The sequence below is a fragment of the Aptenodytes patagonicus genome, chromosome 25 (genome assembly GCF_965638725.1).
Source record: "Aptenodytes patagonicus chromosome 25, bAptPat1.pri.cur, whole genome shotgun sequence".
Lineage (NCBI taxonomy): Eukaryota > Metazoa > Chordata > Aves > Sphenisciformes > Spheniscidae > Aptenodytes > Aptenodytes patagonicus.
Genome location: NC_134973.1, coordinates 405,556 through 464,892, shown reverse-complemented (window position 1 = coordinate 464,892; position 59,337 = coordinate 405,556). Strand labels below are relative to the sequence as shown.

The window sequence follows — 59,337 nt, the reverse complement described above, 5'->3', positions numbered from 1 at the left end:
GCACCCTTGGAAATCCTTCAGAAAAGTGATTGTATTTAATGTTGTCAGCTCACGCCCAATCCGTGGCTCTTAACTTGCTTTCAGATGGTGCAGCTCTGTGTCTAAACCTAAACAACATACACTTCTGGTAGCTCTGATCCTTTAATTTCTCAGTGCTGGCTGTTTTGTGGTGGTTTGGGTTGGGTTTTTTTTGTGTAGGGGCTACAGTTATAACTAAATAGTACTTGGATTATTTTTTACAAATTTTCAAGGACTGCATTCTAATTCTCTGGCTGTCTCCATATACTGTTATACTGGTATCTCCCATTTTTTCCTTCTGAAATAATAAAGATGTTTTGACACACTTAGGCCATGCTGTATTGTAGGCTACAGTGTATGTATTTCTTTTTCCAGTTGTTCTCAGTTTGCTAATAAAAACATTCAATGACTCGCTACCATGCTTTCTCAGCGGTATCCCTCCAAGCCAAGCTCTTCCAGTTCTGTTTTCCCCACCATTGAAATAACTCCAGCCAAATGGAAGAAGGCTGTAACTGGATTGACGCTTAGCTCAAGCTTTCTCTCACCTGTCTACTTCTCTTTCCCCTTTACATGAAAAGCTTATTGAATACTTTATTTGTGCATTTCCCAATTAAGCTGGAGTCCCCCACCACACCCCTTTTCTGGGATAGCTCAAAGCAGCTGGAGGTGTATGCTAGCTCCTCCTCCCCAGGTTACCCCAAGAAACAGCCATTTGTTACCAGTGCTGGATGCCAGACAGCAGCACAGCCTAAGCTTTCCCAGCCCAGAGGGGAGAATGGGGCACAGCCAGGGACCAGAGCACTGTGAGGGTCTGTGACTCAGCGCCTGGCTTTGGCACAGCAGAGACTTGCTGGGGTGACATGCACAGTAGGCATGGCAGGGCAGACAAGTCCTCTTCGTCCCAGGGCTGTCAAGTGTCAGTTTTAGAATGAGTTGGTACAGGGTGTATTAATGACAGAGGGAGGCTGAGTCTGGTTGCACGCTGTCCCTTGTATCCCATAGTACTGTATGTATCCCATACTGTATATCCCATACTGTACTGCTTCCCCTGTGCCCTAAGGTGGCGGCTGTTTTTGTAACTGCAAAACCAAATGCAACAATCAAGTGCTCACTGGCAGTTTATAGGGCAGCTTTATTCCTCCTGCTATGTCCTTTCTAAGCACATCTAACAGGGGGCTCTGTGACAGTTATGGACAGCAGGCCTAGAACACCCATGGCTACATGGTGGCACACGGTGCAAATGCTCTTTCCCCAATATAAACATAGGGAAGCTGTGAGAAGCTATTCTGTCCCGAGTGTGTTACACACAGTGGATGCATACCACTCCTTCCACAGACAAGGGAGGTGGGACCAAGACTTCCCCATTTCTCTCCTCATTTGCTGCAGGTGCAAAGCCTGTAGCTGCAAGACACATCACCTGGTTTTATGCAGCTCTTAACTTGCCTTACCTATAGACCACAGTTAACCTTAGGGACTGGCACACTGCTGCTGTGGTTTATTTTTCAGAAGCCTGTCCTCAGGCTTCTGAATGCTGTAAGACACCTCCTAGGCAATTAGTGCTCATTAGACAACTGTTACAGTAAGATGTAACTATTATCTTACTATAAGCAGGCAAGTTCTAGGGAAAGGCACACATTAAAAAAAAAAAATCAATCTAGGTAAGTAACATTACTCTTAAAACATCTAACTTAATCATAAAAATATTTGGAGTCAACTGTAGACTATGGCCACAAACCAGTTAGCTAATACAGTGTATTAGTTCCCTTAACTGTTAAATGGGGGAAGGGACTTGCCATCCTACCACAAGCTGCAAATAACTTTGTTTCCTTCTACCTCTGAAACTTACTTTAAGAAATGAGGACAGAACCACTCACCCACAAGTCACATTCAAAACATTTCCCTATCCTCCCCTCTTTTGGGAGCTTTTTGTATGGCCTTATTCAGCAGACCTCCTATCTGCATCTAAACTCGCACTCCGAACTCTCCAGAACAGGAACTGTATCTTGACTGCAAAATGGACCACCATTAGTGAGCTACTTTCCCATGGTCAACATAAAAAGCATTTCCCATGTGTACAATTAGTGCGGACTGAGGCTTTGCATGGCCTGCTCAGGTAACTGTTAGCAGCAGCAGATGTCCTCCAGCTGGGGGCTTGACTGATACCCTCTGGTCTCTTGAACAGGAGGAGGACATCAAATACAACATTACTACTTTGCCTTTCCTAGGTTTCATTAGAAGCTGAAGGTAAGCTACCAGAATTCGACCAGGGATGGCTCGTTTAAAACATACCCCACATTCAATTCACAAATATCCTTAGAAAAGGCATTCACTGCCCACCTCCAGCAACTGAATTACCCATGTTCGTGATGACAAATTCAGCTTTCATATCTTTAAGCCCTTGAAATGAGGTAGTCGAAAGGGAACTCTGAATACTATCTTTAAATGAGAGACTTTTATTTTACAGAAATTATCTTTGAGCATTTCTTTGCAAGATACCTGTACCGTAACCTAAGAGATAGGAATTAAAATTGACTTAAGGATTGACTTAAAGAGTCTAGTTTAGCAATTCTCTCTTAGCACCTCCGTTGCTCTGTGCTAATCTTCACAGGGGGGAAAAAATTACCCTGGAAAATTAAAATACCTTTATAAAATTAAAATACCTTTATAACATTCTGTCTGAATTCATCTGCTAGCCGCATAATGGACTCCAGAGTTCAGTTTAAGCAAGTCAGTGCACAGAAAGACCAAAGAACAAGGGGAGAAAAGCGCACAGTGAAAAGTCAGTTTAATGAAATCTTGCATGACAAATTATGGCAATTATCATAATTGGAATTCCTAAAACTAGAGAAGATTACGGGGAAACATGGTAAATTTTCAAATATGTAACATGTTTCTAGAAAGGAAATAAACCATTTTCTACACTCACTGGGAGAACAAGAGGCCAGTCAAACTGCAGAATGGGACGCATTAGGAAGAGTCATTTAATGGCAGCAATACCTAAGCAATGGAATTGATCTCTCAGTGACTGGGGAACAGGGGGGAGAGTCATTAATTACAAAGGTAGAGGGTTTTTTTATTCCTGCAGGCTTCTAACAGTTTGGACAGCTGCCCAGCCTGGTTTCCATGGAGGAATGCCGAGGACTGGTTTATTTAGATCTTTCCCTGCCCTGTCTTCTCTGAAGTAGTGCATCATGCACTGGGAACTGGACTACAGAAAGATGTTGTAACTACACATTTTCTTACCTTGATGTATTTCCTGTGGGTGTAATCTTATTTTTAATTTTATGGATAAGAGATTTACTACTTTTTAGTAACACCACCATTCTTGCAACATTTTCCCCATCAGATGTGCTCAACTTTATTACACTCTTCAGTATCTTTTTTTTTTTTTCTCCTGGAAAATTTGAAAGGCTGTGCCCACATCAGCCAGCAGCCAGAACAAGATACACAGTAATTGCTAACAACATCCATATGTTAACAACAGAGCTAAGAGCAAAGATGCAGCAGGAGGGTGATGCAAGGGGAAGATTGTTTTAAGGCGGCAAACCTGGTCATCATCAACCTCCCTTCTAACAGCCATTGCCCAGCACAGGAAATACAACACAGGGCTTGGGGTGTTTTGTTTGCTTGTCTTCTGATAAAAGCTTTAATGTCTTTCCCACATACATTTTGATATGACAGTCTTACATAAATCTTTCAAAACACATGGACGTTATCTGGTTTTACCTGTCACTAGTTTACTAAGGCTTAAAGCAGAGAGAGTGAAATAAGTTTTGCTTTGGCCTAACTACATCTTGCTGGGCAGGGCCTGAACTCAGTTTATGGCCAATTCTTAGTGGTTCACACTAATATTTTCTTCTTCACTATAAATACATATGCAAAGCTTCCAGCTGAAATAAAATTTGTATCAGTAAGTAGTTGCCAGATTTTTTTAGAATGCTGTAGGTGATTGTGTACCACCACTAAACCCCATCAAAGCAAGCATGCTTATTCCATTTTTCTGAATCTTCATGCACCATCAATCTCATTTTAGGTAAAGCACCTCAAAGTGAGACTCTGCATAGACCCCGTGGAGTTTGGGACCAGGAAATAACACCTGTTTCTCCACAAGTAGGCCCTGCTGACTGAGACACCTTGTAATTTTCTTTATGCTGACAACAAGCAGCTTTATGCTGGCACGGTTGTTTGAAGAGTAGTTAAATCTGAGTATCTCAGCATAAAAGGATCCAAGATCCAAAATGCAGATCATTTATTTGAAAATACAGAAGTTCCCCAGACCTTGTGATGCAGAAACAATTGTGCAGGTGGGTATTAAGAAACATGCTATGCTTCTGTTAGTGAGCTGCATAAGAAGGGGTGCATTGATAGGTTTGTGCATGGTTAAACACACCCATAACCCTAAGGAGAAAAAAAAAACAAAATGCAAAAAGGCATGAGCAGACAATCCAGAGAAATCACAAATGCAGTGGCACAGCTAATCATTAGCCCTTTTCACTCCCCAAAAAAGTAATCCAAGATGTTTCTTCAACAGGCTATCAGGAAAAGCAAAGCACGCCCCCACCCCAACAGCTTGTCTCCAACAATGGTTAACAACAGACAACAGGTAAACATGTTCTTGACTCCCAGTGAAGAAGAGTGTTTCATTAAAATAGAGGCAATAAGGACTGTTTTGCTATTTGAATAATTTCAAAGTTGCTTTTGTGCTACAACCTGGGTTTTCATTTTCAATTCATGCTACATTAAATGCTTCTTCCCCTTTAATTTTCTTTTAAATGGTGCATTTTAGATCTCCTTAACCTACAGGAGAGAGCAAGCAAATGAGAAATTATCTATCAGTAAACTATTTAATAAAGGAATAGTTCAGGGAATTTATAGGGAAAGTGACCTGGTCACTGTTCTTAGTGACTACCAATTCCAACTTTGCTGGACAAGAATATACTATATGTTTTAATAACAAAATAAAACTCAACTTTCACACAAAAGGCCCAAATGATTAGAAAACATCCAAAGCAAAAAGTGAGTTATGGTTACAGTAGGAGTACTTCAGAATTACACACAGGAAAACACATTCTTGCTTTTATTTTGGTGGAACAGGATACAATATCCTTTAGCCCAAACTATTCAAAGCTGGCAATATCACCTTTTTCTTCATGCTGCAAGACTTCAGGAAACAGAACAGGGACAGGAAGGGTTAGAAGTTAATTTTCTATTTAAGGCCGTTAATTCAGCAAGATATTTAAAAATGTACTCAACTTTAAGCGTGAATAGTTGCATTGACTTCAGTAAGATTATTCACATGTAGTTAAGTCAGGCAAGTGCTTAAATGACTTGTTGAATCAAGCCATTAAATGAGAGCTGCTTTATTATACAGATTTATTTTAATGGCTGACAGAGCTCATTACATGAGCCTATTTTATTCTTCCAAGGGCTAACAGCTGTTTCCTCAACTTTTCTGAAGGTGTAACCTGTATGCCTCCTACACTTTATTGTAGCCACAGAAACATATAATTTTCTAAGAAAAACTGTATGCAACATCTATTATATATAGTGGCTTAGCTCTCCCTTAAATAGTAACAGAAAACAGTACAAAACAATAGTTCCACTTTTTCAACACACAAGAGCATCTTATTGAAAAACTAAAATAAAAAAGTATCACCACAATATAAATCCCCAAATAATAATAATGAAATGGGAAGAAAGAAAAGGAGTTAGCAAAACGTCCTGTGGACTTTAAAGTCTTATTACCGCATTAAAAAAGCTTTTCTGATGAATCACAATGTTTTGTTTCTCTGTTTACAAACCCACTAGACAGGGAACAACAGTGTCCACAACCTATGTTGGGATTAAAAGGTAAAAACATAATCTGCCCCATCTGCAGTCCAAAAAGAGAATGAACCCAAAAGGGCAGTCAGTGAGCGTAGGAACTGGTGAGGACACGGTTTCCCTGCAGGTGGCAGAAACTCATAAGGGGGAGCAGGGGTTATGAAAGCAGAATTCGAGTTGGAACCGTGTCGCAAAGTTCTATCTCGGAGGCCTGCAAGACATGAACTACTGAAGAAACAGTCAAAAGGTCCCAATGAAAAGCTGTGACAAGCTGTAATGTGCCATTTCAATTACAAGGAAGAGGGGAAATGTTTGGTTTTTTTTTTTGGCTCATCAATATGATGAGCTTTCACGTCCCAAACCACATTCAGGTAGTTTCCAAGTCTGCTTTTTTTGTGTGGAATCTACTGATCCAGACCAAAAAACCAAACAAACAGAACAGGGATGCACAGTTCTTAAGTCCTGGAGCCTTCAACACTGCCTGAAATAATAGCTGGCCTGGGGTATCCAGAGATGCCTGCAAGATGGTGTTCATAGCAGCCTTGCAAGCAGATCGGCTCACATCTGCTATGTGCTGCCAACGTTCTGCCCATCACCTTCATCATTAGGACCTGAAACAAACAAAGTAGTTCTTTGTCATAAAAAATATCTTTTGTTTCTTGCCTTGCAATAAGAGACCCTACCTGAGAAGCCTACAGAAGTCTCAGATTTAAGATTTCAATGACAGATGAGAACTGTAGAGTTCCCCTCCCCCTGCCTTACATCTTCCTTCTCCAGATTAAGTTCTGTCCACTGCAGAATTTTATGTTCTTCACTAATCCGGTTTAGGGATCCCAGTAGCGTCACAGAGCCTAAAAGCTCAGTTTCCAACCTCTCCAATCCACCCACTGCTTTTGTTCATATTCATTCCTTTTTTTCCCTGCAGTGAATCAGGATGGAGGACTGGTCTCTGTCAACGGTTGGATGTTCTAAGCCATAGGAAAGCAAAGCACAGACGACTCCCAGGTCAGGAGTACAGCAGGAAGCCTTCCTCAGACTGAAGACTAGTGCTTTTCTTAAATTATGGTCTCCTCATGTACAATAAAATTAATTACACTCTTTCCATGCCCCTTTGTAAACCTTCCACTTGCCAAACAGCACTCTACTCAAGGGTCAGTCTGGATCCTGCCTGCGGAAAGTAGCCCAAGACAGTCATCTCAGGTTTTACATGCAAGCCTTGGCCAAGTTGAAGGCAAAAAATGAAAAACTCACAACCACCCCTTAGAAATCCTGTAAACAAAACTAGAACTAATTGAAGCACAGGTAACCTCTGCTAAACTGTGACATGTAACTCAGATGGAAGCAGCACAGGGGCCTTTTTACCAGTTTGGAGAAGTAGCAAGAAACAGTTGCATTCAAAAAGGCAATTCATGCAGTAAGTCTCATTCCACAAACACCTGTGAGAAATAACAGGCCAGAAGTACATCTATAATATACAATTATAGAGAGGACAGTCTGCCTTAAAGAACAACAGAGAAAAATGTATGGAAAACAGGAAACTGTTGTCTTTCTTGCTTACCACTTCCAACTGATCCTGAAGGTGCAATGACATCATCATCACTGTCTTCCTCATTTGATTGCGTTACCTCTGGCTCAGGTGCTACATTCTTGACTTCTTGCTCTTGTTCCACTCTACTCCGCAAGGCCAAGATCCGATGGTGTAATGCAGCATACAACTGCCCTGTATCTTTAGAGCTTGCCTACATTTTTTTAATATTCAGAAACAAGAAAAAGGTGCAAGGAATTATAACAGAATAAAACACTGCTTACATAGTACACACCAACCATGCCAAATTTCACAATCTACTTTTCAGTTTTCTCATACAGGGTTTTTCAAACTAGGTCAGAATGGGTTGTGGTAAACACAGCAAGATGCTAGATATACTAAACTGATGGCAAGAGTATATTCCCCTCTGCTCAGTGCCAACTTTCTCTGGCTAACATAACCAGTACCAGCTGATTTTATATAACCTTCTTCACCCAATAGTCACACAGCTTTCCTGACACCCCCCAAAAGCTTACGCTAAAGAGATCTTTTTAATTAAAAAGTTTGTCTTGCACAGATTTTTCCAGGTTTGTCAATCACTCAACTTCACATATTAGTTAATCATAATCAAGTCACTTAATTGTTTCATGATGCACCAACACAGAATTTCAACATAAGATATGAGAAAACTGAATGGACATGCAGTCAGGCAAGTGATTATTCAAAAAAATTTTTACACTCTCTTATACTGGTCAGCTGTTTCAGAGGGAAGCATTTGTAACAACCTGTCCAAGAATTTTTTTTTTTTTTTTACACTCAAGGCTAATGGTGACTTCATGCCTTCAAAAGAATCAATTTTTAGGCCTATTGAACTAAGTATTTAATGGACATTATTTAAAAGGCAACTGCCTTCTGAATACTATGAAACTTTGTCTTCACTGTATCAATGAAGTCCTCATATTAACTATTACCATTACCCCAAGTTAACTGTAAGGTAACGATCCCACTTCTCAGATTCTTTCATTAAAAAAATTGTTTCCATCCTCCCCATCTGTCACTTAAACCTGTCCTCTATATCTGCAAGAGTCTCCTACAACGAGCTGCAGTGAATAAATTATTCCATACAAGATACTTTTTTCAATACTAAAATCAATAGTGAATAACCTGATGACAGACAAACTTGTCAAATCTAGAAAAATGCTCAGAAAGAGTTATCCATTAATTTCACTGCTTTTTCTTCATCAATGGATATTCGGTGTCATTAAGTTTCACTCTGGGACTCCAGATCCCAGTCCTACAAACCTAATGTCACAGGGGAAGCTGACCACTTGTTGCTGTTCTTTTAGTTTCTGATCCATAAGAACACTTAATTCTTTAGCAACCCCTTGTGTAGAACTAGTGTAAGTCAAAGAACATGTTCAGACCTCTCAAAAATCTGTAAGTGCTCTTAGCAGACATTAGGGAATGACCTTTCTTGCTGACTGTATCATAATCTCCAAAATGTTTTAGTAATTCTAATTGGGATTGCTGTTTCCCCATTTAGCAAGCACAGAAATCACTCTGACTGTCCTGCTACTGCTTGGAATACTCTGTATTAAAAGAAAATCAAAGTTAAAATGTGTTACCCGTAACTACTAACGCCATGTTCTTAACAGATATTTAGTGTTTCACTTCCAGTGAGCACCTATACATCCAGCCGCGCTGTAGATAGACATTTCATAGATTTCTATGTAGTAGCTTAACCAAAAATTAGATCTACCGGAACTTGTAACGTGAGAAAGCTGTCGTCATCTATTTCCCTTGATAACAAAAAATGACTAGCATTAATCTTACACTACAGTTACAGTCTTAATAGGCATGGAACAGATCCCATGACACCATGGTCAATGCTTTGGACAATCTGGCTTCCTAGAGCAGCCTTTTATGTGGAAGTTCTTCACAATTAGTAAGTTTTTTCAGACAAGCAAAGTCTGCCAAGCCCCTTGTCTTTGGGGAGGGGGTGGTGGTAAGGAGGTAGGGTGCCAAGAAGAATGGGAATGTTACCTCAACTACAATTTAAGCAAGCACCAATTTTAGTAGGAAGGTTGAAATGTAAACAAAAAAACAGTACTCACTGATATAAGAAAAACTTTAACTCCCTGGTCCTCTGTATCCATGGCGGTGATCCGGATACTCTTCTCACTGGCTTTATCGATCTGCATCTGAGCCCAGAGCTTGGTATTTAAGATTAACCTGAGACTCCCCTGAGTCCTCATCACTAAAGCCAACATACAAGATCAGTTAGGTGGAAAAAGACAATGGGAAGCTCAAAAGAGTCCAGATGGCTTTTTATTGTGTGAATGTTTAAGTCTCTTTACAAAGAATATCAAGGGAAAGCCCTTGAAACAGAAAACTTGTCAAATCTTAATCAGAAGAATGTAGGCTATTAAAGATTATAAGTCATGTCTAAAGATATTTAGTCCAAAGTCTTACATGTTAATACAAAGTTCAGTGGTGGGGTCAGAGCTGATAATCTCAGACATGCACATTCCTGCCAGTTTGAACAATTGTGCACTTTTCAAAGAGACTTCCCCCCACAAGCACCCCATCCCAAAAAAGTAAAGAGCCCAGATCTGAAGAATGTTACCATAATTTTCTAGTCAAATATTCTAGTTGCTAAATACAGCTTGCTTTCGGGGGGGGGGGGGGGGGGGGGGGGAAGTAACTGGAACGTTTGCTACAATAGGAAGATATGAAAAGATACCCTCTTTGGAAGAAATGGTCATAAATTGAAGCAAGAGAAAAGGTCCAAACTGCTTTCTGAGTTGCTGTAGCTAAGACACAACCCTAAAGTGGATGCTGCTGTGTGTCATGGAAGCATCCTATGAAGATAGCACTGACCATCATCCAGTACCTCATTTCCCCTGGTTCCTCTTACCCAGCCGAGACTGTAATGTTCCATCATCTGTTGAGGCCATATCATTGAGTCTCAGAAGTCCTCGGCCTCTTTCCACCCAAGACTGAGAGTTTTTATCAAATACAAACAGCTTGCACTGAATCTGTAACAGAAAATCTCTATAGCGTAGTGGTTCATTGAAGTAGTAACATATTTCATATTTAGTCACCTACAGCTGGTTAAAAACGCCTCAGATTTCATACTGGAATTTTAAACTGTTTATAGCTGCAGAAACCAAGTTAGTCATCCTCTCTTGCAATAAATTCCTCAAAATATGCTATCTGGTTTCATAAGGTTTTATTAACAGAAGGTAGATATTCTTAAAGAATACCCGTGTTCAAGATCAAACAACAAGAACAATTTTCAGATAAGGTACAAACTTTCACAGAGGAAACTTATCATGATAAGAGACTGGGTAAGAGTCATCTATAGTCTTAAATCACTCAATTCTTTTAGAACTCTTAGGTGCGCTTTGCACCACTGAAGGTGGTATTTGTTGCTGGGAAGACCCAGCACAATGAAAGCAAAGCAAAATTCTTCCTGTATTAAGGAAGAAAGGATGAACAAACATGTTAGTTAATTATCAATTCATAAAGCCTGACCCACACAAATTCATGAATAAACAAGAGGTGTTTTTCTTGCCTTCCTGGTTCATCAGTTTGAAAAAGTACACCTTTTGTACTTTCTAATGGTAGGACTGTTCCTGCTTTCCATAAAAGCTCCCTTTTTCCTGCCCTGCTAAACATTTCTACTTTATATCCTCCTCTCTAATCCATCTTTGTTGTCACTGCCGAGGTTTCTACCTCAAACCATCACCCCTCAAGTTCCCCACATATGTGCATGCACTAGGTGGAGAATATATTTCCATTTTTCATTCCATCCATTTGTCTCATTTTCTCCAACACAGAACACCTAGCTCTGTATACTTCATTTCTGCAACATTAAGATAGTTCTGTCTGTACAAGTTCCATTCAGGATTCCAGTGCATTAAGTTTCATAGGAAAAAAGAACAGAAGTTAGGTGAGAGGTCTGTTAAGTTACAACGTATTCATGCAAAGCAGTCCTCTATTAAGTATACAATTGCTAAAAGTTGTTTTCCTAAGTGAAACAGGACTTTCATCTCTTTGGTGTCTTGTTCGATTACATAAGCATCCAGGAGTTTCTGAATTATACAGAAACAGAGAAGTACCCGAACAACTATTTAAAGACTATTCATGTCTGGTAAAAAGAAGTACAAGACTACAAACATTATAGATTATTTCGTAGGATAATACAGGTGTAACTGATACACATTAGTTACTGACACAGTGCATCTGTTTAGTGTCAGAATAGACCAGCATGTCTGTAAGAACAAAAAAGCTATCCTTAAATAATGCAGTTCAAGTGCTGAGAAACTTAAGAGATCTCAAGAAAAAAAACTGTAACTGGAGGATAAAGAGGAGGAAAAAAAGATATATACCACTTAGTTTTACACAAAAACCCTGCACATTTTTAAGGATGTACTGAACTTAAATATAAATATACTTAAGTTAATGCATAACTACAACGTTAAATAAATCATGATTAAAGTGAGGAGTCTAAGTCATGATCGAATGCCCTTCTAAAACATCACTAATTCAATTAAGTCCCTCAAGACAAATTCCTGAGTACTGTTTTATGGTTTCTGCTACGCAAGAAACCAGATTGCTGGCATAATAGTCCATCCTGAGTTTTAAAAAATCTTTAGTAGTACAATAATTAAAGAACTTAAAAATATTTAGTTCATTTAAGTTTTCTTCAAATAATTGTTTTGTAGAAGATAGAAGTTTTTGTGTGATGGATTCAGGAAAGTATGCTTAAGATTTGTCTGGACAGCCCAAACACTAACATTCATTCAGAAAGAGGAAATTAAGAAACACCAAAATAAGGATCTGATAATAAATAATCAAAATTTGCATTTTAACACAAGAAAGTACATTAGAGATACAGAGGATGTCTGAGTTGTAGGGAATCAAGTGGTGTGCATTCACTGGACATCCATATGAATCCCCATAAACTCAAAGCTCTACTTTATCTGTTTCTTACCTGTAACACATTACTTTCAGCTTCCTCCCCAGTAATCACTTCTACCTTCGCTAATAAACACTTCCTTGCTGTTGCTTTAGTATAGGCTGCTGCAGACTCTGCCAGTGATTCTGAAATGTTATTAGCTGAACAACATTTTGAAAGTTTGAGAATGAATAGCATATAATTTTTTCAGATTTATAAAGGTCTCACACAAGTAGAATTTGGAGAACTACAGTACAGAAGACAGACATTAATAGAACATTAGAAATAGGATTGAATTTAAAGCAGAAGTTAAAGCTTGTCTTTTAAGACTTGTTCTAAAAGCACAAGACAAGGGACAGAAGAGGTAAGTTACTGGAAAATTTTGTCCCCGCATACAATATCTTAAAACCTTTGCTAACACATGGACACCTACATATCTGTAGGTGTTCCAGCAGAACTGATACTGCTACCAGCTATACAGCTGTGCCTACACATATACAGCACGGTTCATTTTCCACTTTTATTTTGGCTTGCAAGCAGTTTGCTGGAGAAAACCCATAGGTCCCAAAATGTCCAGATAATCTTGTCAATCTGAAGAGTCACAGAAGTCTAGAATCCAGCAAACCAGTTCTTGGTTCAAGCAACACATTTGGTGCACCCACTCAATACAACATAAATTTGACTCAGACATTCCGTCACTGGAAGTGTAATAGAATTGTTAAAAAAACAGTTTGCCACATTTCTTCTACACTCTGTAGGTTCAAGTACCTGCTCTGTTAATTCCCTCTACTTTCATTCTGCTGAAGATACTCCCAATACCACAGAACGACCATGAAAACACAGTGTACCCTGTACGTGTTTAATATTAAAAGACAAAAGTACAAGAGAATCTATAGCATCCAGCACATCACCTCCCACCCCAAGCCTGTATCTTTGCTTACAGCAGACAGTAAAGGCAACATAAAAATGTTATGTTTTTATAAAGTAACAGGATATTGAAAAATGCAATCATTTAAACAAGGATTAACTACCATTCCTAAAATATTTTGTTTTTCACCTTTCTCTGGTGTGGCTTCCTGAGAAGATGATTCAGACCCAGACTCTGTAGCAGCATTCTCCTTATTACTCTCTGTACTACCTTCATTTGATTTTGGTGGACTCTATTGCAAAAAGAAGAGGTAAACAGAAGAGAGAAAGCATACATTAATTTTGCAGAACAAGACTAGTGATCAATTACTGAGGGAAGCCCTGGTGTTTATAAACCATACGGCAAAAAAAAATCCCACAGATGACATGCTTTCACAGTAAAAGCTATCCTACTACCCTGGCCAAGGAACTGAATGGAGCATGACCTGAAAACCAGTTCAAATTATTTTCCCCTGAACTGAAACCAAATTTCAACCCTTACTTTGAAGTTTTGTTCAACAAAGCAAACCAATTTCAGCTACAGATCAACTCAAGGCATACTTGACTGAACTCCCTGCTCAGTGGTTAGACAGGTATGAATGCACAGCATTAAGTGTTTCCCTTTTGTACCAGCATAGCAGTAAAAGCAACGGTAGGAAACAGTGAGGCACTGGACGTTATACCTTACACAATAAACACAGAACTTCCTGAATCATACCTCAGTACTGAGGCAGCTGCCTTACTGCTGGACTTGAAATCCCATCACTGGGAGAGTCATGTAACTTACCTTTTCTCAATTTGGAGGACAAACAAACATAAAACACCTTCAAATACTTATACTGATAAAGCCATTTAAAGAAGCAAGCTGTGCCATAAAGTGCTTGGACTTGAGAACCACATACACTACAGAGAAGGCACTCAATCTCCTTACACTGGTAGAACTTGTCAGGGAAATCCTGAAGAGCACTACTGTTGCAGACAATAGCTTGTAATGGAACCCCCACGCTGTGCTCAAAATAAGTTACCTACAAGGGAAACCACTGAAAGAAAACCGTGCTCCAGTGACAAGTATAATGAAAAGTTCTTAAAATTTGAGTGAGAATCCATAACGCAAACTACTCACAAGATTACAACATTTCATACACAGTGGATACTTACTAGGACTCGCTCACTCATGTTCTGTCCAAAAACAAATTTGTTGCTAGATACATCTGCACTGTTTGTAGAGTTCTCTACACTGAAAGAAAAAAAAAACAGGTTTTGTAAGCCAGAAAAATATCTGTTTATCTTCTGATAAAATTCCTCAAAAAGTGAGCGATTGGCACTGGCTTTAAAAATTAAGCGTTGGTTGACACAGAAACATAAGCAAAAATTAATTCAACTTAGTAACACGAGAGTACATACTGGTCTGACAGAATGAGAATTCTCTCAGAATAATGGCAAATGATTTTGTCACTGTAAATATCTCCCTTTATATATCTAATTACATATTAAGTAATGCTGAATGCTAAGTGAGGGCTTACTGTTTAATCATATAACGTACTTTTTTTTAACAGTATTCTACATGCACAAGCTTGAACCACTGCATGTTTTTAGGTCAATTTTCTCAGAAAGGGAACAAATTGGAACAAAACCACTTGCAATATAACAACTGCAAAGGTAGCAGGGATAAGTAATGCCTTTTATTGGACTACCTGCAATGCTACAGCCTCCCCAAGAAGTTTCACGATCAAATCTCAGCCCTCACATCTTCCTTGTAGAATAAGCATCCTCCTCCCATGTGGCATTTTTATTAATAGATTTTAAATCCCATTTAGGAAGGACAATAGTTTTACTATTTTACAGACTCAAACTTAACAAGTCATTGTTCATCTGCCTTCCCTTCAGGCATACCACTCTAAGCCACCAACGTGCTTACTAAGTGAACATGCAGAACATAGTCCATTTGAAATCAAGCCTACATGCATTTCACTAAGTTTGGAAAATGGGGGCACATATGTCACTACACTATTCAAGTGGAACCAAACAAACCTTTAAATCCTGCATGTAGAGTTGCTATTTCTGATTAAGGAGATTCAAAGAACAGAGGAAATCCTCAGGGGAAGAAAGTTTTGCCTACTAAGGGAATTAAATACCACAGTTCTGAGCTCCAAATGCCAACTGGGAACTCAATATGATCTACTGATATCTGCCATGTGACCGAGTACATTTACAATTTTTAAAGGGCTGGCAGCGTGTTACACAAAGGAAGGAGTTTCTTTTACAAGTTGACTGCCGTAATGTCTTGCCATCTCTGATAGCTAAAAACCAGAGCCAACTCCACTTAGAGATGCTTATTTTTTTAAAGACAAACCCAAAAGTAGGTTTCTGGCAACTGACCTACCATGAATAAATCCTCCCAAAGCGAAGATTCAATCGAAATATGGCAGTAGGTGTCATCATACAGGTTGAAAGATATAAACAAATATTCCAGTAGTTGAAGCCCACATATTAGAAGTTATTGTCTACCAAATCTGATTAAAAAATCTGACAGCGTCTCTGGAAAGGCATCGACCTGGCATCCACAGTCACTCCGTGGTGTTCTCTACCTCTCCAGTGCATCATCTGAAAATCTCAATGTCAAAAGGGATTAAGACTGCAAAACTGCCTAGTGCCTACTTTGTGGTGAAGGCCATGCAGGTGAACAACAGGGTCTTAAAAATGCAGAGTGTAAGGACAAGGCAAGCACACATTGGTGCTTTTCCTACAATTATTTCATGGCCTCAAACAATCTGCAGTTCAGGTTCTTCCAGAAGCAGATATGTCGCTCTACTCCATTGCTCTCAGTGGGATTTTCCCCCCGTGCTTTTCCAGTTATTACTTGAATTCACAGCTCTGTGTACTAAGAAATTCTCTTCTGTTTTCTACTCTTTCTATAACACTACTTGATTTTTTTGACCACTACTGAGCTAAGATTTTCACAGAGCAGTATCGACATCTTAGCCTTAAGCGAAGGCTGTCAGTTCAGAGTTCATCACTGTATATACGGAATTAGCACGGTTTTCTCCTGGCTGCCTCACTTTACATATACCTACATCAAATTTCTTCTGATGGTATTGCCTAGTCAAATTCTCTCAAAGACCTCCCACAGTTAGGTTCCTGCTTATTCATACAGGCCTCTATTGCTCTGAAAAGCTTATTATCATGAACAAATGACTTTTTTTAAACTATTCTTCCCTTTATCCATATCATATATGAAACATACTGAACAACACAAATACAGCACAGATCTCTACAGGATTCTGCTGGTAGCTCCAGTTTATTCCATCACTGTTTCTTTCTAATCATTCATGATAAGACTTCTCTCCTCTTGTGCTTGTTAGTTTTCTGAAGAGGCTTTGGTGAGGACCTGGTCAAGTAGATGGTGTCAAATGCATCTCCCTTGACCAGATGATTGAGGATTCCCTCAGATCTGAAGTTTGCCACCTCATTCTTCAAAAGCCTGTGTTCCCACTGACCCAGTCTAAGCCCTGCATCCAATAAAGAGTAGAATCACAAGTAATTTTGAACACAGAAATAAGGAAGACTGTCCTATAGGTTTCCCTGTAGTCTCACCTGGAACTGATGTACTGTAGAAAATAATTTGTTGCAGAAGGTACATCTGATGTAGGAAGGCCAGCATTCTGCACATCGGCAGTTTCATCGCTTTCATCTCCTAGCTATAAAAAGAACACGTACATATTGACAGTTTTAACTACTGACCACAAAATTTCTCACTCTTTCCCAAGACAAAGTTCCATCCACAAACACTTTCTACAGTAAAACAATATAAGCCTACGTCCCAGTATTACACTTTCTTTCATTATGCTAGGAAATCTGCGCAAACCTGTCTTCAACAGGAGGTACTAACAATGCAACTCAATTACTTCATGCACAGGTTTGAACTCAGGCTGCCCTGTTTTTCTTTTCTGTGAAATCTTGATTGAATGGGAGCATCTTAGGAACACATTTCAACTGAATTCTGACCCAAAAGGTAAGAGAAAACATTACATCACACTGAGCTTTAGATGTTACCTATGATTGCAAACAGATGCATTTATTTTTGAAAAAGCTTCTTATGCTACTAAACAGTAATATTAATTTATTAAATGTCTGGAAGACCGGTTTTACTAAACAGCCAACCAAACTGTGTTTACAGCTTCTAATTTTGCATATATACATGGTGGTTTTAACCCCGTTATATAGTGGCTTCAAAGTACTTCATAAACAGTGTGTAATGTTCATGCCAACAAACAATCTGTTCCACTGCTGCTTATCCTCACTTAAATACAGCAACCCTTAATCAAGATAACGAACACATGTTTACCTTAACTCTATCTCTTAAGTTTTGCCCGAATACAAATGCTTGCTGTGCATTTAGTTCCGCCTTCTCACAGCTGTCATCATCTGAAGTATTGTTGGACTCTTTTTTCTGACATTCTCCTGCCTAAAGAAAATAAATTGAAAACTTTAGCCTAGGTAATTGAGTTTATTTAAACGAAACCCACACATTATGAAATGGTGAGGCACACAGTCATTTACAATGACAAGCCAGTAACATCTCCAGAGCTACAAGGCAAATTTTACATTTAAAAAAATCCTCTGTTGTTGTTTAGAACGTCTTTCTTAATGAATCACAGAATAGTTAAGGTTCAAGGGGATCTCTAAATTGTTTGGTCCAAACCGTGCTCAAAGCAGCACCAACTTCAAAATTATGCTAGGCTACCTAAGACCTCATACAGTCAAGTTTCAAAAAAATAAAGGATGGCAGTTTTACAGTTTGCATAGCCTGGTTCAATGTTCGACTGCACTAAATACGGCAGTTTTGTCCTAATACCCAACTGGAATCTCCCTTTCCCACACTTGCAGCCTCTCATTTGTTTGGTAGGCACTTCCAAGTCTCATTTTATCTTGCTACAGCCCACCACTAAATAGTTGAGGAGAACAATTCAATTCCCCTCCTCTAGTCCAAGCAGAACATACTCAGCTTTTTCACTCTCTCATCAGACATCATGTGCTCCAGCCACTAGTCACCTTAGTGGTTTGTAAATGCCTTTCATTTACTGGCAAGCCCCAAACTATACACCCACCAGTAGCAAGTAAAGGGGAATAATCACTTTTCTGAACCTAATGGCTGCAGTCTTAGTAAAGCAGATCAGTATGTTGTCTTAATCAATAAAAGGATGCACCGCTCATTCATGTTCAACTTGTTGTTCGTCACTGTTGCACAAGACCTCAAGGTTCCTAAACCATTTGCTGTGCTAAGGACCTTCTAACTGCACTTCTGCATTAGCAGCTCTGTAACCTTTCACTGCAGCTGCCATGGCAGTGTTTTCCAGAGCACCTGTGGCAGTATTTTCTCCTATTATTCTCATCCCATTATACTCAGGGCCTTGCACCTGCAAACCCCTATAGTGGTGTTGGCTGCAATGGCTTCCCAGCACAGGAATTGCCCCCTCCCTCTTCTCTCCTAATTTCCTACCCTGTAGCTTTTGATTTACATTAGAAGACCCAACAATATGCACACACAAAGCCTAACAACTAATCAGCACACAGCAGCTGCCCCTCATTAAAGCATGCTCCAATCAGCACTAACAGCATCACACACACAAAAAAAAACCACAGGAGAAAGTTTGAGCATATCCTGATGAAAACTATATAGTTACTGCAGGAAGAGTATTATGGGGTACCACCTGCTCCACTGGAGAGTATGCCCAGGGGAAGATGCCTGTCTAGGGAGCCCCTGTCACTTGTCTTCCTGGCTGGCCCATGGGAAATTTTCCCTTTTCTTTCCCCTTTTGCTCTCCCCTCCTCCAAAATAAAATAACTGTCACCCTTAGAAGTAATACTATCAGCTATAGACCCTGCTAATAAATTCTGTACACAAGAACTTGTGTCAACATCCTTTGTGCAACACCAGGATCTCCAAGCACTTGTCTGCATAGCCACCAGTAGCAAGTAAAGGGGAATAATCACTTTTCTGAACCTAACGGCTGCAGTCTTAGTAAAGCAGACACATGGGTTATCTCACCCCAGGTACAGGACTGCATTTGTTGACCATCAGTTGGTTTCTCTTGGCTCATTTTTCCAGCCTGCTGAGATCCCTCTGCATCCCTGCCTTCCAACATATTGACCATTTTCCCCTTCCCTCAGTTTACCGGCACCCACAAACTTAGTAAGATTCATTCTACCTTGCCAGGTTGTTCATGTAAACATTAAATAGTACTGACCTCAGTATCAGCCCTAAAGGAATGCCTCTAGTAACTGGCTGCTCATCAGACTTTGAACCACTGACTACTACCCTTGAAGCTCACTGGTTCAGCCCACTTTCCACCCACTTTAAATTCCACCCAACCAGTACATTTCTCTCCAATTTCACTATGACAATAATACTGGAGACCATCCATGCCAAAGACCTTGCTAAAGTCAAAGCCAACAAGTATTGCTCTCTGCACAGCCAATCATCTCAGAGCCGGGGGGGGGGGGGGGGGGGGGGGGCAGGGCGGCTGGAAATCAGGTTGGTCACCATGTTTTATCCATGCTGGCTGTTCTCAAGCACTTTAAGGTGCTTCATATCCTAGGACTCCTTCACCAGGAAGGGAGAGGAAGGAGAGCAGTTTCTACTTTCCTGGATCCTCCTTCTTGCCCTTCTTGAAAATGTGGGCCATGTTCTCTTCTTCCTCAGTAACAGGGACCTCCCACAGTACCACAACATTTTGATGATAGGCGGTGGTCTCACAGTAACACCAGCTAGCTCCCTCAGTGCCCATGGATGCATCCTGTCTCGTCCCATCTTAGATGGTCCTTAAGCAAATTTACTGTAATAAGTCACTCCCCCAAACCTTCCCTAGGAAAAGGGACCTGGTAGACCTGACAGCAGACCTCTCCAGTAAAAAACAAGGCAAAGGCATTGACTCCCTCAGATTTTTTTCATGTCTTTCATCACTAGGTTCCCTCCAACATTTGGCAGCAGGCCTACATTTTTCCTTCATCTTGCCTTTGCTGCTAATGCACCAGTAGAAGCCCTTCTTGCAGCCCTTTCATCCCTGGTCATTTCCAACTCCAGCTAAGCTTTGGATTTCCCAGTTCTCTCCCCACACATCCAGGCAATCCTTTTGTATACCTCTCGGGTACCTTGACTTCTTTTTTCCAACTTATGTACACTCCCTTTCTATATTTAAGGAGCTCCTATTTCATCCACATTGGCCTCCTGCCACACTTACACGACTTCCTGCATATTGGGATAAACTACTCATTCTCTGAGGTGGTTGTCCATAAAGATAACAAGCTCTCCCGAGCCCTTCTGTCCTTCAGGATGCTACCAACAAGCTCAATGAACAAGCTGAAGTCTTCTCTCCTGGAGTTTGGGTCTTTACTCCGCTACTTATCTTCCCCACTTCCCTCAGGATCTCAAACTCCATCTCATAGCTGCTGCAGTCACAGCTACTCTCAACCTTTGTATTTCTAAGCAGTTCTTTGCTGTGAATACCAGGTCCAGCTGAGTATCTCACTGATCAACTTAACCAGCACCTGTATCAAAAAAAAATCCCTGTCCTCAACTTAGTCCTAAAATCTCCAGGAGTATTTCTACCAGGACATGTTGCCATTATATCAGATGCCAAAGTACTTGAAGTTTCCCTTTAGAACCAAGGCCTGCAACTGTGAAGCTTCTAGTTCTCCAAGGGCTTTAGTACTTTCTTCTCTTGATCGGTCCAACTCTAGTGAAGGTTCACCTTAATCTCCTCCTTGTTGGCTTCCCCTCTGATCTTAACCTATAAAGCCTTGACCAACTCAGCACCTTTCCCAAACCAAACCCCCTGCATTCAAGCAGCTGCTTTGAGCATAGCAGAAACCATCCTCTTCTCATCTTTCCTGCTTTACTTCCTAAAAAGCCCATATGTATCCAATGCAGTACTCCAGTTGTCCAAGTGAACCTCCTGTATCTGTGATCCCAGTGAGGTTACAGAACTGCCACTGCACATAGATCTCCAATTCCTCCTGTTAAGTTTCTCATGCAGGGTGTTGTCGTCTACAGGTGCTTCAGATGGGCTGCCAGCCATGGCACTTTCCACACATATTGCACAGGGGAAAGAAAGCAGTGGGGAAAAGACACTGGATTGGGTCCAAAGGAGTTTTGCAAATCCCATTTTATGTTTAAGGGACATAACCTTTGCATAACCTAGCTGTATCATCCGCCTTCAGATTCTAATTCTGGTATTTCAAAGACATCCTTTTTCTGCCACTAGACTCTTCCACCAGTCAAGGGAGGTTGACTAGAAGGCTGTAGCTTGTACCCATCTATGGACCATGTGGCTTAGGGCTCCTGCAGTTTCCTGGGGATTTTCAAGACGGAGACAAGGCCTAGCCCAAATAGGTACAGGTTGCCACTGAGATGCTCAGAGTAGGACAACAACCAGATAGAGAACATTCCCACCCTGCTACCTTGTATAAGCACAAGACGGATACCTCAAAGAAAAATCTTTTCTGCCAGTAAAATAAGACCATGACTCACATCTGCTCTAACAAGGGCAGACCAGGCTCATACATAACTGCAAAATACCATGTACTTGCCCTCAACAAGGAAGCTTTGTCTCTGTGGTACATCAAATCTATGCCACAGATCTGCACATACAATTACTAATATGAAACTTAATTCCAGACGATTACCATCGCTCTTATCAAGCAATCTAATATTCTGCAGAGACTCCAGCATTTAACACAACTACTGTATGAACTCCAATTACTTTTATAGCTGTGCTAGAAAGCTTCAGGCAGATGGTCCATCCTGACTACAAATGCCAAGACAATGAAGAATATCCCACCGCACTCCTTGGTAAAATCGCAAGTGTTCAGTTATGAAGCTTTATACCATTTAATGTTTAGTTTTCAGCGATCCTTAACATCTAGATTTAAAAGCTTTCTTCTATCAGAGAACTTCCTCCCAGGTCAGTATTTCTGGACTTTGATTAGAAAAGTCAAAAGGACTTTTGGATGTTAAAGATACATAGAGGGTCTCCCTAATGACATACACAGAGGTAACAAGCATGTCCCACAAAGACTTCATACTGATCCATGCAATGAATTTACTTACTGCTACTTAATTATGGCAGTAGCCTTTCACTAAACCTTAAGAGCCATTCACGCTTGAAGTCTTTCTGCTTAGATATTCAGATTTCAAAATTGAGACTTGAATTTCAAATAAACCATTGCATACTCTTGCATTGCTAACAGTACTACTTCTATGCTCGACATGGCAAAGAACTACCCGCTGTCTGACGAAGCTATCAAAAAACCCCCCACCCTCAAAATGCCCAAACATCATCCTCATGCTCTCAGTCAACATATCTTAAAATGCCAATGGTTAGCTCAATACCTGCAGGAAAGAAAGGACTGGACACACTTTGCACAGAAGAGGGAAGGAACTATTTCATTACTTTCCTTTCAAGATACCAAATAAACAACTTTTAATGCACTTAGATGCCTTTTCCTCTAGCTGAAGCTTTTCAGCCCCTCATTACCTGCACTCTCCCTCCACCATTTCTGGAATTTATTTGCTGCCTCTGGGTTTTTACCCACTATCAGCTCCTGTCTAAGCTTCTTTATGTGTTACTCATTCACTTCAGTTGCCTGTATGCTTTCCATCCTCACATTTCCCAGCACCATTCCACATTCAATTGTCAGAAATCAAGACAACACCAGTAAAGCCATCATCCATGGGCAGGGGACCACTTTTTGCTAGGCAGTCTGAGAAGGAAGACTGAACGCGTGCAACGTAAACTGCTCAGTTCGCCCAGCTCAAAACCAAAGCCTTTTCAGACGGGAATAGGAATTCAGTAAATGCTTCTTAGTCTCTGGCCTGACAGGAACACCAGGCAGACCTGGCAACAGCCACTGGAGGAGACAGCTTCACCCCCCTGCCCCCTAGAAGACGATTCCCTACTCTCCTGACCCACTCCCTGCACACAGAGTAAGAGATGAACCTGCAGGAGGAAGATTTATTTCTTCATGCAATCTGATCAGATGAAAAAGCAGTATTCTGACTATCAGTCCACTAACCAAGACACCCAAATTACAGGAATCTAATGTCTATGGTAGGAATGGCATCACTCAAGCAGCAGTAAGATTTTACAGCAAGACTAGAAATAAGGCTAGACGGACTAAAAGGAACCAATGAGAGTAGAAGCAGAACTGAGCAATTTTTTTTATATTTTGTGAGGGAAAACAGGTATGAAAACCATCGTAAACTTTGGATTCAGTAAATCTTTGTTACAGTTCGAGTTAGTAAAGATAAATATAACATACTATTAGGACAGTATAAAATCTACTGCTACACCTAAAGTGTACTACCATAGTATGGATAGATAAGGGGGCTATCACTGATGAAACTGCACTCATATTACTCACATTCAGACTCTGAACAGAGAATACTATTTTAAAGTGTGTCACCTTTATTGTCCTTCCAATCCTTCTCCAACTCACCTTGTCTTCAGAGTCAGAACTTTTCAGTGTTGCATTACTTAGTGATTCTGATGTGGCTGCAGAATCTGGCAGGATATTTACACCATTGGTGCCACTGCTGAGAACTGCAATAAGGAATGAGAAAATTATAAGTTCTCTAGATAGTTAGATTGTCCTAAAAGTAGTAAGTTTTCTATAGCAAATTGCATGCTGTTTTCTTGTTTAAGTCCATGAAACATTGCAATGTAAACTCCAAGTTCCTATAGTATGTTGCAAGAGACATGAGGACCACAATTCAGCAATTCTTAGCAGAATCAAAATTCCAAATGCAGAAAACCAAGTCAGCAAAGAGACGCTTAATCTATACAAACGCTGCAGGGACTTCAACACATACAACTTCAGGCAACCACCCTGCTCCAATCTAATACTGTTCACAGCCAGCAGGGCTCCTCTTTGGACTGATCTAGCTACTTACATACTGAACTCCCACTGAAAATTTGTTCCCCAATATTAAGTCCTCTGTAGAGTCCAATCTGTGCCAACAGGCATGCTAAGAAATCAAGCTAGAAATGTTTGGTTCTATGCCAGATTCAGTATTAACTGAAGTTACTTCTGTTTCAGTTAAACTGAACTTCCAAATAACAAAAGGCAGGGGGCTGGGGAAACATAGGAGTTTAGGAGACACAGACACCTTGAACAGGTTTTTTTTTTTACTTTAACTTCCAGTTTTCAATGATGCCTATTTCTATTAGCTATATCAAATTCCATAACAATACAATAAGCATAATATACATGACCAAACTAAGAATTGTATCTCAAAGTCCCAACTCCAAAGTGGTCCCCAAGCCTAGAGGTACCTCCTAGTGATTTAGGCATTTTACATCACTGTGTAGCTAGCTGAAGTCTAGCACTACTGTTCAACTGATCAGCGGTAGCTTATTACACCATGGGTCAATGCTGTCACTCTTAAAAAGTATTTTTATTCCAAAAACCAAGCATGGACTACACCCAAGTTAGAGACCTGGCAACATCAAACAGTCATCCTATAAAAAACCTGAAGGTTCAACTGTGTTATCCCTTATGTAACACAGATATTAACATTTAAGATGTTTCTTTTCTGAAAGGAGAAACATAACAAAACAAAGGCAGATGCTGAGTAAAAAAAACCCGCTACACTAAGCAGATTTTGTGTTTTTGTTCTCCCTCTGCAGTATTCTAGAAAGCAAAAGCGTTATTTACCCATCTGCGAGAAAGCTTTTGGCTGTGGTGCCTGTAATACTGCTGGACGTAGCACACTTCGCTGCTGTTCCTTCGGTTTCTGGCTAGGGAGACCTGCAAGTACAAAGTTTTTTCAAGAGCTATAAAGCTTTAAAGATGCAAAAATTCAACTTCATCTAGTCTTCTCTGTAACTGCTTTCAACAGAACATACAATGGAAAACCAGACATTTAAAGAGCTTCCACCCCCTTCTTTCCCATCCATCACTCAGCCTCAAAATAGAATTAGTCCCAAATAGAGAAGACAACTTCCTAGCATTAAAAGACACTTTTAAAATATATTCTCTACCTTATCCAGGAAAGCACAGGAGAGTTTATGACAATGACTCAGAAATAAAAGTCAAAACTTAAGAGAAATGAACAATACACAAGCAATCCTACTTATTCACTGACATATTATTCAACTACACATTCCAAGTCTTCTTTTCTCCTTCCAAGGAAGTCATTTCCAGATACTGTAAACGGTATTTTTTCTGTTCTTCGTACAATCAAATGTATTGGTAGTGTAATAATCTTACATGTTGTTTCATTTAACAACCTTTTGGCTTTTTGAATTAACCTAGCCTCTGGTTTGCTATAGTAAGATACACAGCACTACAATTCTTTAATTCCTCTCTGACTCAAAAAGCCAACTGACCTTAAACAACCTAATAAAAAAATCTGTACATCAACTCTAGAAGGTTATGGCAATCCCAGAAGGTTCAGTTTTCTTCATTGAACAAAACAAAGATGAACTCTTGATCCAATAAAATACTGCAACAGAAGTTACTCGTAGCAACTCAGCTGAATATTCTGCAAGCAGTTCCATTTCAGGCCACCCATATTCAAAGGGCATGACAACACCCGAAATATAATAATGATCCTCAGTTCAACCATTCATATGTCAGCTCAAAAAACCTTGTTTTTTTTTTAAACTTACTACTCTTCCTGCAAACAAAATAAACAGTTTCCATACATACATATATAAAACAAATAACTTCATTACCAAAATAGGTTTTTTTTTTTTTTCTCTTAAACTCCTAAGGACCTGTAATATTAATGTCTTTCCTATACTGGCTAGGTCTACATGAGTGAACAGGTAACTCAGTAAGAGCCAAACCACATAGCCAAACTGTACAGCAGAACAGGTAGGATCAAAGACCTGACATCCACACTATCGTCAAAAGCCAGGGAGAAGAGGAAGTGAGGAGTAAACAACATTTCAGACTCCGTTCTAGCCTGGTCCCAGACTGAGTGCCCATTAATGGCTGGAACTTGTTCAGTGCACTCCTGGAACACCCCTTTTATTCCAGTTTGCTACCAAAGGAATTGAGTTCATAGAGCCCAGGACTACTCTTAAGAATTGAATCAAAGCATGCTAAGCAGAGACAACTGGGAGATCGGTTTCAGAAATGCATGACTGATCCAAGCCAAAATTTGGATGTGTGTATACACATTACACAGTGGATATGGGCATAATCGCTCTGGAGAATACAAGATTTTTTTTCTGCATAAACACAGGTATTGCCACCTGCCAGTTACAATAGCAGTCTGAGGAAACTCCTAAATAAAATGCTTGCACTGGTTTCTTTGTACTGCTGCAGAAAACATTGAACTCACCTGCACTAGGTGCCTGACCATGAATAAGTATTGGTGGCTTCAGCCGGAATCCACTGCTCTTTTCCTCTAGAAGCAAAATACAAAATTAGAAGGACATAGCGGTAACATACTACATACATTCATTCAGTCATAAAATTCATCATGCTTTCCCCATTGTAACAACCCAAAAGTTTTATAAATATCCAAAGTCATAAGGAGATTCCCAAAGAACAAATTCCCTTCTTCCAGAAGGAGTCTGAATTTTCAGTGATCATCACACCAAATATACATCAAAGGCAGAAATACAAGTTGCTGCAAGAAAAAAATTCAAAACCATTTTGCGGAGAAACATGAAACAGACCATTTTCACAGGAGAAATGGAGTTCCTTCTGTGAAGGACTTAGAGGTACTTAATAGTGAGAATCAAACTAAAGAAAGGACAATCAAAAGTATGACTCAACATGACAGCTGCTAACAAGCACCCAATTGCTAATTATCACAAATTAAACTTCATTGCTTAATATTAGTATCTTGTAATTCCATTAGCTTTTGCCTTATGCTTTTATATGATGAAGGTAAAAGAAATTCCTTTGCTTGTACTCACTACAGTTAAGGCTTTTAGATAAAATACCAAAATCTCAAAATATTCATAAATCCACAGCTATTACAAAATGAGTTCCTAAGAACTTAAAAGGTATAATTATAAAATGTTTCATTTTAGGGGCATAATGGCTGTGCTCAGAATAAGACAACTCAGCACCTTACCATCTTACTGTACCTCATTATTCTCATGCCATTTAAGCAAAAGATAACAATGTGCTATACAGCGATATTAACACAACCAAACCACAGAACAACAGTGATTAACAAAATAAGTGGTACTGTCAACACAGGGTTCACAGGTCATGGCTGAATATCATCATGACCATAGATTATGGTTCATTTGATTTTCAATACCAAAAAAACACCAGTATCCAAAGTAGATAAATGAAAGTTTCCCTTAAGTTTTATCTTGAGGTTAACAGGTGGGCATAGAGTCATATTGCAGTCTTCCACCACCACTCCCAAAGCATTTAAGAATTTTGGTATTTGCTATTTCAATTACCTCCAGCAAGCACAAAATCAAGCAATGAAGCGAGCAAGAGAACAGCTGTTAAGATCAGAACCATCACAACTTCCATTCTCCCAGATAGGGTCTTACATCTGAAGTGTCAGAGTACTTTGGATCGTGACAGCCTGACAGCAGTTTGCCAAGAAAAAGCAGAAAAATGAGGAAGCTAACCTGGTTCTGAGTCAGAATTGCCTGTAGAGGGTTCACAGAAGCTTGATGGCATGAAGACGTTGTTCTTTGTTACTGCAGTCAAGGAAAAATAAAAATAAAGAGAAGTTGTGTATGTTGTTCTTAATTATAAACTCCATTCCCAGACATATCAAGGCTGCAAACTGAAAACAATTTTTCTAGTCATTTGTCTTGTTTATTTTAGGTTTTTCTTTCTAAACTAAAACAGTATTATAGCCACAGAAGTAAGTAGGTCATTGTCCATAAAATCCCCTTAGTTTCTCCTGAAAGAGAAAGAGCAAATTTCATTTATTCTGGAGGGAAGATAACATAGGATTCCCAGTCTGAACTGTATCTGAACTAGGAATCAAAAGTGACATTAGAATTTATAATTATAAAATATGTATAACATTTCAAAAGGCCTCTGCAGAGAGGGCTGAAAGGAGTGTAATGCTTGCTAAATAGTGGAAGCTAACACCTGGGCTCCTCAAAAGGCTTAAGAGTGATAGCATAGTTTGCACTAAGAGCTAGGCAACTTATGTTTGAACTGTTCTGCAAAGACAAAAATTCTACAGAAACAGAGGAGAGTACAGAGTATTTGCAGATGTCACATTTAAGAAGCATAACAGTCAACAAAAGAACAAAAAAAATGTTTGAAAGGACAGGCAAAGGACAGTGTTTCCTTTCGACCCTTTGCTGGGACATAGAGAAGCGAGTAATGAGGAGTTTGGTCAAGGCCCTGGTTCAGCAGCTGAAGTACTTTCGGTGTTGTACAAAGAATCACAGACAATGCAGTTTATGAAATACTATGATCAGAGCAGGAGGTAGAAGCATCAAGAGTCACAAGGCAACAATAGTAGGTTGGGGTTTTTTGTCTCCCACAGATCATCTTGCATGAGGTAAAGTATGCTATTTATCAGCTCTTTTAGCTTTTATGAGGCTATGGAAGAATAAGTATGTTGAAAAGAGAAAGGAAACTCATCTCTGAACACCATTATACTAAAAGATGCAGCACTTGCCTTTTGTATTCAAGTTTTAGATTTGTTTTCATATTTGCTTCTTTACTTTAATTCCATCTTCTCTTTTTATTATGGCCTGCCCTAAGCTTAAACATGACATAGGTTTCATGTAAGCAAAATTTCCCTACCCTTGAAAGAAACATAACCCCACAAACAATTTAAGAGGTTTGGAAAGTGAAAGATTTTCTGAAAACCAAGGCCATCAAATACTGTCATCAATATTCAAAGAAGCCTTTATGGAAGTTGCAGTTCCAATCAAAGTTGTCACTACTTGACATTGTCACACATCAGAAGAGAACAAGAGTGTCAAACAGGGAATAAATGACCATATCCAGTCAAAGTGCATTAGCCAAGCAGGTGCTGAGAAAGTATACTGGGCTCCTGAAACATCTAGTATTTAACCATAAAAAGAGCCAAATAAACTGTTTTCCTCCACTTCTTAACAAATGTTAGCATCAACCGATATCTGAGATTTGAGAGATTCTAATCTCAAAAGATAAAGGCATTACAGACTAGAAGAGTTAGTGATTATAGGGAACCTAGGAATATAAGGTCCAATAAGTAAGGAAGCTCCTAACAGGCTATACACATTCTGTTATCCTAACAGAAAATCTACAGGCAAAAAACCCTATTCATTATTTTTGTGCAGAGTGTATTCTTTTACTGAGTGATCAGTAAGCAGATAGCAGCAACATTGGTCCCCTGAACCATACTCAATTAACAGGACTGCACCTTGAAACCTGCTAAATTGCACGCCAGAAAAATCTAGATCTTAAGGAGATCTTAAGCAGCCCATAAAATATCAGCAACTACATGTTAAATTCCATAGTCACTTACTTCTTCAAAATTAAAATCAAAGTAACTAGGTTTTCATCTTTTAGTCACACTTCCCGAATATGCTGTATGTTAGAGGAGTATTTTTTACTGTTCTCTCCTTTACTGTTTTTCCCTCATCTCCTTTATTTCAACTAAGACAACGTAAACAAAGTAGTGAAGTCTCCAAACCTGCCCCAAGCACCGACACATCTTAACTAAAATAATTCTCGACCAAAGCTAGAAACTTATTGTCTGTGAAGAGAGAAGGCATAAATTTTAGAGACCGATCCTGTGGGTGAACACAAATATCAAACATGACCATTCCCGCATATGTGAATTGCAAGAATTTACCCCAGCCTCCCCAGTGATTTTGCAGCCTTGACTGTATACACAAACAGGCAGTGGTCATTCTCTCTTGCATTTGCCAGGTGAGAATGTTGCTGAAGTGCACTGAATCCTCTCCACTTTAAAAGAAAAGGACTAAAACAACTTAAGCACGACCCAAGACTTGGAAGATTTGCCTAGCAGCAGAGTAACTAAGAAAAAGGTAGCATTTATATAAGTTTGTTAAGAAGCAACGTGATCACAACAAATCAAAGAGATTTCTGGTAAATTCTTCAATTTAACAGCAGAAGATTAAAAGTTGAAACTTTAAATATATATAAACTTACAGCTAGAAAATATTTAAAAAACGTATCTATCAACTCCTTTGGGCTTCACTGAATTTGCTAACGCAGACCATAGAAAAAGTCAGAGTACATGGTTGCTGCGGTCTTAAACCAAAGCACAGCAGACAGTAATAACACTGCTGAAATGACTAGAAAAAGTATAAGAAGGAAACCCACCTCTCATACATATTGTAACAACATTTACCTGACTGAGAAGGAGGGAACTGAGTTAAGGATGAAGTTCTCTCACGCTTTACAGGTGGACAGTAGCTCCCATCCTCTCGATCTGATTCTGTAGAAAAAAGCAATTAGAGAAAACTCAAAATCCTGGAGACACATAAACTCATGTTTTTTAATCTTACAATCAAATCTCTTACCATCTCCATCTTCTGGACTTGATCCATCTGCTGATCTCTGAAATCAGATGACAGTGATAAAACAAAAATCACATACTGAACATTTCAATCTCTTTAGATACATCCCAGTGTTTTAATCATCAGTTTGGAGATTTTTTTCTTTACTGTCGATATACACTCAAGGCAAAGCATTATTTTTATGACTCACACGCAGGCATATTGAGTTTCGCCCAGATACTATCAGATAAGATTAACTCAAAATATTTCATTTACAAATAAGATACCTGAAAATTCATATTCAAGCACTAACATCCTTAGAGACTATGCAACAGTTACAGTTACAATTTTCTATATATTGAAAATCTGAAAATGACAATTTTCAAATTTGGTTTGATTTTAAAGATATCAGAAGTTCCAAGCTCATCATGAACATACCCATTATTTGGGAGTTCATTCCAAATCACTTTTCCTAATTCATGTAACTGACCTCAGTTCCTTCAACAAAAGGACAGCATTGGAGGAATGTCTTTCAAAGCACGGTCTATAAACCAGTACTGCGATATTTTGATAGGAATTACCAACAGAGAGTCTCCTAGCATCTTCCACAGTACCAGGAACAAAACAGGAAGCACGACAGGCTACCAACTATGACAATATTCAAAAAGTCTTTGAACAAACGTTTCACATCTTTTCTGAGGATTTCTAGGTCTCTTCTCCTACTTGCTCTGCCAGTTCCTCAGCTAATATCATTTCCCTTGTTCCTGCAAAACATAATCCCATGATGGATTTCTTTCACTATGCAAGGTGACCAGGGCAGCATTAGCACCTCCATCTCATTACAAAAAACCTCTTGACATACTGGACCTTCTCTCTAGTCCAACACTACCCTTTCATCCCACTCCTGCCCCAGGATACACACACAGACACCTTGCCTTCACAGTCTCACTTCAGAGCTTGGCTGACCTGGGGAGGAACGGCAGCTCACAGACACAGCCCGCAGCAGCCCCAGAGCTCATCCTTCCCCACTGCAACTAGTCACGCTTTGGCATGGAGAACAGGCACACACACAAGGATCAGGCAACACACAACAGGACTGATTAAGGCTGCACAGGACTATCATCTGAAAGACATACCTTGGATTAAGAATACCAGAAAGTACAAAACTTTCTAAATATATGCAGTGCTAAATAGAATCTAGATACTACTGTACTATCAGTATTTCACTCAATGCTAATAAAAACCCATTTACACTGCATTTTGCCTGTGCAATTAAGTTTAAGGGTTTTTCTGTTTTGTTTTACATTAATAGAAGAGTATAGCTACTTCACTAGCATGCTAGTCAAGTACTTTTGAAACCTTTAGCATAGGGAATGAAAAACTATTGACAGTTTGGGAACACAAACCCCCCACATCCACACGTATCTATCAGCCCAATCGCATTAATACTGTATTTGATGAGCCATGCTCTTCCTACACAATTGGTCAAGTACTCCACACTACTGGAAGATGATCTTAATAGGCATCTCCCTTGCCATCATACACTAGTTTCCCAAAAGATAAGGCTAAAGTGGAAAACCATGATGTCATCCATTTCAGTAACCAGCATCTGAAGTCAGGAAAAAAAAATGTTTTGCACAGAAAGTGTTGTCACACATACCAGCAATTTGTTTCAATTTTTAGCAAAAATCCTGAAAGCAAAAGGAAACCATTTGGTAAAAAAATTTGCATGAATGGAACTGCAGATCTCTATGTGAAAAAATCCTTAAAAGTCAACAAGTGATTTCCCCCTGAACTTCAAAAACTTAAGCTGTTTCTAATATGTGCAGTATTCTCAATGCTCAAGTAACACAGACAAAAAAAAGAAATCAAACTTGTATAGCACAAGCTTCAAATTATCACATCATTGTAATTTCATTAACTGATGCAAGCACAACTAAATATACCATCACTACATTTAGTGGGCAAGGAGCATCAATATCCAAAGCCAACTGTGTAGCCTACTGAGGGCAAAGCAGAGCTAAATATCTACTCTCTGAATTATTTCCATGCTTCCTAGTCCAAGAGTTTTAGGAGATTAAAGCTATGCAAGAGCCCACATGACAAGTGTTACAGCAGTTACTGACATTGCCAACCCTAGTCAAAGTAGATGCTGCACAGAAGTAAAAAAGGACTTCCCTTTCTCTCAAATGTATTTAGATGCCTATGTAGCAAAAAATATCTAGATCATTTGGTATGCTACTCCCATCCTTATCCATTCACTCACTGCTCACACTGTCAATTATTGCTTGGGGAAGTTGGGACAGACCTTGCAAATAAATCCTACCAGAAAAATGCAACAACAGATTTAAATCTTTCATAGACTCAGGAATTTAAAGGCCAGGGGAGAAAAAATTCATAATCCCTTAGGTTGATCCCCAAGCACAGACAGGCCAAAGAACCTCATTTATGTCCACCTCAGTACTGAAACTCCTGCCTGAGCATTTAAGATATTCAGGTTCAATTTTCTGTTTTCAAATGAATGAGAATATACACAAGTTACTCCACTGCAGAGCTACCAACACTACTGGGAACTGTTTTTTAATTTTTTTTATACTCAGCATCCAGTAAGAGACACACACCACTGTTTCCTTGCTTTTATTAAAACATTTGCTGTCAATATTCACTCCCCATTACTTGGGCATTCACCTATCAGGTCTCCTCAACCTTGGTTAAATCTCAAGTTTTCTCATTATAATAATGCTTTCACCAATGACCAATTTGCTCTTACAGATCTTGAAAAATATTCCTAAATCCTTCATAATTAGAAGGCTTGCAAGGAAATAAAGCTGTATGCATACCTATATGACAAACATGGAATAACCTGCAGTGAGAAGCCAAATGCTTGAGGCAGCAAGATGGTTTCTCTCCTCTCCAGTCTGCCTCTACCCACAGACCACAGAGGAATCCAGAGCCAAGATCTCCATAACTCTCAGCATCTTTGGTCAAACCTGACAGAAGGTTAAAGGTAGATGGTGTGGGGGGGTGGGGGTACACCAATATTGAATACACTGTATTAGCATAAGCTTCATTTTCTTATGAAGCCATACTATAAAATAAGTTACCACCACAGCCAGAAGTTGCTTACCAGTGTTGCTTATTCAGGAAAAGCTGAATAGACAAAAATAGGGGGAATATATGCGTGACAAACAGTTTACTTGACAGACTGGAAAAAACATCAGATTACAATTCATGACAATAAACAGCAGTCCAGCCTTTCCATATCAGGCCTCTCTTTCCAGGCTATTCAATCTGTACTTTAGAGCAATAGACATTTTACACAAGTATACTACACAACAGAAATGAAAGCCAGGACTATCTCATCCTATAAGGAACCATTAAGGTGACTCAACTTCTCTCATTCAGTTATTTGAAGTTAGAAGCTGAAGACACACTTAAACCAGTAACATCAAAATCCAACCTACAATTTACTCCTCATTTAAGAACAGAAGCCACCTTTCACTTATTCCCTCCTCCCTACTTTTAGAAATCCAGCTACAGAAAAGTTACAATTATTTCTAAATAGAGGCTCCTACAATTCTGACTCATTTATAATTAACCAAATTACCTTTTTAAAGGCTACCAACTGCTTTTTAAAAGTGCAAGTGAAAGTCATTAACCATCCCGTACTGAAGTACAAACACTGCTTCTTTATACCCATTACTTCCTCACACAGTTATTACAACAAACTAACAGAGAACTTACACAAACTTCAAATTTGTCAGTTTTTGTTTATTCACAATAATGAACAGAAACAGGGAAGGCAAGGGAGAATTCAGGTAAAGCAAAAAAAGGACAACGTAATTAGGTGAAATCTCTAAGAGTACACTTAGAGCGTTTATCTTTGAAAAAATACATTTAAGATGCAAAAAGTCGTACATAAAAGGACTTCAGAGCATGGTACAGCAAGTCTGCAATCCAGACACTCTGCACATTTATAAGCATTATTGAATTGCCATAGCTGTTGCTTAAAAGCTATTCTAGAACCTCTTAACTAATGGAGTCCTGCTGGCACAGCTACGTGCTGCTGTAGGCTGGCTTGGATTAGACAGCTGAAAGTCAAGACATCATAATCAGCTCTGCAAGAGGCCATATCTCTGGTCACACCATGTTAATGTCTTAGCAAAAATATCTGCCTGTGCATGTACAAACAATACCGAGTAAACAATATGCAGTGTCTCTTCTTCAGAATTCAGTCTTAATCCATCTTCCCAACGTCCTGGGAAGATTACATGAAGCTTTCTGCTCCGGCAAACCAGTATGAGCACTCTGAAGATGCATCGACCTTCTGTATATTTCAAGGTAAGAGACAATTTTACACTAAGAAACTGGAATAATTTGAAGAATGTTTGCCAATGCATATGAAGGCCAGTTACATGTCTACACTGAGCACTGTACTATTCCATAAATTTAAGTGAATGGAGTAAAGTTCAATGATGCATAGATGTGTTGTGTACAGCCAAGAATCCCTGCATACATTCCCCAACAGTATTTTTGGTTCTTAAATTTCTTTCAGACCTGGATTAACTGGGGTAAGATATTCTGCTCTTTAAGAACATGTCTAAGATAATGACCACTTGCTGCAGTTTTCCTGCAAGTCTGGTTAATACAGTTCTCTTGGCCAGTTTTAGTAACACTGGCAATTTCGTATGATAGAAAACTGACATAGGAGTCTGACTACATTTACCAGCTATATTTTAAAATATAGCTTTGAAAACTTTAACTTTCAAAAAAAAGAATTGAAATAGAAAAATTTCTGCAGCAAATTTCATCAAGCAACACCTGACAGTCTGGACACCAAAAGGTGCTTAACCTACAGCTGTTTGTACCTTGTCATGACAATCCATTTGGCATGAGTTTACTTGAAATGGCCCATTCTTCAAAAAAAAAAAACCTAGTGCAAGAAAAGGGCACAGGTACTGTGTGGAGCAGCCTTAACAGGCAAAGATCTATCAAAGAGTACATGCTAGTGTGTGTGGTCACAATGAGCAGTGACTCACCCGCACCAAGAAAACACAGTCACCAACCAGAAAGATTACTACAAACATTTAAAATTGCTCTGAAAGACTGTATGCTAGGAGTCATTTAATCTTTCAAAAAAAATTTTGCTTCACCATCAGTAGAAAAATCTTAAATTAACAGCACTGACAGCTTTTCCTACCTCAAGGTACTGATTTTTTTTTCCCCCCCCCAAGTACCCAAATTCAAAATTCTGCATTAGCATCTTTCTTGCTGCTTTTAATCTGTTAAGTGCATTACAGGTTGGCATGACAAGCTCCTGTTTATATCCAGTGGAAACAGAACATTAGCTGCTCACTTTGTCAAGCTGCAGCATTATGGCTCAGAGGGAATAAACAAACCTCCTCTAACTGCTTGAAGCAAATCCCTCATATATACCCACTTTCTCACTCATTTAGAAGAGCTCTTATCCTTAGCAAACACACAGTTTACACCCTAAATTTTAAAATTAATACTTGATGTGTCTTCTGTAATTACACCCACTAGGGAATCCCAAACAAATTTCATTTCTACTAATTGAAACAACAGCTTAGAAGGGGACTAACGCTTGAGATCAAACCACTAGACAGATAGTGAGCTGCACTACCTAAAGTTAACAGTAACAGATTCCTCCTAGTAGAAGGGACTTTTTTCTTTAATCCCCTCAGCAGCAGAAGTACTTGGTAGGTTCACACTTACCCCTGCCAGTTCTTGTTGAATAGGAGCAAGCTGGGCTTCAGAAGCGGGACTCAGGGTAGCACTGACTGAGGCAACAGTGGGAGCAGGGTGCTCAGAGTCGCGCTCACCAGCTGATTCTTTGTGACCCAGACCATGGTGGGGGGGCTCAACCTCTCCCTGGGGGTCCTCGCCTGAGTCCGACAAACCTTTTTGCTCTGCAGGGGACTGGGAGCAAAAAAGACAACGTCCCTTCAATGCAAGGCTGCAACATGAGAGCAGTCGTCCTAGTGAGAGGATCTGCTAATTCCTTTATAAATTCCACTGTTTTCACAGTATGGCAGAAGGAATTGCTTGCTGCAATTAAAATACGCACAAACCAGGTAACAGAACCTGCTGACTGAATTAGCCTCCCCTCCCCACAAAAAACATCAGTTGGAGCAAATGCTCTTTGAGAGTTACCTAAAAATGTCAGTGTCCCCAACAAAAGAGCCTTTTTGCCAGTCACAGGGTTGTTGGGGTTTAACAACTCCTTCTCTCAAGGCCTAAAGGACAGCTAATTGCTTTTACCCCCCAGATTCAGACGTAAGAATTAAATAGACAATTATTGTAAATAACTGTGCTTCACTGCTTCTTCAGACCACGTTTGAGGGAGGCAGGGTCGATTATAAAATTCTCCAGAGAAATTCATTATAACATTCACACAAGACACAATCCTTTCATATTCGTGTGATGGTGAATTATCTGAAAAGCAACACCAATGTTTTCTTTTGTAAATTAAAAAGTTTGCATATCTATTTTGAGGAGGGGGGTGATAGGATAGCTAGTGCACACTAATTGGATTTGATATTTGCTGAACTTCTGCCACAGACTCTTTACATTTCTTCAGATCATTTAATGTTGCAGGTCCCCACTTGTAGAACAAAAATTAAGTATTACCATATTCTGCACACATCTGAAGAATGAAAAAGTTAAAGGCTTTGAGCCTGAACAACTGTATTGTGATAAAGGACTACGTTATAGTCCATGGACAATATGCAGGCCAAGGACATTCTCCCAGCTGTGATCTGTGGGCCAAGCCTCCTGGTGTCTCATGGTAAAGTATTTGGAGAATCAAGCAGTTAGGCAAAGATGTCACCAAGAAGCACATAACCTTGGCTTGCTCTCAGAAAGTATTCGGTAGAATGAAGAGAGACTAAAGCTCATCATTGCCCAGGTCCATGCGAAACAGAGTAAACAGCAACCTCAAAAATAAACAGCAGCTTTTAAATCTTAAAGGCCCAAAGTTCTTCAGCTATGACTTGGCCTGTCCTCAAACAGAAGCAATTATTAAGAGACAGCGATACATGCAATTTTATCAGTGGGTTCATTTCAGTTCAGTGAAGTTACTCAAGTTAAAGTTTTAAATCTTGCAAGAAATTACTATCATTAAGGCTCAAAATAGTCAAAATATGTTTAATGGAGATAACATTATGTCAGGTAAAGCTGGGGTTGCTGGATTTTTGTATTTTCAAAATTTTCTGGTTTTAATATGAAGCTGTTACTAACAGACCCAAACACTAACTTAAAACCTCACAGAACAAGAGAGAACAGTTAAAGAAACATTTTGTTTGTTGCCAAAAATTAAACCAAGTCTAGTACTCTGCTATTCTTACCTCTTTGGCTCAGAAGAGCAGCATGAAAAGGCTATCTGGAATTTGCCACAGCACTTACAACATATGTATGTCATTCATACATAAAGACAAAGGGTAAACACCTCAGTCCTCCACTTGACATTTTATACCCATTATTCCTAGTCCCTTTTTTATGCTAAGCCTCACTTTCAAAATTAACAGCATTCCAAACATCACTCAAAACTGTTTTCTTCGCCTTCAAGGGGAGCCAGCCATAAAAGTAGTACAAGAATTAAGTCGCAAGTTACCTGCATCACACTAACCACAAAAGCAATTATGCAAGCAGCAGCACTGGAGATCTGATTTTTCTCATGGCTTACATTGCATGTATCCTCTGGTCCTCCGCTACCTCAAATCCTCCCCACATACCTCCCCGCACAAACCTCTCCCCAACCCCTCTTCAATCCTGCCAAACCTTCTCAGGCCATCTGTGGGGCCAGAGGCAGTTCATGTGCACTGAGCAGAGATGGCAGGGCCACGCATACAACAGCAGCTCTCCCTCTGCAAGGGAGGTAATTTGGGTGTCACTCATTCAGTCAGGTTTCTAGTTTTCAGGAAATATGCAGAACAGTTTTAACACTTAAGCCTCTATCGCCTTGTCAATAGTTACCAGAACCTGCAAGCTTTTGGCTTGATGATCAGAAGAGAGCCAGCAGCATAACCAACTTGGTGTGGCTTCCTAGCTGAAAGACTTCCCACTTCTCCAGTGGTCTGGAGAGCCAGACCACTACAGAAGAGATGACTGCAGTAGGACTGAACAGACCATAGACCCAGTCCAACTGCTGTACAGGTGATGGAGACAACCCTGCTGTTATTCACACAGCCTTTAAGAACCCAGAGTGGGGGATGGGACCCTAAAAACCATAGTGGGGAAAATGCGGAAAGCTATAACCAGAACAGCACTAGGAAATGGGGATGGGGAAGACCGTCCTTGTCAACAGCCAGAATGAACCTCAGGATGAGCTAACCATCACCAGGGATCTGGAGGCAACAGGGAACGATTAGGAAACTGTAGACAGACAGGCTCTGGTGCTGAAGATGACTAAGAAGATTCAGTGTCCATAAGCAGCAAAATAATGCATAGGAAAGGGTATGGAAGTGTTTCCACATAAAAATAGCTAAATACCTTATTATTCTTCAGCCATAATACACAGAATTTGGAGGGAAAAGGAGCAGGAATATAAGTATGAAATCATGATTGGCATATAGGATGGCAATGCAGTGACTCCCACAGAGCAAGAGCTGGAAGGCATCAAATTAAACTAGGCTATAACAGGTTCAAAAAAACCAACACAAAACTAAAGGAGACAAAAAGCCCATCCTGCTGAACCCCTTGTCGGAGGATCACACAGATGGTAGTAGCTCACATGCTTGGGTTCAGCAAGCAATTGGAGAAATTCAAAGAAAAAAAAAAAGAGCCTCACCAGCAATTTACACTGACTTCTAGCTACAGATCATAAAATTGCTAATAATGCAAGAGGATGCAAGAACATTCAACACACTTGTGCTATATAACTAAAAGTGGAAATGATGATAAATTATTTTGCAAGTAATTCATATCAATACAGTTTAGAACATTTCAAAGTAGGCTAAGTAAACATGCATCAGATTTTAGTAATTCTTGTAATACATGGCAAGTATTTTAGAAAGTGAAATAAGCAAGGTAACCTTCCAGCATAAATCTGATTTCTATCCTAAGCAAAACTAGAATAAGAGCTCCAGGACTCAGAAAAGAAACAAACCAAAAATAACGACTATTGCCAATCACCACTTTTATGCAGAAAAATCTGATGCCAAGATGAGAATTTCTTGGCCAGGTCAATACATAAAATTGTATTTAAAAAAAAAACCAATATATTAAATGGATCAAAAACTACTGCAAGTTTCAAATTTTGTGAATAGTGTGTGGTTTAAGTCATGGAAGGCAAAACCAACAAAGGCCTCAAGGATTTGTCAAACCAAAACTGCTCCAGACAGAAGTTTGCACAGCTGTTCTCAAAAAAACACATCCAAGGGAAACTGCAAGCTCTTAAAATTCATTTTAGTCTTCAGTCATGCTTACTATTGAAAGTGTTTTCTAATCTCAACTTCATAAATTCTGATCTAAGTTCTTGTTTGAAGTTCTTTGGAGCTGGTGAAGAACAGTTCATTCTCTTCCTTTTTGCTGTTTTATGTCTGTGATGATTTATGTCTCTTCTTGAGCCTCCTCTTCTCTAGAGGAAACATTCCTTGTAAGCACAGCTCTAGGGAGAACTTGGCAGAAATCTGTTCCTGTCTCTTAAACACTAAGGCAAAGATCAATGGAGAGATTAGTAATGTTAGGAAGCCACCTACACAAACTCACCTTGCTCTGCCAGATCAAACTTCTATTTTATTAAAACACAAAAATAACACACCTAGACTAAACAGGTAAAAGTCTACTTGGAGATTTGGCTTCCTCTGCATTGCAGGAAACGAGAGACATGAAAACAGACATAAAAGCTAAGATTAACATGACGCTAGAAACACCAAATATAGGCAAGGAAGTAATATTCCTTTTTTATAAAGACTGGCACAAACACTCTTGGGTCAGTTTCTCCTCCCAATTCTAAGATGTGCTATTTATGCCTCCTTTCCTCATTTTCCCCAAACTAGCACCCATATCCAATGGCCCAAAAAGACTACTCTCAGTATATCTTTTCACAGTCTATCTGCTCAGGACAACTCTTGTTGGTATTCTCAGTAGCTTTTGACATTATCAGCCTCTCTATATTCCTCTACGCTTTGCCTTGCACAACTGTCCTCTCCAAATACATTTATAATTGTTCTTCTAAGTGCAGCAGTGTAGCAATACATTCACAATTATGAACTCTTAAGCATTAATTTCAACTCCTTAAGTATACTGCTGACTTACAACACAGTTCAATTAGGACTCCCTAACAAAACCTCTTGGCAGCTGTGCTAATGATACTAAGAGAGCTTGGAAAAGGAGATATTGTTGCCTCTCCCTACACAAGTTGCTTCCTCCCACAGTTGTCTCTGCCACCATCCTAAACCTACAAGTCATGCCCACAGCACGAACAACATTTTCTGATCATCTACCTCCTCAAACCACCAAAACACAGGCATTTCCAAGTCACACTACATCAAACCAGGACTTCAACCAATCCCTACTTTATGATTTGTCTAATACAACTTTCTTCTAAACTCATGATCTTGCTCTCCAGACTACTGGGAATGCCATCTTTCTAATCACTTAAATCCCTTTTACAACTCCACATCTATTTTTAAAGCTCCACAGTTAAGACCATGATGACAGACCTAACAACTTAAGGACATAAATCTTGTTCACTCCAGAACTACCCCTTTACCTTTATGACCCAGGTGCCAGTTACCCCTTAAACTTTTTGCATCATTTGGCAGCACCACTTAGGTATGGGACATGACCCAAATATCATGTAACTCACCTTCCTTCAGAGCCATCCTTAAAAGCTCGCCACTATCAATTCACCTATAGAAAGCAGTACACCAACCAAAACCAGTTATCTAACAAGCTAGAAATAAAATGTTCTTTTCTATATACTACCATTATCCCCAACCCAGGCTGCTGGAGGGAAGAGGACAAGGCACAAGCTACGTAATAGGCAATGGCTCGTTTTGAAGTGCAAAAATATTTTTTAAAATCTGAGTTGAGTATCTACCTTTTGTAGTACTCATGACTAGGGAGTCATGGTGATCCTAGTACTGCTAGAATCAATAATGACTGGAAGACGACCACAGCTCATACTTGCAGAACAAGGGACACTACTTTAAAAGCATTTTTGGACAAATTGTTTCTTTACAACACTACTGTTAAATTTGTTTGAGCTATTATACCTACTTAAAAACATGTAAATGCAAGAAACACTTCAGAATACCTTGACCTCAGAAAAGCACATTAAAAGTTAACTTCATAAAATGACTTCAAGTAACCTATGGCTGGAAACTGTCATGAAATGGTTTTATGGCAAAGTTAAAATTAGTTTCAGAGCAGAAACACAAGTCTAACAAGTGACAAAAATTTATCACAGAAAAAGTTGTATCTATCGATTGAAATCTTTAATTCAAGAAGTGCTATGAAAAGCACAGTATAGTTCATGTGTAAGTTGTTGGGATAGATAATGGAGTAACAGCAATGTTCTGTGCTTAACATAGTGAGGTTAGGACTTCATGTTGCTTTCAGATCTTAACAGCTATGAGTCTTCCTAAGCTGATGCAATTTTCCAACTAGTGTCAGCACTAGAAGCTCTGCTTGTCAGAAAAATGAATAGCAGTGTATAAACAAGGAAGATATTTGGATGCTATCATTCAGATATTTGAAAGAACTATCTCTGTTTCACACATTGCAAAAATAGTTCTCAGAGTTAAGGAGATATGAAAATAATGAAAATGGAGACGCACTCAACGAACGTGGAAACGGCCAACTTTACATTCACCATTAATTGATATATTGATATCTAGAATGAAAACCAGAACAGATAGACCAATCCTGTCTTTTTAACTATGAAAGAAAACAACCAGAACCTCCTTACTGAAAGTAAAATTAAGAGGCATCATTCTGAACACCATGCACTTTTTGTCCCCTCTAAATAAACATGACAAACTGCAGGTACTGATGATTTACTAAACTGCATACAAACCTTAGCTGGAACAACCAGTTAAAAAATTAGTTTCCAGACTAATATACATTTTGTCCTGCAACATGCTGAATATTTTCCAACTTCTAATGGAGAGATAGATGCCTGACACCTTACAAGCACAAACTTAAGTACAGATTTCTAGAAAAATAACGTTCTTTAACTTAATAGTAGACAATGTTAGCTCCAGAAAAGTCAGTTAAGACCACTGAACAATATCAACCCGGCCCTAATACTGAGAGGGCCTGTAGACACTGCAACAAAATAATTCTGCTCAGGATGTCCTGTTTGATGTGGAAGAGCACTAGGCAAACATCTAAACAATCATCATGGACAGTTAATTGAATACACAATGCAATGCCTTCTCCTCACTCTCAGCTTACTGTCAGATTGCTGTGTTGGCACTGAAAAGTCTCCATGAACACCTTGCTTACAGCTCCAGAAGAAAGCCAAATTGACCAGACAGACATTTTGCTAAATTAAAATTGTAATTTACGTAGAGAAGTTACATATTTTAGAAGTGTGTTGTTTGTCAACTATTTTGAAGTTACTTTTGCATCTTCTTCAAAACATTGCTCTAGGAAAAAACTCCTCTATTAATAGACTTTCCTTGTTAACTTTAATAAGGAAAATCTTTTGTGGCAGGCAATGCACTTACCCAGACACCTTGTATGGAAACAGTAATGGAGTTAACCGTTAACTGTAACACTTAGCTGTTAGTCTTTCCAAAAATACAGTGAAAGGTCTCAACCAGTGTGTAACCCCAGTCACCTTTTCTTAAGTTGATTAAAGGGACACTCAGCTGGCCTGACCACTAGGTTCTGATATATACAGCACATATTAAGTGGCTCTTAGTTTTGGCTGACAGCACCATATTCTGACTCTATTACGATTGTATCAGCACTACAAGAAACAGCTACTGGCACAAGCAACAAGCAGGCTTTGGCCCTTTATTTAATAAAACAGCAAGAAGCACAGCACTGATGCTTCTCTCACTCTTTTTCTCCAGTCTCAAATACACACAGTCTAAGCTACTAAAATGACTATTAACCACCCTCCCTCCCCCTAAGAAAACTGTACATCTCCACACATTCCACAGTTTAACATAAGCATTTAAGTTTGTTACTAGATATATTACACTTCTGAAATTGGCAACCAAGTGACAGATGCCACTGGTAGAGTCTTCATGATCTGCTTCAAGGAACAAGCCCTGTTCTCCAGCCAAGCTAGACCTATTCCATGCCCATACTGACCATGGCTAGTCCCCTCTCAAGCACCAATACCACTTAGTATTTAGATCAATTCCTAACTCATTTCTAACCCCTGTGCCTCCAAGATGCTTGGCTCACCCACAGGCCTCATCACACACAGTCCCTCCACCCCACCAAGCAGGCTTTCTGGCTGGGCCTTGGCAGAGGCTGTCCTGCACACGGCTACCTACTCAGCATTGCCATAGTCCTCAGCACCCTCAGAAGCAGCTGGGAAGACTAAATCACAGATCCCTCTCCCTGGAACCCTGGGTCCTCTCTGCCAGCCCAAAGAGACATTAAGCCTTTACTTAAGATTTTTTTACAAATATTTTCTTGAGACATACCAGAGTGCAACAGATCTGTCCCACAGCCAAACATAGGAGCTTGCACAGCCTAACACTGAAGGCATGCACTGTGTGCAGGCCACTGGAGGTATGCACTCTCTGCAGAAGCAGAAGGTACAACATGAAGGAACTTGAGAGTACCGGACCTGCCAGCTTAGCACTGAAGGACCGGGCCAACAAAGAAAGGGGACAGGACCACATCACTCTGCCTGGGTTGCACATTGCTGTCATCACTGCTTCCAGACTAACTGTGGAAGCGCTGCCAGATTAAAGGACACCTGGGGAGAAAACTCACCATGGTGCAACTCAGAAGGGACTTCAGGAGCAGTCTAAGCAACAGCAGGTGATTGGGAGCTGTTTCCTAGGAGGAAACAACATGATCCAAACTGATAGCTTAAACACTAGCGCTCCCTTCATTCCAAAGTACATGTAAACGGTCACTGTAAAAAAAAAAGTAACTGGAAGGAACGTCTCGAAACTATTTACTCTAAGATATATTTAACTTGATTAGCTAATATTAGAAGAACGGCAGCTTTAAATCCTTTTCAAGCTGACAAAAGATTTCAAGCTCCTGCTGAGGAATATGCCTGCTAAACCTGTGAGAATGCTAGAGTCTGGTACTTCTTCCAAACCAAAGAAAAGTTACCAACTGCAAAATCATTCAGTATTTCTATTCAAACATTTGAGAAGATTTTCTGATTGCACAGATAATATAACAATCCAGTGATTCAACAAAAAGTGAATCACGTGTACATGAGTACACTTCTCTTGGTTCCCACCAGCTTCAGCTGAAACAAGGGTAACCTTCTTGTTTTTTTCCCCAAATGTTAGCAGCTTTTACTATTAACCAGGCAGAATTAAATACCGCAACATACTGAGATTTTTATCAATTTCTTTTACTAAAAATATTTTTACAACATAAAAAACTGGAAGGCTTACTGTTTGGAAAAAAAAGTAATGAAAACTACACCCTAGCACTCATCCATAACATTTTGTGTGTCACGTTCAAAGTGAAAAGGAATGCAAACTATACTGCACTAGGTCCACATGGCCATGGTTTTCCATTACACCTATTTCAATTTAATAGCAACTTCTGCTAAAGGGAAGGTCCTGCTCCCTCCTGCAACTCTCATTTCTCTCCTGAGACCTACTCCTTCTACAGCCACAGGATGAGTTTGTATCAGGCTCTTGGTTCAACACAAGCTCACCGACAGAATACCTCCCAGCAGATTACAGCACAGCTCCAACTTACCTCAACACTGTGTAACCACTACCGCAGACCCAAAGGCAGGGGACAAGAACACATGGCAAGGGTAGAGGGACAGATGAGGGAACAGGATTACCATTTTCCAAGGTAATTAGACACCTTACTAACCAGAGATATGAGATACTTTTAAATATACTGAGGTGAAAAGCAATAACCTAGACCATGGTTTTCTTTGCTTTGTCTTAACTCTATTATCAGAAAAAGAAATTTTATAGTTTTCTCATGCAACCACAACTGTCAGCACTCCTCTGCCACCTGTTCCTTTCAATATACAGCTTTGAAGATACTTTTTCTCCCAGATTTGGTCAATCTTCTGTCTGAAGAGCTACCCATTTCATGCCGTCATCATGCATCTTCCCACTTTTAGCCCTCTTAACCTCTTCACCCTACACCCACTAATAATGTATATGCTCTGTTATCCATCTTCAACTTCAAAACAATATAGACAAACAGCTGCTCACCATGGAATGAGTCAGGGCTACAGAAAACAACAAAAAAAACTATATCAACATCTCCTTACCTTCTGTGCTTTATCCTTCTGAAATACAAAGACAGGTGGAGCAATGGCAGGTTTTTCTGTAAAAAGAGAAATCATTGGTTTGTTTCCAACCACATTCATTATTGACTAATATGAAAATGTTATGTTCTATGATGCTTTTACCAACAATGAATCCCTAAACTAGTTAAATTTCAGTTACACAAATTGTTTCCACCAGTTCCTGGTAACATATAAGGACTTGATCTCCGAAAGGAAAAAGGAGTATTTTTAAGAACAACAATACAACTGATATCTGAAAGCTATTTGCCTTTTCCCTCGAGATCTCTCTATTTCAAACCAGTACTGTTACCATACTTAGGTACATCAGGAGGAAAAGGCCCTTTGCTGCAGTAGTTTACTTTTTGAACACATGTAAGTTTTGCAGGCAAAGGCTTTTCCTTCCCCATAGTAATGCGTTAATGCAAAGGGAGTTTTGCTGTACACACCCACATATCCCTTTCTTAAAGGTCACCTAACTCTGACACTTGATTATACTTGTATTTCATTATCATTGAAACCTTTAGAAAGGTCCTAAATCTTCAACATTTGCAGGTCTACAATTTAAACCATTACAGAGGGACCAGTCTTTTCTGAATAGTTTAAGAGCACGTTTGCTTTCTACTTGAAGTTTCAATTCAAATATTAGCAGGACACTATTTTCTAAATAAGCACATCAATATTTAGTCTTCAAGATCAGAATGAATTTCTAGAATGAGTGTGTGTTTTCCATTGTCCTTAACAACCTCAAAACTACCTCAGTGTCCTTTGAGAAAAAAAAAAAAGGGGGGGGGGAGAAAGCAGAAGTGAGCTTTCCGGAGAGTTTAACAAACTGATTCACTTTGTGCATGAGTTATATTTGAAGAGAAACTGCACATACACCATGCAGTCATCAACCCTCCTATACGTTTGTAGGGCTAAAGATGAGTACAACATTTAAGTCTGTCTTCAGAGTGAGACTGTTGTGAAACAATGGGATTCAGGGAGAGCTGTATTTTGGCTAATTTCTTTGCAAAAGTTCCACCTTTGCAATTATTCAGTCTCACAAATAAGACCAGACATTGAAAAAAATGAAATTTTTTTAAACTTTTAGAACTTGAAAGAAATATAAAGCCATCAAGAAGAATTACCTTGCACCTAAAAAAAAAAAAGACAGTATCACAAAATCCTCCGTAAGTCAGTTGCAGCATCAGTAAAACACTCGGGTGGAAAAGGGGATGAGATTGTCCATTTGGGAATTGCTAGCTATTAGATCAGTTTAGCTGAAAAAGTGAAACTTTACCTGACAAACACATAAAAATTATGAAAATTATTCCAAGAACTCTGTGCATTTATTTGTGAGGGTAGAAAAGCCTCTTTCCATTCTTCTCTGGGTCTAACTCAGAGGGATAACCCAGCAAAAACACTGCAAGACTGATTTGGCAAGACTGGCGTAACTTGTTCTACAAAAAGGTAAAATTAATCATGAAATAAAGCTCCTTACTACAGCATTTTGCCTGCTCTTTTTTTCCTTTATTTTCTAAGTTCTTCTATCCATCAAGTACTGCTGAATCTTAAAAATGCTTATTAATAAGAGCAATGCAGACAATCTATTTCAAGAGTGAAAAATAACCTACTAACTAATCATCAAATACTTAGCACCTGTCCCAAAACCCAGAGTTTGTTGAAACAAGCCAGAAATCCCTTTTGATTCCCCTGGCCTCAGTATAACCTGCCTGTGGGAGGCTCCACTCATGTAAGGTCCACACTTTTAACCCTTTACTTCAAAGTGATGTTCATTTCTTTATACCATGTTTGGTATACTTTAGTATTATTAATGCTATAATTACAGCAACAAGTAGCATGCATTCTACCAAACTACTTTTATCCAAGACTGCCAAACCAGTCAATAAAATGCTGTAGTGTTCTTCCCTTTTGGAGATCTGCGCAAATGCGGGACTTGATTGTGTAACGCACAACATACAAGAGACTCCTGTACCAAATTCCACAGATACTAAAGAGGACCAAATAGAAAAGAACTATTGTCTATTTAGTGCTTAATAAAGGACTGAAGTACTGACAGAGAAGAAAACAATCAATAAAAAAAAGCAGATCCAACAACAATGCAGAGGAAACACAGGATGGCTGGCAAAAGACTAGAATAGGGAGTCAAAAGAAGTTGATGCAAAGGAACAGGACAAAATAGGAGATGGAGTCTGGTGATGGAAAACTGAGTACTCAAAAAAAGAACAGGGATGCCAGGAACAGCAGAAAGCTCACAGAAAAAAATATTGGATGGAAGATCCAAAGAAGAAAACAGAGTGAAAAAAGTGATATTGTGTCCTGCTACAGCAAATGAGACTGGGAAAAGAAGCTAGTAAAACAAACTATGACCAGTCCTGTTAGTCAGTGTGGAAAAGGTAACACACTTGTGCAACATACGAGTTTCTATCCACTGAAGGAACACAGTCCTCCAGTACTTAAGAACTAGGAATCTCACTATTACTCTTGCTGGCTGTGAGACCAACTGACATGATGGAATCCAGCAGGAATGACAACGAGACAGCAGGCACTCACAGCTACCAACTATACCAGTGCTTAGTCAGGCTTGTTCTTTACAGGGTAACACTTGTTCACCATGTCCTTTCTAAAGTCTGCAACAAGACCACAATACTGGAAGCATTTCCCTAATTCTAGCCCAAGGCAAGAAGGGAAGGGATTGTCTAATCTGACCACCTTCATTAAACACTGCATATTTTTCTGAGCCTTGTTGTTTTGGGGAAACATTTTCAAAGGCATCAATTATTGAAGACATTAAAAGCAAAGTATTATTGCCCTCAATCATCCATTACTTCACTTGGTAAAAAATTCCAGTGCCAAATTTCCCATTCAAATGTCTGGCTTCAGCTTTCAGTTCTGATTCCTAGTTATGTTTTTTGAATGCATTTACGTACTAGCTAAAGAGCTCTCTAGGATTTAATGTTTTTCCTACGAAAGCACTTACACAAACCATGTTCTCCTATCAACTGAAGAACCACCATAACAGGTTTTATTTTCGTAGAACAAAAACGCATGTAAGTTGGTTGCTGGGTTTGTTTTCCCCCATGTGGTGGCATGGCAGCTTATTAAGTGCTACTCCAAAATGGGAATTACACTGTTGTTTGTATTAGCCAACATCAGAGGTGGACAGTCACGTTCTCACTTAGCGAGCATGCTTCCATTCCACAAAGGTGTCCAAAACCAGGACACCAAGTCAGTCTCAGCAAAGGTGTTCTGAGAAAGCCCAAGCATGTAAGAAGGAAAGCAGACCTTCAGTAATTACTGTCATAGAGACAGTAAGTCCCCCATCTGAAGATCTGGAACTTGTACAAACCACTTAATTTCTTCTGAAAGGTGGTAGGCTGTCAAACCAGTCTGAAAAATGACTGAATCCACAGAACTCCTTCCTGGAGTTTATTCATTAGTTTCAGACATTTCAACCTGCATGAATAATTACAAAAACCTCAAGAGCTGGCTTTCACAGGCTAAATTCCTTTAACATATTTCACTGTTGAGTCATTAACTATCAATATACACCCTATGTGCTGTCAGAAAAATGTATGTACTATTAAACCTACTCAGCTTACTTCGCAAGCCTTGGAAACCAAAACACAGAAACAGAAAATACTATCTCAATGGCTCAGGCAGAGGTATTGTCTTCAAGTCATATACGCTATTTAATGAGAGATTTTTAACTCAGATACATGACCATTTGTAGCTGCACCAAACTGCAATGTCAACCATGTTTCCTGCAACCAGACAAAACATGCCCTTGTTTTACTTCTCCACCCATTCACACCAATACAACCATAGCAGTTGGTGGCATCTCTAGCAGCCACAATAATTATTTTTGCAATACAAAGTTTTAAGCCTTCACTGCAGCATGAAATGACCCATTACTGAAAAATCCAATGGGTATTTTGAGTGTATAGATGCAAAAACCACATCCCTTTTGAATCCACATTTGAAGGCCACATAAGTGAAAAGACAAGGTAAAACTGCACAAAATGGGGAAAAAAACCCAAACACCTGGTATACTGCAGAGGTGCATTTCTCTGTATAGTTACCAGGCTCAGAGTAAATCCCATGGCAAAGCAGCGACAAAGGCCAAGAAAGCATTCTTCTCCTTTGCCACCAAGACCATTGTGTCTCAACCATTATGAGCACACGATAATTCAGGTTGGAAGGGACCACAGGAGGTCACTAGTCCAACCTCCTGCTCTAAGCAAGGTCAGCTATGAAGTCAGACCGGGTTACTCAGGTTATCCAGTCTGGTCTTAACTTCCAAGGATGGAGGCTGAGCAGCCTCCCAGGATAATCTCTTCTACTGCTTGACTGTCCTTATGGTGGGGAAAAAAGCCAAACCCAAAACCTTTTCCCTATATCTGGTCTGAACATCTTGTTCCACCTCTCACCTTTTGTCCTTCCAACATACACCACTGTGATGAGCCTGGCTCTGTCTTTTTAATAACCTCCTCATAGACCCTGGAAAGCTCCAAACGTGCCTCTCTGAAGCCTTCTCTTCTCTAGGCTGAACAAGCCCAGTTACTCCAGCCTCTCCTCACAGGTCATGCAACCCAGATCACCAGCCATCTTGGTGACTCAAATTCATCTTTAGATTTTAGAAGGAACCCAGGCCCCATGTCATGAAAACAACTCTAAAGTCCTCACTGGACCCGCTGTAGCCAACTTATTACGAGGTGGATTTTTAAAGCTAAGAATTACACTGTTTCAAACATTTTCTTTTTAAATTTATTCCAAATTACATTTAAAAGTGCAATAGTGCCTGACTACATGGAAACCTATATGAGAGGCAGAAAAAAAACACTGAGAAACTTCCAGGTAAGCGAGTCTGCTTGTATCTGAAGAAGCAATCTTCAACACTAAAAGCATACAAGTTGAGAACAACTGCTCTGACTTTAACTCATTATAATACATCACCTGAGAGAAAAAGTAGATCATACCCATGAACAATGAAAGAGTGTTAAAAAAGAGAAGAGCAATTAGGTTGTTAACACACAAAAAATATTCAGAGTGGTAATTTATTGCCTGTGAAAGGCTTATCTGAGGGTCAAGAAAAATTTAAGTTACAACAGAAGTTTAATTATGCTTATTTGAACAGCTCAGGCCGTTTTTTCACCTTAATACTATTTAAGTTATAAAAAGCAGAATAATCATGCTAAAAAAATATATTAGAAGAGATACGGGCAATTTGTGGTATTACAAAATTCTAAAGGTGTTGAAACAAAATAAGACTCTTCTCTCCCAATAGCTACGGATAGCAATGAGCAAGCTACAACACCAACAGCTGATCTCCAAAAAAGATCCCACAAGCAAAGTCCAATCATACTTCATGTAAGAAAGTACAGGAAACATGACTGGATCATTTATAGCCAGACTTCACAAGTGATGTCATGGTGAATATAACTGACATCAGAAAAAAAAAAAGATTTCTGCCTCATTTTCAAAACTTTGACAAGTTGCTTTTTATGAAGTAAAACATCTGATGTTCTCCGTTCACCTTCAAACCCTTTATTTTTTTTGTCTCCTATAGCATGAGTAAGCAGGCTACTTCCAGACAGTACTTCCACAGCTGGCATGGGAAGGTAGAATGCCTTTTACATATTTAAGATGAAATAAAAATTCCATACACCATATTTAAAGCACAAACCTTTTTGTTTGCAGAGCACATGTTATTTCATTTCCCAAGTCCTTGTGGCACTAATAGAAATAAGTTACCCTCTGCATTAGGTAATTTTACTATTTCAGCTCAGGTACTTCACATAAAGCAAATGTTACAAATCAGAAACGGAAAAAAGTAGCTTATTTTCACGACAGAAAGAAGAAAACCATGAGGCAGCCCAACTACTTTGCAATGTAGATAAAATATTTATAAAGAACTCCAAAAAGTGTTAACAAAAATTATTAAAGTATTTAGACAGTTCTATCTTGTAAATGAAATAGTACTTTATGGCATTTGCATGTGAATTATTAGGACATCTCAACAAAACAAAACAAATCCCTCAGTCTAACTTTGCATCCACTAGTTTACCTGAAGTAAATCACCATGGGAAGAAAAAAAAATCTTGTTTATAGGGCCTACAAACATCAGGGACAGTGGTGCATGCCAGTTTTTCCCCTCAAAGTAACAACAGACCTTCCTCTCTCTGAAAGCTACCATAAGGCAAGTAGAATTATACAGTTAGGGCAAAAAAAACCAGAAACAGCACAGAAGCAATGTCAGCATCATACAAGTAAAGGAATGGAACTGCTTCAATTCCCTCATCTTCTGTATGTTTAAGGCAGTTACACACAGTAAACTTGTTATGATCATGAACTGTATGCTCAGCAATTTCATAGAGCAAAATAAATTGTGTTTGGTGTCTAAGGAGAGAGTTTGCCAACACAGGTGGTTCAGGCACCTCCTGAAAGGGAAACATGAAGAAAGCCATCAAGTTTTAGCCCTGAGAAAAACTTGTACCTTTTCAATGACTGAAAGGTGATAGAGTAATTCATTCTCCACACAAGGAGATCCTATCACCCAAAGAGCAGCTTCAGCAGCAATTTATATACAAACAAATTACTAGTTGTGTATTAACAGCAAGTTAATGAGAAAAGCATTCAGATTTACATGAATATATATATGCCTAACAGGAAGTTGTCTAGTTCTCCATGATACTTCACTGCCACATGTGTGAAGTGTCAGTTTTAAGACATGATCCAGCTAGAATACCAACAAAGAACATCATACCAAGGACTTCAGAGAAAATGTCTAATACCATTCAGTAACTACTTTATACAATAGTAATAATAACAATTCGGCCTACCATTCCAAAATCCTGGTTTTCAAGGATCAGACTTCTCACAATGCCAGTCCAAAGCCTTTATCACAATGTCGCTAAATCTTTGTGACAAAGTCGATCAAACTTCACACAGCCGGGGAGAAGTTACTCTCTCCTCTTCTTCACTAGCTCCACACTTACCAGCTCATCTCCTTTCATGATGAGGGGCAATCCCAAGACCAGGACCTGTTCCTAGGAAACTCCACAGTACAAACTTCTTCAGAAAGTGGCGCTTGGACCACCTCATCCTTCACCCCCCTTCTCTGCAGTAGAAGACCCCCCCTTAATCCAACAACCTTCTGCCAAGATACAGCTTGCCATCAAACCACTACAAAGAGGTAGGTGTACGGTTTCACCAACTCACTAGAGAAAAAGGAAAGACAAATGAATAGAAAAAATTCAAGGAACAGTTAAAATGAAGAAAATGAAGTAGTTATAAGACTATTAGAGGGAATGCTTCTAGCTTTGAAGAAATGCATCACAGAAAGATCAGCCATTAAAATAGTTTGAAGGCTTAAAGGACTTAAAGAATGATTACTCAGAGGCAGTATTGACATCTCAGTGGTGATTTAAGACAGACAATAGACTAAGAGAGACATCAGAATCTAGAAGATAAAGATAACTACTATACTGTTGGAAAAGGAAAAACCAATGAATGAATTGAAACAACGGGGCGCCATGGTAAAAGCGACAGGTTAAACGAGCTTTGCATTAGTAAGATGAAAGGACACAGGCAGAACAAAATAGCACTTTTCAAGGCCAGAAGAAGGTTTGTTGCAGTAATCAAACCGGTAAGAGTCTAAGCAAGTTTCACTTGCATGAACAGACAAGAAAAGCTATTGTTCAAACATGCTAAGCAAAAACAATCTGCAATAATGACTGAAACCTCTTTCTAGGTACTTGTGTCTACTATGTGTCAAAGAATTATTAGCTTCACACCTCACAATGAAGTATGATTGAGACAGCACTGTTGTACAGATCAATCAAGATTAAGGAATATTAAGAGCTTTGTTTTAACCACGCTTGGTTTGTGAACATGAACATTTAGCTATCAAATACTTCAAACAAGAGAAGATAGATATGAAGCAGAAGATCAAAGAATTATCAGTACCAAAATAGTCACTTCATATATTCAAATGAAAATACCTGGGCACAAGGAAATAAAACATCGACCTACAGTACTGGAAAAATAAAACAGATTGATGCGTTTAAGAATGAGGAGAAAACCAAAGTCACCTGAGAACATCATTGCCATGTCAGAGACAGCAAACAAGGCAAGTAGAAAGACTATGGAATCCACCACTTCCAGCAGAAGGATGCCAATTCCAGAAAGCACGTGTATTTGCACTGGTGTACAAAGAACAGACACCTCAAAAATAGAACCAGAGGAAGAAAAACTAACACCAGACAATGCAGCCAATGATATTAGAATGAGCAGAAGAGGCAATAGTTCAGAAGCAAGCTGATCTCGCTTTATCTTGCGATAAGAATATGATATAATCTTTTGTAAGAAGAAACAGAACAACAAAGGATGAAGATGACAAATCTGGAAGGAGATGCAAGCATAAACTAAAGAGATTAGCAGGTGAGGGAAGTCACTGGAGTCAGGAAAGGGTCTGAAGAGGAAAAAAAAAAGATAAAAAGGAAGATCAGATGAAAAAGTAAGGATGGCACCACACTTCCCCCCCGCGCCCGACAGCCTACACAATTCTGCAGAAATACAGAGGTAGAGGTAGAACCACCTGACAAGCGAGCATCAAAAGATGTAATGAACATTGGTAACTTGGAATTCACTGTTAAGCTTAACGTTTCCCCCTAGAACAGAGAGGTAAAGTGAGGGGCTTGCATGACTTAAGATAGCCGTTCCCAAACTTCTGGTTAAAAGAACACAAACCATCAAAATTTATTATAAGGTCATTATAATGACAGTATTTACATACCACCATTAAGTTCTCACAAATAGTCATTACACATTTGACTATTTACTACCATTCTCTCAAGAGACCACTTATCATGCCTCTTTGGGCACTGACAGCGCATCTTGAGTTTAGGAGCCAACAGCCCAAGACATGCTGCATCACAGGATTTGTCAAATAACTTAAGTGTAATTATGTGGTTAGCTGCTTGTAGACTTCATCTTCAAAAGCTACACCTGCAACAGATATGTGCTTCCTGTTGTTTACCATTAATATCAGAACTGTAATTGCCAATGGTACAGAGTTCAAATGTAAGAAACAATCTTGAAAGAAGGGGCCTCACACACTTTGATTTGCCTCTTTTGGGGCATTTCCCCTCCTCTTTTATTAACTGAGAAGAATGATGAGAAACAACAGCGACAGCCGGGGCAAACTTGGTTTTGCAGAGACTTTGAGGGAAGTTAATCATTCTCAAAGGCAAACTGTTGATGCCCACTGTCACTTAAACAACATTCTACGCACCTTGGAGCAGAATACCCAAATCCTACAGTAGTGCAGTCCAGGTTTACCTAATCCTCTTCAGAGGAAAATGAAAACACTATTTCTTTACTTCGGAGGTTTTCAGCTTAAGAAAATAATATATATATATTATTACACCTCACCTAGTTTTACATAACCGCTATCATTCCCTTAGCTAGAGGAAGGATTAACACGAGTGGGAATTAAGGAAAGATTTACAACAGTCCTAAAGTTGTGGACAACGACCCCAAAAAGCAACCGGACAAGGAGCGATACAAAGCGGCTCAGAGCTCCACCGGGAGAGACGCGCGGCGCTCGCTGCCGCGCTCCGGCAGCGGCGGGGCTCGTGCCGCGGCGCCCGGGGGCGGCGGGGCAGGCTTTCCGCGGGCGGCGGGGCAGGCTTTCCGCGGGCAGGGAGCGCGGCAGCACAGACCCGCCGGCGGCCGCCGCCCCCGGGAGCCGCCGCGCCGTGAGCCCGGTCCACCGCCCGGCGGGAGGCACCTGCCAGCGCAGCCCCAGACCGCCGCCAGCCCCGACCCCCGCGGCAGCGCGGACACCCGCCCCGCAGCTGGCCCCGCAGGGCCGAGCGGGGGCGGCGGGGAGCGCGGCAGCCCGGCCGGGCGCTCCCTTTGTCCGGCCGCTCGCCCCAAAGGGGCCGGGGCACAGAGAGGCGGCGCTTCCGAGGGCGGGCCCGCGCCCGGGCGCGCCTCTGAGAGCAGATCGCAGGGCCAGGCTCGGGCCGGGACCGCGGCGGCGCAGGGCCGGGCCGGCGGCGGGCCCGCGGCCGGCACCGCTGCGCACCGCCAGCGCCCGCCTACCTTCGTTCGCTAGGTCCGCCATTTTACTTCCTCAATCACGCCCACAATGCATCGCGCAGCCGGACGGCTTCCACTTACAGCGGGCCCCGCCAGGCAGCGCATGCGCCAATTTACGGCCGCTCCGCGGCGGCATCGCGCATGCGCGGGTGGCTCGGCTGGGCCGCGGGCGGGGCGCGCTCGGCTGCCCCGGGGCGGGCGGTGCCGGGCGGGGCGCGCCGCTGCGCATGCGCCGGGGCGGGGCCGGGGGGTGAGCGGCGGGCGGCCCGCCCGACGGCTGAGGCGCGGAGGCGGGCTGCCTCGGCTCGGCTGGAGCGCGGCGGCGCAGGCTTCCCGTGCCGGGCGTCGCTCGGGTGCCGCCTCCGGCTCGGCAGGGCGGCCCGGCTGAGCCCGGGGTCTCCGCGGTGCCGGCTGGGTCGGGCTCGAGCGGGCAGCCTGGCTGCGGTCCCCCTGTGGCGACAGGTTGTGGGGACCCTCGCGCGCCCGATCGCTCTCTGCGGCCCGCTCCCCCCGCAGGCCCCCGGCACCTACGATCGTCGGGCTGGGGCCTCTGAGACCGGCTGCCCATGGATCTTTCTGTTCCCTGCTTGGCCCTGCCCTCCCATCTGCCTCCGTAGCCTCCCACGGCTGCAGGACCCAGAAGTTCACTCTATGATCCTTGGTTCCCATCTACTGTTTTCATTAGTGCCTCACAGTTACAGTCTTGCGGGATCTACTGGATAGTAACCCTCCATTCAGCTACCTACTCTGTGACTGTAAGGGCCGTGACCATATCTTTCCTAGCCTTTTCTCCAGACTGAAGAATTCAAACCCTTTCAGCTTATGGAAGGCTGCTGCTCCATCCCAAAGATCAATATTTGCCATTCTCTGACTTCTAAGTCTACCGTCTCCAGAACTGCACACACCGCTCAAAATGTAGGTGCACCAAGGCTTTATATGGCCGCAGAATGATACTGTATAGTCTATACAGTATAGAGACAGTATAGTACATAACCACGCTCTGGTGCTCTCATCGTTTTCTTGACGGTGCCCCCTATTTTGTTGGCTGCTTTGGTCAGTGCACCTAAGCTCCCCTGACTGCATTGATTAGATCTCTACTCATTAGTAAGGGAGCCAACAACAGCTAGCTCAGAGGTAGACACCGAGAGATACACGACTTTAACCTTACCCCTAATGATTGTTTCAAGGCGGTGGCACAGTGTGAGAACAGCATGCATAGTGCCTGATCATTTGCATACATCCCTCACAAGATACCACACTAGTGTAGAGCAGAATCCAAGGGCCAGGCTCCTCATCCCTCTTGCAAGTAACCATCTGGTTTAGCTGCTAGGAGAATTTTCCATCAGGAATACAACAGCAGGACTGGCAAAAGTTAGTAAGAATAAATGAATGGCACTGATTAGAAAAAATAGATACCTATCTTTAAATCAATGTCCATTGTCAGCATTCGGTGGAACTTTTCTGTAGACCAAACAATACTATCTGGAGTTGTATGATTACTAGTGCAAGCTGCATTATCTGTTGAATGAGCAACACAGTGGGAACAAGAAGTCCAGGTGGTTTCTAAAGGGTGTTAGGGACCAATTCTTACCACACTTGCTGGAGGGGCCATCTAGCTCAGCTGGACACCCTCCTGGATCAGGTACTCACGACCAGGGAAGGACTGTCTGGGGATGTGATAAGCAATGGCAGTGTTGGCTGTAGCAACCATGAAATTGTGGCATTCGAGATCCTGAGGGCAGCCTACAGACCCTTCAAGAGAATTGACTTTGGGTTGTTCAGGAATAGGTGAGGTGAGATTCTGTGGGAGGCAGCCCTGAAAGACAAGGAGCTCAAGAGAGCTGGCAGCTCGTTAAGGGCATCTTCCTCCAAGCACAAGAGCACTCTGTTCCAGCAATCAGGGAAATAAGTACATATGTCAGGAGACAAATTCAGCTAAACATAGAACTTGTGAATGATCAAAAGAATGTGTATACAGGAGACGGAAGCAAGGACAGCCTACTAAAGAGGAATATAGAAATATTTCTTCAGCATGCAGGGATGGTGTTAGGAAAGCCAAAGCTCCACTAGAGGATCAGGATCAACTAGGATCAGGAGCACAGGTAGTGTTTTCCTCAATCCCTACAGTGGCAGGGAAGAATACTGAAAGGAACAGGAAAACACACCTGATCAACACGTGGCTCGGGCTGGTGTCATTGGTGGAATTTTGGCTTTTTTGATCATGGGGAGGTTTACACGGCACCAGGTCTGCTGGTGACAGATGGAGTTCAGCTGTCACACAGGGGGAAAAGGATTCTTGCCCATGAATTGGCAGGGCTCATTGAGAGGGCTTTAAACTAGGTTCGAAGGGGGAAGGGGATAAAACCAGGCTCACTACAGATGAGCCTAGGGGTGGCGTGCCAATGTCAGTGGTGAAATCGATAGCCCAGCTCAAGTGCATCTACACCAATGCACGCAGCATGGGCGGCAAACAGGAGGAGCTGGAAGCCATTGTGCAGTGGGATAGATATGACTTAGTTGCCATCACAGAAACATGGTGGGGTGACTGTCATGATTGGAGTGCTACAATGGATGGCTATAAACTCTTCAGAAGGGACAGGCGAAGAAGGAGAGGCGGTGCGGTGGCTCTGTATGTTAGGGAGTGTTTCGATTGTCTAGAGCTCAACGATTGTGATGATGATATGGTTGAGTGTTTATGGTTAAGGATGAGGGGGAAGGCCAACAAGGCAGATATTATCCTTCTGGGAGTCTGTTATAGACCACCCAACCAGGATGAAGAGGCAGATGAAGCATTCTGCAAGTGGCTGGCAGAAGTCTCACAATTGCTAGCCCTTGTTCTCGTGGGGGACTTCAACTTCCTGGACGTCTGCTGAAAATACAACATGGCAGAGAGGAAGCAGTCTAGGAGGTTCCTGGAGTGTGTGGAAGACAACTTCCTGACACAGCCGGTAAGTGAACCTACCAGGGGAGGTGCCTTGCTCGACCTGCTGTTTACAAACAGAGAAGGACTGGTGGAAGATGCGGTGGTTGGAGTCTGTCTTGGGCTTACCGACCATGAAATGATAGAATTCTTAATTCTCGGTGAAGTAAG

The 59,337-nt window shown here is 40.4% G+C and overlaps 1 protein-coding gene across 2 annotated transcripts; it reads right to left on the bottom strand.

Moving 5' to 3' along the window:
• Window positions 1-2,786: 2,786 nt before the first annotated feature.
• Window positions 2,787-56,324, bottom strand: RANBP3 (RAN binding protein 3). 2 transcript variants are annotated; one of them, XM_076359077.1, is made up of 18 exons: window positions 56,250-56,324; window positions 46,122-46,177; window positions 36,437-36,640; window positions 30,725-30,761; window positions 30,553-30,639; window positions 27,848-27,919; window positions 26,587-26,652; window positions 24,951-25,043; window positions 23,733-23,836; window positions 17,581-17,700; window positions 16,830-16,933; window positions 14,394-14,472; window positions 13,387-13,489; window positions 12,366-12,490; window positions 10,284-10,404; window positions 9,481-9,623; window positions 7,400-7,580; window positions 2,787-6,452 (listed from the first exon to the last, which is right to left on the bottom strand). In XM_076359077.1, exons 1-18 carry the CDS (start codon window positions 56,269-56,271, stop codon window positions 6,409-6,411), a joined length of 1,761 nt encoding a protein of 586 aa, XP_076215192.1. In that variant the 5' UTR covers window positions 56,272-56,324; the 3' UTR covers window positions 2,787-6,408. The 2 variants fall into 2 exon arrangements, with proteins under 2 accessions (XP_076215192.1, XP_076215193.1); XM_076359078.1 differs by lacking the exon at window positions 36,437-36,640.
• Window positions 56,325-59,337: the final 3,013 nt, after the last annotated feature.

What these genes read in the sequence shown, in the direction of transcription:
- RANBP3 (XM_076359077.1), bottom strand. Translation starts at nt 56,271, where the DNA reads ATGGCGGACCTAGCGAACGAAG. An exon ending in CAATTCTGACTCAGAACCAG is followed by an intron (nt 26,653 to 27,847) that starts GTTAGCTTCCTC and finishes TTTTGCTTCTAG; the next exon opens with AGGAAAAGAGCAGTGGATTC. An exon ending in ACTTAAGAGATAGAGTTAAG is followed by an intron (nt 16,934 to 17,580) that starts GTAAACATGTGT and finishes TTCTTTTTATAG; the next exon opens with CTAGGAGATGAAAGCGATGA.